This window comes from Carcharodon carcharias, chromosome 1, assembly GCF_017639515.1.
Source record: "Carcharodon carcharias isolate sCarCar2 chromosome 1, sCarCar2.pri, whole genome shotgun sequence".
NCBI classification, from domain to species: domain Eukaryota; kingdom Metazoa; phylum Chordata; class Chondrichthyes; order Lamniformes; family Lamnidae; genus Carcharodon; species Carcharodon carcharias.
This window is the reverse complement of record NC_054467.1, coordinates 225,414,703-225,476,073: the sequence shown is the minus strand read 5'-3', so window position 1 is coordinate 225,476,073 and position 61,371 is coordinate 225,414,703. Positions and strand designations below refer to the sequence as shown.

General features: G+C 42.9%; 2 protein-coding genes across 8 annotated transcripts; both read right to left on the bottom strand.

Moving 5' to 3' along the window:
* Positions 1 to 795: 795 nt before the first annotated feature.
* On the bottom strand, positions 796 to 36,494 carry hdhd2 (haloacid dehalogenase-like hydrolase domain containing 2). Of its 7 annotated transcripts, none has more exons than XM_041187358.1 (9): positions 36,265 to 36,494; positions 23,704 to 23,776; positions 22,633 to 22,691; positions 21,128 to 21,248; positions 19,112 to 19,320; positions 13,562 to 13,646; positions 4,698 to 4,914; positions 1,454 to 1,517; positions 796 to 1,135 (listed from the first exon to the last, which is right to left on the bottom strand). In XM_041187358.1, exons 4-9 carry the CDS (start codon positions 21,226 to 21,228, stop codon positions 1,032 to 1,034), a joined length of 780 nt encoding a protein of 259 aa, XP_041043292.1. In that variant the 5' UTR covers positions 21,229 to 21,248; positions 22,633 to 22,691; positions 23,704 to 23,776; positions 36,265 to 36,494; the 3' UTR covers positions 796 to 1,031. The 7 variants fall into 7 exon arrangements, with proteins under 7 accessions (XP_041043292.1, XP_041043320.1, XP_041043298.1 ...); XM_041187386.1 differs by having other exon boundaries at positions 19,112 to 19,238; positions 36,265 to 36,493; XM_041187364.1 differs by lacking the exon at positions 36,265 to 36,494 and adding an exon at positions 33,387 to 33,420.
* A 2,120-nt stretch (positions 36,495 to 38,614) lies between these two features.
* ier3ip1 (immediate early response 3 interacting protein 1) lies at positions 38,615 to 45,828 on the bottom strand. Its single transcript, XM_041187395.1, has 3 exons — positions 45,643 to 45,828; positions 39,654 to 39,755; positions 38,615 to 38,964 (listed from the first exon to the last, which is right to left on the bottom strand). Exons 1-3 carry the CDS (start codon positions 45,731 to 45,733, stop codon positions 38,909 to 38,911), a joined length of 249 nt encoding a protein of 82 aa, XP_041043329.1. The 5' UTR covers positions 45,734 to 45,828; the 3' UTR covers positions 38,615 to 38,908.
* Positions 45,829 to 61,371: the final 15,543 nt, after the last annotated feature.

Here is a 61,371-nt window from a genome sequence, read left to right as displayed (position 1 = left end):
GCCAGAGCTTCCATTTTCCAAAAGGGTGACAAAACCATACCTGGCAATTACAGATACATTAGTTTGACTTCACTAAGTCCTTAAATTGTGGTCAGTAGCTAGCCAAACTGAAATGAGCAGTAATTTGAATGGGGTGCTTAAAGGTTCCCTGTTGGGATTCTAATTTCTGAATGCAATGTTTAATTTGAAGCCACATTGATCAGCAAACAAAATGCCATATAAACAAAAGCAAGGTTTGGTATATTGGAAGTAAATTTAGAATGCACAAATATTGAAAGCATGAAACAGAATGCGTCAAGGAGTAAGTTGAGAAGAACCTAGCATGTTAGATGACTCAATGTAACTATGTGAACCTGTAATAAACAGAGTGAAAAGGATTCTGTGTTACATTAGCAAATCAGTTAGGTTCAAATCACAGATATAATTTGAATGTATGTCAAACACCATATGAAGCACTGCAAGCAATTTTAGTTACTGTGACATAACAGGGGTGGGGTGGGGAAGAGGTACATGCTTAATAACTGCTGAGGGAAGAGAATGAGGTCGATCCTTGCTGCTATAAGGATGAGATAGGAAGAATGTTCAGATAAACTTTGGCTCTTCAACCTCAGATGTCCTACATGGCACTATATATTTAATATTAATAAGATTTACCGAGACAAGAGGACACGGTTCAGCGATTGTCAGGTGAAAGCTTAGGAAACATTCTAGAATACCACACTCATTTAAGAAACAGCTACTTGCTCCAATGAGAAGACAGTATGTTGGAGGTTCTTGGAAAGATGAGATTAAGTGTCTTCTTCCAAAATCATCTTTATTTTTCAGAAACATAGATACTGAAATACGACTACATACCAGTTTTGATCTCTGATTAATACAACTGTGCAAAATGTCCACGTGCATTTCCCTTTGAATAGTGCTTGGCAGAATATCAGTCCAATAACCGTTTTGACAACAGCCTGGAGCGGTTTGGTGAACTTTTATAGAATATGCCTATTGTAGTTAGATGACTTTTTCAGCTTTATGAATTTTTACAGCAGTTTTTGTAGTATGTGGTCAACAGCCTGTGGAAAAGCATCGCATATCAAATAAGGAGGGGGGCTTGTTTTGCCTCCATCTCCAGGTTGGTACTTGCCTAAAAAAATTGAAACAACAGTAAGATGAGTGTCAGGAGAGACATCAAAGACTGTGATTATTTTGCAATTAGGACATTTGAACAAGCAGCATTTACTGAATGCAGAGATTTCGAAGTGACTCATGAAAAGTTAACAAGTTTTTATGGATGATTTCATAATGTAAATGTCACTGAAAGGCAACATATAAACCTACAAGAAGATTCATAGTGCAGGATATCACCCTTTCTACTGAATTATTGTGTATGGGGTAAAGTGGTAAGAGCAAAACAAATCATTCACTGGACGTTTTACAAGTAGTTACTTACAAACATACTTACCAGTTTTTACCAAAATACCCAGCATCCCAGCATTTTGTGCTCCACCAATGTCATCCCTAGCATCCTATAGGCAGAAAGAATTATTCCTAGTTAACATTTCTTCCTCTTTATACAAGATGGGATAGAAAAGAAAATCAAACAATAGAAAATATAGAGAGTAAACAACACCTCTAAAAGGGTGAAGAGAAGGTGTGAAAAAACTGGTATATCTCAAAGGGAACTATAAAGGATTTCTTAGAGTAGAAAGTAAAAGGATAGTTAAAAGCTAATTAGGGATTTAAAACAATCTTCTGGAGGATGAAGGATGCTAAAGGAGGACTTTGCCTGAGTTTTCACAGTAGCATATTGCATTGTACTAATGACAGAGTACAAGTAGTTGTGGTTAACTGCAGATAAGGGATTGATGCAACTCAAGTGAAAAAGTCACCAGGCTGTGAAGATCTGCATCCTAGAATGCTAAGTGAAGTGAGGAATGAAATAGTTTGAAATTTAACCATAATCTTTGAACCGTTATTTAAATGTGGAAATTGTGCCAGTGGATGGGAGGGTTGCCAACATAACACCTCAGTTTAAGAAAAGATAAAAAAAGGTAGTTATAGCCTAGACAGCTCGACGTCGATAGAAAGTAATCTTCTAGAAGCAATGATGAGATAAAATATTCACTTAGAAAGACAAAAATATTAATTAAGAGCACTCTATGGTTCTGTAAAAGGCAAGATATGTCTGCCAAATTTAAGAGATTTCTTCTGAGCAAATAATAGTGCATTAAAAAAGAAAATGCCATGAATATTATGTAGATTTAATAAGTTGCTGTATAGTAGGCTTGTTCATAAAATGAAGGCACATGGCAATAAGTAGAATAAGAACGGCCATAGATAGGAAGGACAGAAAAACGTAGTTAGTAGTTAACGATTGTGTTTTGCTCCTGATGGATGTAAATAACGGTATGTATACTTTGAACATGGGTTGTCAAAACCAATTTGAATTTTTCAGGGTAAAAGGGGAGGCAGAGCGGTGGGGGAGCAGAGGTGGGGAATGCGGAGATGGAGAGAGGAGGTTCTGAGAAAGAGGTATTAAATCAGTGGATGAGGGGTTTCAGGTATTCCAGGACATAACTGAAAAAAAAAATTCTCTTCTTTCTATGATCTTAAATTTATGCCTTCGGTTTACCAACTCACCAACCAACAGAAATGTTTTTTTTCTGATGATTTACTTAATCAAACTTCCATCATTTTTAACGGATCTATTGGCTCTCAAATTCTCTACTCCAACAAGCACATTCCACATCTTCAGCTTCCTATAAATGCAATCCTAATAGGTCTTTTCTGCACCTTCAATTGTCTTAACTCCCTTCCCAAAAGTACAGTATGAAAATTGGACACACCATTCCAACTATGGCCTAATCAGTCATCTAAATTTATTGGAAACTCTTTGCTTTTAATTTCTATGCCTCACATTTCAAATTCTGAGGTTTTGTTTCCTGGTCAAGATCAGCATGGACAGAGACTGAAGTTAGTTCAGATTATAAAACATTTGGTTCACTGATAAAACAAAAATGATCTCAAAAAGTGTTCTTAAAATTATTTTTAAAATACCCACTATGACTGAGCTGCTCTGCTGAAAACAGTAGAAATGCTAGAGGATGGTAAAGTTCCCTGGGTCCATATGTTACTCCTATCATCCACTCATTGTGTAAAAAAAGATTGTTAATTGCTACGATGAAAATTAAGCACTATTCTTTACAATGGATTTTCAATTGGCTTCCGACTTACTGGCCATGGTACCTGTGGGATTAAAAATCCTGGTTCACGTACAGAAAAAATGGCTAGTCCATTTGTTGCACAACTGCTGAAAATCTATATGGGTATGGTAGTTGGGCATCAGTGGATAGGCACATGTAATTGGTAGTTCTGTGGTTGGTTGCCTGGTCTATTAGGTTTAAAACTTCTTGTGCAAACAAGTGAGAATTAGATTATTTGCATCAACAATCAAGAAAGATAAGATAGCTTGGCTGACTGGTAGCTGTTTAAATTCTTTCAATGGCTGAACACCTAATACAGTTGTATGTTCTTAATGTCATTTATTCCAATACATCTTCAAAGCATCTTGAATGGTAATTCCAATGATGACTTTCTCCCAGTCAGCAGTTAGTCTGAAACTGATGGTTAGGATCAAATTCCATGGTAGCAAAAAGTGACTCAAAACTAATTAGAGACTGTTTTGAGAGTTAGGTTGATATTGAGCATTAGAATAGGAGAAGTGACATTGCTGTTTTCTATAACTCTAAGAGATACAGTTACCGTAACTTATTTTCTCTACTATTTGTTTGAATTTGCTGTTCAATAAAAATCAACATAGTAATTTAAATACAGCCTTAGCAACAGGCAGAGTTTTGCAGCAGATATGGGGACATCACTGGATATATGGTAATATCGAGAATTCTGTTAGACCACAGGGCTCACTACATTTACTGTAGTTAGGTAACGGAGCATTTCTGATTCAACAGAGTAGAGGCTCACCTATCAATGATCTCTGGTAATGAACCCAAGGAAAATATCCAGTGTAAAATCCCTAAAAAAGGCACATACCAATTCATTCTAAAGAAAAGGCAGGTTGCAGCAATCCTGCCATCATTGTAAAAGGTATCCAGAAAACACAACCTAGGTGCTGAAGTAGTCACAAGTAATTGAAATGGCAAAAAAAATCTAGCAAAAATAGCCTAGCAAACCCGACCTGGCACTGTGAAACTTCTAGAGACCCCAAATAATCCTCAATACTGGGTAACTGATGCTGGTGTGGTGTGGATGATGTTATTCTGAGTCTAGGGTCAAAACAGATTTCTAGAGCCAAGAACTGTTACCCTCTACCTGACTAGGGAGTGCTGGCTGATTCAATGCCAAAGATAAAGGTGCTCCATTCCTTTCCCAATAAGGACACTGTTCACCTGCAAGAACACAAATAATTCCAAAAGACCTAAAACAAACAAAAGTTCCACCATGGGACAGGAGTGACTGATTCTTATTAGCTATGGTATAACTTTGTTCTGAAACTGAAAATACCAGCAGAAACTAAACTACAAAGAAAACAAACCAACGAAGGGTAGTGTTAACACCATCAGATAGGCCATTGGTCCACACTGTTCATTTTTTAGAATAAAAGAGACTGAATAGGAGCAGAGATAATGCCAAAAGTTGAATAGGAGGGGAAGATGTAAAAGAGAGACAATCAGAAGTTCAGTACATACGTCACCAATCATAACCGCCTCTTCTGGTTGGCATCCAATGCTACGGAGAGCCTCAAGGAAGAACGGTTTCTCTGGCTTTCCCACTACTGTGGCCTTAACATCTGTTGCATATTCCAGCCCAGTGATAAAAGGTCCTGGCCCAAGTGATAAGCCATCCAGCTTCTTGTAGTACCTTGCCTTGTGTATGGCAATTAGAGGGGCACCATCTAAAATTAACCTAGGTAAAAAATCGAATGGGAAACAGACAGAACATTGTTGGAGTCTGTATGATCAGTAATTACACACAGTTTTTGCCTACAAAATGCTTTTTTTCCTCCCCTCGTCTTTTGCTGCAAATATAGCTACATGGGTTCAGGACCTTGTCAGGATGGCTATTTTCCTTGTGTGAACCCAGAAATACATCAGCATGCTATTAATTTGTGGAGTGCAAAGCAATAAAAGGCTTAACAACGCCACTAGATATGTCATTGGCCCAGGCTGTTCAGTTTTTAAGCTAAACTGACCCCGTCGTCACCAAATATCCACAAAAGACGATTTCATAAAGGAATCAATAGCACAAAACTCTTACTTATCTTTTCTGTTCCCTAGACAAAGTATATGAAGAATTACTGTGGTGCCCACCATGTCCATGATCAGCCAGACAAGATATTAAATCTGTGGCCTTTGTGGTGTGTTTGGCTCAATGCTACAATTATGAAAGCTTTTGAGTTCTCAGAAAAATATACTTTAACAGAGAGTAATTTTAATGTTTCTTAAATTGGTAGCCATGCTTTCTGCTGCCTAGGCCCTAAGTTATGGAATTCTTTCCCTCCAGCTCTCAGCCTCTCTACTTCTCTCTCCTCCTTTAAGACACTCCTCAAAATCTGGGTCCTTTGATCAACCTTTTGGTCACCTAGCCTAATATCTGCTTGTGTGGCTCGGTGTCAAATTTAGTTTGTTGCGCCTGTGAAGCACCTTAAAATATTTTACTATATTAAGGGTGCTATTGTAAATGTTTTTTAAATGAATTGGTTGCTACTTTATACTTGAATTATTCGAAAGGAAAGGGGAAGTAATGATTTCCTGAGAGTACAGAATAATATTGTTTTACAAATGTATCTTAAATGATTTTTTTGAAGTATTTGGCTTCCCCAGCATTATAAATGTTTTATAAAAGGCAGAGAGGTTATGGGAAAGAATTCCATAACTAAAGGTCCAGGCAGCGGCTACCAATTTAAGAGACAATTAAAATGACTCTCTCTAAGAACTCAAAACCTTTCATAATCCCCTTTCCCCTGTAAAACTAGATTCATAAATCCTAATGAAGCCACTGCATTCAGCAAAGCCTCTAAAAACATTAATAAACCACTGGTCAGCAGCAATACTAGTATGTCACTTGTGTTCACACAATCGCAAAGCAGTTATCCATCTGTTAGATCTCATGTGAAACCATAAACATTTATCCTTCACCTCACATTACTAAGAAAAATAATCAAAATCGCATTGCTGTTTGTGGGGGCTTGCTGTGTGCAGTTGGCTGCCTTTTTTGTACATTACAACGGTGACAACACTTTAAAGTGTGTCTGTAGGGCACTTTGGGACATCCTGAGGTCATGAAAGGTGCTATATAAATGCAAATATTTATTTTCTGTTCAATTTCTTGTCCTTCTCCACGTTAACTGTCATAGTACCTAAATAAGTTCCCACCCAAGGTGTTTAACCATGTTCTTCTTTCAAATGCAGATTTAAAATGCACAGCAGCTTATTTTTTCATATTTTCAGCAGTTTTTCTTTTTATTTAGAAACATTTTTTCTATCATGGTCAATCACAGAATATGAACTCAATTATTTCATGTGTCCATATGTGATGTGTAAATATCACTTTACAAGCAGAAAAAATTGCCGTAAACAACCTTGCCTTCATGTGATGGCTCAGATATCGTACCTCATAAGATCTGTGGGATAAGCTCTCCCAAGTGGTCAATGCCCGACAATACCAAGAACTAATTTCACCAGAGTCCTGATCTCCCAATTGGGTGCCAGCATTTAACATGATCCAAAAAGATAAGGTAATCAAATTGCCTAAGCATTTTACAACTTTCAGGTTGAATATTGCATAGATGATTAGACATCTTCATCCTTTCGAGTTGCTATTATCAACTATTGGAGCTCTGAGGTTATAGTCTGAACATTGTGGTTTATCATTTCGTAACTCTCAACATGTATCTCTCTTACAAGTGACTGTGAGAGACAATTGGCACGGAACTCTAGAGCACTGTTGTTCATAATCATGGACCAAGGGTTGAATACAACTCATCTGGACTGTGTTGGGTGAACCATTAGTGTACAGTGGCTGTGATATCTACCTACAGAGGGGATGAGGAGATACATTTAGCAGCCTTTGGCTACAGGGGTCATTGGTAGCAAGCTCTGTCCAACTGTCTTTTGGTAGCAGAGGTAGTCAGACCAAGCTGTCTAAAGATGATACATATATTACAAAGAAGCAAAATTCCTTGGGGAAAAAAAAATCTGAGGGAAAGAATCAATCAAGAATGACATTCGCACAGCAAATGGGGAAACAGGGGGATGTGCTTTGCAGAGGCAAAAGAGAAAATTGGTATTGGGGTGATATATTAGCATTAACTGTGGATTGGATAATGGCCAGGGAGCAGAAAGTAGGAAAAATCAGGTCATTTTTGGGAGGGCACGGTGTAACTAGTGGAGTAGCACAAGGATCAGTGCTTGACCCTCAGCTATTTATAATCTATACCAATGACTTAGATGAGGGGATTGTGCAACATAGCCAAGTTTTCTGATGATACAAAGCTAGGTAGGAAAGTAAGTAATGAGGAGGACGCAAAGAAGTTGAGGGCTTGACAGGGTAGCTGCTGAGCAGCTATTTGCTCTGAAGAGTCTAGAGTAAGGATAACTCAGGATAAAGGATGAGCATAAATTTCTTCATTCAGAACTTGTGAATCTTTGGAATCCTCTATCCCAGAGAGCTGTGAATGGTCAGTATTTAACAGAGGCAACTGGTTTCTCACCTGCCAGCTTTCGCCTCCAGTCTTTTTTAGGAAGGCCTGCCGTGTTAAGTGGCACTCAGGCCCTTAACTGGACAGCAATGGGCTTTCCCCACAATCAAGGCCAACAGCTCTTTTGAAGCAGCTCCATTGGGGAGCCAGTGGCTGTTGCCAGTCAGACAACCACCTGAGTCCTAGTATCATTGTTGGATCCTATGATGAGGGGGTGTTGTTGCAGGAGAGGGCTGGGGGGTGGTTCTCAGTGGGTCACCCCTCTTCCCAATGCTGGAACCTTCGATCAGACACCAAGTGCCTTGAAGCAAGATAATCCTCCTCCACAGGAGCCTGCCAGCAACCCTGCACAGGTTTGCTTGTCGTACTGCCGCGTGGTGGGGCACTCCGCCTACTGCTGGGTTAATACCAGCAGTGGCAGAATGAGGCCCTTAACGAGCATTAATTGGCCTTTCAAGGGCCTCAAATGGCAGCGAGGCAGGAAGGCCATCCTGCCATGGGCTTAATCGAGGTAGAAGCAGGAAGGCAGCTGGATCCCCATGCCCCCACTCCACCAAACTAGTGACAGGGGAGGGCATTAAAACACGCTCAATGAGTCTATTCAAAGCTGAGACAGATAGATTTTTGGATATTAAGAGAATCAAGTGATGTGGCAATAAGACAAGAAAGTGAAGCTGATGTAGTACCCAAGATCTTATTGAAAGGTGGAGCAGGTTCGAGGTGCCATATGGCCTGTTCCAGCTCCTAATTATCTTCTAGTGGGTGAAAAAGGAAAGAGGACCCTCATGTGGGGAGGGGGAGGATGCATATTTTTCCCCAGAATTGCCATGTACAATAGTTAGAAAGCACAGGACAAGTCATGGTCTACAGATAGAAACATGACAAGATGTGAACCACAGTGCTAGGTGAGACAATTTATAGGAACCGGTTTCCTGACTGCTACACACCATACCTTTTATCCAAGGACAACAAAAGATTTGAAGATAAAGGAAAAGAGGCAATGAATGAAGGTGTGTGACAATGAAAGAAAAAAAAGACAAGAAACAAGAGAAAGTGTGAGATCAAAAGAAAAGTACAGGTAAAAGGAGGTGGTGCAGATTTCAAACAAAAAAATAAAAAGAACAGAAACACAGAAACAGTGCGTTACAATAAGATTTTTTTTTAAATTCATTCATGGGATGTAGGCGCCACTGGCCAAGCCAGCATTTATTGACCATCCCTAGTTGCCCTTGAGAACGTGGTGGTGAGCTGCCTTCTTGAACCACTGCAGTCCATGTGCTGTTAGGAAGGGAGTTCCAGGATTTTGAAGCAGCGACAGTGAAGGAACAGTGATATATTTCCAAGTCAGGATGGTGAGTGACTTGGAGGGTAAAGATGCTTAATTTTGGCTCATTTTACTTACACGATCAAGGAAGTAGATCAGCACTCTGACAGATCATATTGTCAATGAGAAGTGAGAGAGAAAGATCCTGTTGGAGATAGTTGGAGAAAGAAAAGCCCTGCATACCCAGCAAGGTAGCTAGCATTATTATTAAACAACTTCCAGTGGTACAAGTTCCATGATATGAAAGGATATATAAGCAGAAAAGCCCAGTCTGATTTTAAACTTTATGGGTACAGAACTACCATTGCAACTACCTTTTTTAAAAAAAGCAGATGCCCTCTCCCCTCACACATGAAAGCTTAACAATATTCTGTGGTGTAAGCTCAATGCCTAGAGAAGAACCAAACTGTGGAGACCAGCAAGGTCCCAGTTTGGCAATCTCAGCCAGAGTGGCGACGAGATATTACAATTAGCTTGTGTCCCAGCAAAGAGTAACAAAAATATTAAGTTAAAAGCAAAAAACTGTGGATGCTAGAAATCCAAAACAAAAATAAAAATACCTTTTAAAAACTCAGCAGGTCTGACAGGATCTGCGGAGAGGAACACAGTTAATGTTTCGAGTCCGCCTGACTCTTCAACAGAACTAAGGAAAAATAGAAAAGAGGTGAAATATAATTTAAGGTGGGGTGGGACAGGTTGAGCTGAATAGAGGGCCAGTGATAGGTAGAGATAGCCAGATGTATAGACAAAAGGACAAAGAGGTGTTTCTTGGTCCTTTTGTCTATGACATCTTTTGGCTAAAAATATTAAGTTGTTGGGACCCTGCTGGACCACTCAGGCTAATGGATGTCAAGTAAGGGTGAGGTTGTACTGTGCTTCGTGAGCGTTGCTCTTGGTCTGTGCTCACATATGAGAATGGCAGTCAGATGAGTTTCCAGAGAAGCATCTTCAAACATAGAAACATCTTCATACAGTCACTATAAATTTTTAATCCGGTATTTAACTGAATAACACTTCCACTTTGTTGCTAGACTTAACTCAATTTAGTGCTCCTCAAGAGGAGGAATGATCCATTGGCTACATCAGGCATTTTCTGGAGCATGGTTAGATGGAGACTAACAGCATGTTTCATTTTGAAATTCAGAGTTGGACACCTATAGAGTGGCTTTCCTCTTTTCCTTTTCACAGTGGAATAAGGTTTGCGGAAATCTGGTTTTACCCAGTAAAACTAGGGACAGTGTTCAATAGAATTCTAAGAAATCTTGTAGCAGGAACTGCACTGTTTCTCTCCAGATTGTATTTTCTCAATCAATTATGATTAGTTTTCAATCCAAAGAATATGAGGAGGGGAGGATTTCCTCTCATCTGTGCTATTGAATTCATGAACCAATTCTTAATGATTTTTGTTATGCATAATGCACAGAAATCTCTGCCTCGGTTTGGATCTGTAGTTTGGATTTTTTTTTCAGCGAAACAAGAGTGGAAGAAAGATGAGCAAGAAAAACAAATTTAAAAGATTCTACAATGTAGAAAGCATAATTCAAGATTTCATGCTTAACAATCTCCTCTGTGGCATTCTAACACTGAAGCGGAGAAAACAAAAAAAAAAATCCATTCTACTGTGACAAATACGGAAGCTCTTGCAGCCTGCAGAAACCGTGGGTGAAGTGAGTTTGGGTATTCAGCCCAAATCCTAGTAGGGTTTGGCCCACAACACAAAACTGCTTCTAATTCAGCACTGAATTAACAATATCCCTGATAGATCACATGATCTGGCTGGTGCAGGAAAAGGACCACTCTTGATGTATCCAACTCTGAGTTTCAAAATGAAGCGTGTTTTTTTTCTGATCTCGCCCCTTCAGGCATAAACCTTGCTGAGCGCCTGGTTTTCTTGGGCAGCAGCACAGCCTGGATGTTGGGCAGTAGCACAGCCTGAATGTTGGGCAGTAGCACAGCCTGAATGTTGGGCAGTAGCACAGCCTGAATGTTGGGCAGTAGCACAGCCTGAATGTTGGGCAGTAGCACAGCCTGAATGTTGGGCAGTAGCACAGCCTGAATGTTGGGCAGTAGCACAGCCTGAATGTTGGGCAGTAGCACAGCCTGAATGTTGGGCAGTAGCACAGCCTGAATGTTGGGCAGTAGCACAGCCTGAATGTTGGGCAGTAGCACAGCCTGAATGTTGGGCAGTAGCACAGCCTGAATGTTGGGCAGTAGCACAGCCTGAATGTTGGGCAGTAGCACAGCCTGAATGTTGGGCAGTAGCACAGCCTGAATGTTGGGCAGTAGCACAGCCTGAATGTTGGGCAGTAGCACAGCCTGAATGTTGGGCAGTAGCACAGCCTGAATGTTGGGCAGTAGCACAGCCTGAATGTTGGGCAGTAGCACAGCCTGAATGTTGGGCAGTAGCACAGCCTGAATGTTGGGCAGTAGCACAGCCTGAATGTTGGGCAGTAGCACAGCCTGAATGTTGGGCAGTAGCACAGCCTGAATGTTGGGCAGTAGCACAGCCTGAATGTTGGGCAGTAGCACAGCCTGAATGTTGGGCAGTAGCACAGCCTGAATGTTGGGCAGTAGCACAGCCTGAATGTTGGGCAGTAGCACAGCCTGAATGTTGGGCAGTAGCACAGCCTGAATGTTGGGCAGTAGCACAGCCTGAATGTTGGGCAGTAGCACAGCCTGAATGTTGGGCAGTAGCACAGCCTGAATGTTGGGCAGTAGCACAGCCTGAATGTTGGGCAGTAGCACAGCCTGAATGTTGGGCAGTAGCACAGCCTGAATGTTGGGCAGTAGCACAGCCTGAATGTTGGGCAGTAGCACAGCCTGAATGTTGGGCAGTAGCACAGCCTGAATGTTGGGCAGTAGCACAGCCTGAATGTTGGGCAGTAGCACAGCCTGAATGTTGGGCAGTAGCACAGCCTGAATGTTGGGCAGTAGCACAGCCTGAATGTTGGGCAGTAGCACAGCCTGAATGTTGGGCAGTAGCACAGCCTGAATGTTGGGCAGTAGCACAGCCTGAATGTTGGGCAGTAGCACAGCCTGAATGTTGGGCAGTAGCACAGCCTGAATGTTGGGCAGTAGCACAGCCTGAATGTTGGGCAGTAGCACAGCCTGAATGTTGGGCAGTAGCACAGCCTGAATGTTGGGCAGTAGCACAGCCTGAATGTTGGGCAGTAGCACAGCCTGAATGTTGGGCAGTAGCACAGCCTGAATGTTGGGCAGTAGCACAGCCTGAATGTTGGGCAGTAGCACAGCCTGAATGTTGGGCAGTAGCACAGCCTGAATGTTGGGCAGTAGCACAGCCTGAATGTTGGGCAGTAGCACAGCCTGAATGTTGGGCAGTAGCACAGCCTGAATGTTGGGCAGTAGCACAGCCTGAATGTTGGGCAGTAGCACAGCCTGAATGTTGGGCAGTAGCACAGCCTGAATGTTGGGCAGTAGCACAGCCTGAATGTTGGGCAGTAGCACAGCCTGAATGTTGGGCAGTAGCACAGCCTGAATGTTGGGCAGTAGCACAGCCTGAATGTTGGGCAGTAGCACAGCCTGAATGTTGGGCAGTAGCACAGCCTGAATGTTGGGCAGTAGCACAGCCTGAATGTTGGGCAGTAGCACAGCCTGAATGTTGGGCAGTAGCACAGCCTGAATGTTGGGCAGTAGCACAGCCTGAATGTTGGGCAGTAGCACAGCCTGAATGTTGGGCAGTAGCACAGCCTGAATGTTGGGCAGTAGCACAGCCTGAATGTTGGGCAGGACCCCACTCTGGCTATGGTGACCCCTCCCAGCAGCTTGTTGAGTTCCTCGTCATTGCAGATGGCAAGGGATGATGCGGGTCTTCTTGTTGACCCGGGCCACGTTGCCGAGGATCTCGGCCGACAGGTACTCGAGGATGGTGGCCAGGTAGATGGGGGCTCTGGCCCTGATAAGCTGGCATAGTGACCCTTGCGCAGCAGCCAGTGGAAATGGCCAACAGGGAACTGAAGGCCGGCTCTGGAGGAGCGAGCCTTGGCCTTGGCGTGCCCTTTGGCTCCAGTCATCTAGCCATGCTCCAAGAAACGCCTGATGTAGTAAATGGATCTCATCTTGAGGAGCACCAAATTGAGTTAATTCAAGCAACAAGGTATAAGTAAATACTGGGTCACAAATTTATGTCAATGATGTTAGCTTTAAAGGGCAGGGATATATAGAAAAACAATTCTTCACACAATACATATCCATCTATTTTAATAGGTGAGGTGAGGCTTCTCCTGCCATTTGAGTTGCTTTGTTGCCATGAAGATGGCCATTTCCTGTGCTTATACGAAGATTTCCTCTAACAGTTTATTCTAAAACGTGGCCCACATAACTCCAGATCAGTTGCTGAAAGTGCCTCCCTTTCCCCTGAAGGCAATGACTTTACTGGGCAATGGTTTTACCGACTCCAACAGTCCCTCAGTAACCCCAGATATTCTTCATTTGTATGCTCAGACAAAGTGTGTCACCAGGCTAGGCTCTTCCCCTTTAGCAAAACAACATTATTTCACTTACACTCTTACCTGAATGCCTTGTTCATTGTGGTGTAATTAAACTGCTGAGGAGCTAATCCAACGACTACAGCATTAGGGTCAATTGTGTCTATTCCTGAAAAAGAAACCCATTCTAATTAATTGAATTTCTCCACATTCTATTTCCTCAAACTTTCTGGTTGTTCCGCTCATTCACACATTTTTTTCTATTTGTTCATGGGAGGTGGGCATTGCTCACTAGGCATTTACTGCCTATCCCTAATTGCCCTTGGGCATTTTAAGAGTCAACCACGTTACTGTGGGTCTGGAGTCACATGTAGGCCAGACCAGGTAAGAATGACAGATTTTCTTCCCTAGAGGACATTAGTGAACAACAATCAGCAATGGTTTCATCATCAGACTCTAATTTCAGATTTTTATTGAATTCAAATTTCACCATCTGCTATGGTGAGATTTGAACCCCAGTCATGAGGGAGTTGTCCTGGGAGTGATCACCATCGAATCTGGACCCCATGAAGTCTCATGGCACCAGGTCAAACATAGGCAAGGAAACCTCCTGCTGATTACCACCTGCCGGCCTCCCCCAGCTGATGAATCTGTGCTCCTCCATGTTTAACACCACTTGGAAAAAGCACTGAGGGTGGCAAGGACACAGAATATACTCTGGATGGGGGACTTCAATGTCCATCACCAAGAGTGGCTCGGTAGCACCACTACTGACCAAGCTGGCTGAGTCCTAAAGGACATAGCTGCTAGACTGGGTCTGCAGCAGGTGGTGATGAAACCAACAAGAGGCAAATACTTATTGGATCCCATCCTCACCAATCTACCTGTTGTAGATGCATCTGTCCATGACAGTATTGATGGGAGTAACCACCACTCAGTCCTTGGGGAGCAAAGTCCTGCTTTCACAATATAGGTACTATCCATCATGCTATGTGGCACTAGCAAAGCGCTGAAAGAGGTAGATTCTGAACAGATATAGTAGCTCAAACCTGGGCATCCATGAGGCACTGTGAGCCATCAGCAACAGCAGAATTGTATTCACACAATTTGTAACATTATGGGCTGGCATACCCCCTCTCCACCATTACTTTCAAGCCAGGGGTCAATCCTGGTTCAATGAAATGTGCAGGAAAGTAAGCCAGGAGCAGCAGCAGACATGCCTAAAATCGAGATGCCAACCTAGTGAAGTTGCAGGACTACCCTTCACACTAAACAGCAGAAGCAGCAAGTGATCGACAGAGCCAAGTGACCCCACAACAAAATATCAGACCAGATTAAAACTCTGCAGTCCTGTCACATCCAGTCATGAATGGTGGTGGGCAATTAAACAATTAACCAGAAGAAGTAGTTCCACAAATATCCCCATCCTCAAATGATGCGGGAGCCCAGTACATCATTGCAAAAGATAAAGCTGAAACATTTGCAGCCAAATTCAGCCAGAAGTGCCGAGTGGATGATCCATCTGGCCTCCTCCTGAGTTCCCCAGCATCACAGATGCCAGTCTTCAGCCAATCTGATTCACTCCACAAGGGGCAGACAAGGGGAGACAGTAGCATAGTTGTAATGCCACTGGACTAGTAATTTAGAGACCCAGGCGAGTGGCTGCTCCACAAAAGGAGTTCCCAAACTGTGGGTCACAATCCCCAGTGGGGTCGCTGGATAAACAATTGGGGTCACAAGCTCCCTTTCCATCATGGCAGCAATGGTGACTGTGGAGTGGAGACTCAGATGGGACAGACCTGGGATCAATTCCAAGGCTCTTTGACATGTGTGCACATGATTTTTCTCTTGCCTTAGTCCAGTTGGCTGAGGCCTGATCACTGCCTCCATCAAAATCATAATCACAAAAAAAAGTTGCCACCTGATCTCCAACTCACCTCTGCTCTCACAAATCTGCCCCGCCACACTCAGAACCTCCCCCAACCCTGAATTCTCACATTTCCACCCTGCCCACAACTCTACCCCATTCCGCTCTCACAAATCTTTCCCCACCCTGCTCTCTCACTCTGGGTTCATGGCAACTTTCAAGCTTTAAAATGGGGCTACAGTAGCAAAAGATTTGTGAAGCACTGCTCCACACGATATCAAGGAAAGGGTGAAGGCACTGGATATAGAAAATTCCATGGGCCCCTACAGTATCCTAACAGTAGGACTGAAGACTTGTACTCCAGAGCTAGATGCACCCATATAGTTACAACACTGGCATCTACCCGACAATGTGGAAAATTGTCCAGGTGTGGCAATTCAGCCAATTACTGCCCCATCAATCTACTCTTGATCATCAAAATGATGAAAGGTGTCGTCAACAGTGCCAACAAGTGGCACTTACACAGCAACAACCTAATTGCCAATGCTCAGTTTAGGTTTCGTCAGGGCCACTCAGCTCCAGACTTTAAGCTTTGGTCAAAACCTGGACAAAGGAGATGAATTCAAGAGGTGAGGTGAGAGTGATTGCCCTTGACATCAAGGCAACAGTTGATGAAGTGTGGCATTAAGGAGCTTTAGCAAAATTTAAGCCAATGGGAATCAGGGGGAAAAAATTCTGCTGGCTGGAGTCATACCTACCTCAAAGGAAGATGGGTGTGATTGTTGGAGGTCAAATCGCTGCAGGAGTTCCTCAGGGTATTGCCTTAGGTCCAACCATCTTCAGCTGTTTCATCAATGAGCTTTCCTCCATCAGAAGGTTAGAGGTGGGGATGTTCACTGATCATTTCAGAGTGTTTAGAACCATTTGCGACTCCTCATATACTGAAGCAGTTTGTGTCCACATGAACATATATACAAACACATGAATTAGGAGGAGTAGGCCACTCAGCTCCTAGAGCCTGCTCTGTCATTCAATGGGATTATGGCTAATCTGACTGTAACCTCAATTCCATATTCCCACCTACCTCCAGCCACCTTTCACCCCCTTGCTTATCAAGAATCTATCTAGCTTTGCCTTAAAAATATTCAAAGACTCTGATTCCACTGATGCCTTTTGTGGAGGAAAGTTCCAAAGACTCACGACCCTCAGGAGAAAAGTTTTCCTCATCTCTACCTTAAATTGGCGACCCCTTATTTTTAAACAGTGACCCCTAGTCCTAGATTCACCCAAAATAGGGAACATCCTTTCCACATCCACCCTGTCAAGACCCCTCAGGAACTTATATGCAGCAAGGCTTGGGCTGATAATTGGCAAGTAATATTCACGCCAAGCAATGTGCCAGGCAAGTACTGTCTCCAGGAAGAGAGAATTTAATCATTTCTCTGTGACATTCAGTGGCATTACTATCACTGAATCCAACACTATCAACATCTTGGGGGTTGCCATTGACCTGAAGCTGATCCAGACCAGCCATATAAATACTGTGGTTACAAGAGAAGGTCGGCGGCTAGAATTCTGCGCTGAGTAACTCACCTCCTGATCCCCAAAAACAATGTCCACTATCTCCAAGACTCAGGTCAGGAGTGTGATGGAATACTCTCCACTTATCTCAATGAGTCCATCTCCAACAACACTCAAGAAGCTCAACATCATCCAAGGGAAAGCACCCCACTTGATCGACACCGCATCTACCACCTTAAGCATTTACTTCTGCCACCACCAATGCACATTGCCAGCAGTGTGTACCATATGCAAGATGTGCTGCAGCAACTCATCAAGCCTCCTTCAGTAATACCTTCCAAATCTGCAATCTCTACGACCCACAAGGGCAGACACATGGGAACACCACCACCTGCAAGTTCCCTGCCAAACCACTCACCATCTTGACTTGGAACTATATTGCTGTTCCTTCACTGTCACTGGGTCAAAATCCTGGAATTCCCTCCCTAACAGCACTGTGGGTGTGCCTACACTACATGGACTGTAGCAGTTCAAGAAGGTAGCTCCCCACCACCTTCTCAAAACCAATTAGGGATGGGCAACCAATGCTGGCCTAGCCAGCGACACTCACATCCCAAGATAGAATAAGAAATTTAGCCATTGCACAAGCTTGCATGTATATAGCTGTTTAATTTCCCCTTCACTCCAATGGAGCTCCAGAGTGACAAATAGATCAACAATGGGACTTGGTGCAAATTAGAACACAGGCATCAGTGCTTTGGATTATCCCAAATTTACAGAGGGTAGAATATGAGAGACCAGCCAGGGGTGCATTGGATTAGTCAAGTCTGGAGGTAAAGGCACAGGTGAAAGTTTCAGCAGCAGGTGAACTGTGACAGGACCGTGTCAAGCAATGTTACGGAGGTGGAAATAAGCGGTCTTAATAATAGCTTCCGATCACGGTAGCACTCATTTCAGGGTCAAATATGACACTAAGTTTGCAAACAGTCTGGGTCAGCCTCAGACAGCTGTCAAGGAGAGGGATGGAGTTGGTAGCAAGAGAAAGGAGTTTGTGGTGGGGACCAAAAATAATGGCCTTTGGTCTTCCTTATCTAGTTACCTAGTATCATCAACACAATCTGGTTATTCTTTACATGCAAAATAAAACTCCCTCTGCAGTATCCCAAACATAACAATTAGAGATATAGAGAAAATCTCAGTCCAAACATCGCATTAAGTACTTGTAGCTGAGCTACAGGAGAATAAAGCTCTCTCTTAGATGCCACACACTTGAATTTGGAAAGAAGTTGCGCATGTAGCACCAATCACGACCGCAGGATGTCCTAAAATATTTCACAGCCAATGAATTTTAAAAAGTATAGCCAAAGTTGTTAAGTAGGCAAACATGGCAGTTCATTTCTGCACTGCAAAGTTCCACAATGAGATAAATCACCAAACTGTTACATCATCAAGGGAGGCCATTCGGCCCATTGTATCAATGATAGCTCTCCGAAGGAGCAATTCACCTTGTGCCAGTTCTCCCCATGGCCATGCACATTCTATCGTTTCAGAATATAATCCAATTCCCCTTGAATGCCTCGTTTCCACTACACTCTCAGGCATTGCATTCCAGAACCTAACCACTCGCTGTGTGAAAAAGTATCTCATGTCTCTATTGTTTCTTTTGCCATTTGCCTCTCATTCTCAATCCTTCCACAAATGGAAACAGTTTTTCCCTGACTACTCTGCCCAGACCCCTCATAATTTTGAATATGTCTATCAAATCTTCTCTCAACCTTCTCTTCTCCAAGGAAAATAGTCCTAACTTCTCCAAGCTATTTACATAACTGAAGCTCCTCATCACTGGAACCATAAAAATGACCATTAAATCCGTTTTTGGTGGATTTGCTTCAAGGAGAAACGGTGCTCAGGACACAGACTCCTCTGGCTCTTCTTCACAAAGTGTTGCGGGATCTTTTCCATCCATCTGAGCAGGAAAAAAGGGTCTTGGTTTAGTCTAATCAGAAAGAAAGCACCTCTGACAATACAGAACCCTCTCAGTACTGCACTGAAGAGTGAGCCCAGCTTATATGATCAAAATTCTGGAGTATACTTGAGACACACAAACTTCTGACTCAAAGGATCAGCACTCATTCCTAACTTCAGAGTGGCAGAGTTTGGATTCAAATCCTGGTTCCAGGATTAATAGCATGAAGTCTTATCCATTGCACCACCACTCTATTCAACACACTCAAGAGTCAGCTTACCTTCAAAGTCTTCGAGTGCACTATCATCAACCAGTAGTAACGGTCTGACTTGCATCTGCTCAATAAGATTTCTGGCTGCAGTCAGGGAAGTGAAGATCTCATCCTCATGGATGTCAAAGTTGAGTTTCTGTAGTCGTTCAAACAGTGTTCGTTTACATTCTTTGGTGGTGTTAGTTACAAACTTCACAACTACAGGAGCACTGCGCAACCTATGTAAAATATTACATAAGGCAATATTAGCTCTTTTTTTTAGCAAATTGAACAAGAGAGTTTCTTAAGAAAGTAAAACATTGGTAACAGGTGCGTATGTGTGCATGAAAGTAATTGTAAGATTTCAGTGCATTCAGTGCACACAATTTTCTTTTTTAAACAAAGAAATTGTTAATGAGAACCAAGCAAAGAAATTTGTTGATGCTAGGCACACTTTACAAGCGTAAAATGGGAGCCAAGCACCAATTTAGCAGCCATGTGCATAGCCTGTGCTGGAAGGTAAGGGGACAGTGATTGCCCTTGACATCAAGGCCACATTTGACTGAACGCTGCATCAAGGAGCCCTGGCAAAACTGGAGTCAATAGAAATCAGGGGAAAAACTCTCCAGCGGTTAGAGTCATACCTAACACAATGCAAAATGATTGTGATCGTTGGAGGTCAATCAGTTCCAGGACAACACTGCAGAAGTTCCTCAGGGTAGTGTCCTAGGCACAACCATCTTCAGCTGCTTCATCAATGACCTTCCTTCCATCATAAGGTCAGAAGTGAGGGTATTCGCTGATGATTGCACAATGTTCAGCACCATTCGCCACTCCTTGGTTACTGAAGTTGTCCATGTCCAAATGCAGCCAGACCTGGACAATATCCAGGCTTGGGCAGACAAGTGGCACATAACATTCGTGCCATACAAGTGTCAGGCAATGACCATCTCCAACAAGAGAGAATATAGCCATCTCCCCTTGACATTCAATGGTATTACCATCGCTGAACTCCCTATATATCAACATCCTAGGGGTTACCATTGACCAGAAACTGAATTAGACTAGCCATATAAATACTGTGGCTACAAGAGCAGGCCAGAGGCTAAGAATCCTGCAACAAGTAACTCACCTCCTGACTTCCAAAAGCCTGTCCACTATCTACAAGGTACAAGTCAGGAGTGTGATGGAATATTCCCCACTTGGCTGGATGAGTACAGCTCCAACAACACCCAAGAAGCTTGACACCATCCAAGACAAAGCAGCCCGCTTGATTGGCACCCCATCCACAAACATTCACTCCCTCCATCACCAACACACAGTTCTAGCAGTATGTACCATCTACAAGGTGCACTGCAGAAACACACCAAGGCTCCTTAGAAAGCACCTTCCAAACCCTCAATCGCTTCCATCGAGAAGGACAAGGGCAGCAGAAACATGGGAATACCACCACCTGGAAGTTCCCCTCCAAGTCCCTTACCAGCCTACACTTGGAACAATATGACTGTTCTTTCACTGTTGTAGGGTCAAAATCCTGGAACTCCCTCTCCAACAGCGCTGTGGGTGTAACTACACCACATGGACTGCACCAATTCAAGAAGGCAGTTCACCACCGCTTTCTCAAAGGCAATAAGGGATAGGCAATAAATGCTGGCCTAGCCAGCAATGCCCACATCCCATGAGTCAATAAAAAATGTATGCTGCCTGTTATAATGCTAAAGGCTTCAGCATAGGTGCCCAGAATCAATGTTCCAAACAGATATTAAGCTCCTTATTTTCAGATACAAAGGGACCAAATGCCTGTTGTAATGCCATCCTGCCCCCACCCTTCTGAAACTGGGTTGCCCTCAACCCCCCAGTTGGTCCTGCTGAATTCAGGATGTACGCGCATGTGTACACGCAGCTGGAATAAAAACTTGTTTTAAAAAAAACTTAATTGAATATGGATTGGGAAGGAGTAGGAGTCTAATATCTCAGGTAACAGAAGAAAACACACACACACTAAAAAAGAACTGAATTTACATGGATCAATAAATTAGGACTTACTTCTGCAGTGCTTCCTGGGCACCGGATATGGCAGTATCTTCAATATGCAACGTTCCGCTGAGATCTATTAGAACAGCCTTCAATGCTCGTCGAGTTGCCATTCTCTACTGACAAGCTGAATCTGTTAACATAAGAGGGAGAAAAGAAGAGTTTCAGACTGAGTAGGGATATAGGAAGACTGATCAGGTTCTTATGTGGGATAAACTGTATTCAGACTGGCAGAACACATTTTTATTTGTTATTGGGATGTGGGTAAATTTGACAAGGTTGGATTTATTACCCACCCATGCCTGCCTGAGGCTCAAGTAGGGTGACCTTCTGGGCCTCCCTCCCCCGCTGCCCCTGAACTCCGCTTGCTAGCCCTAAAATTGAGGCTGAGTGGGAAATGACCTGTAAATGGTCATTAATTTGCCACCTTAAGATCCTCAACTGGGAGTTTTTGGTAGGGGGGTGGACGCAATGGGCCAGCCTGGGCCTCACCCATCCCATCATAAAGTTGTGGAGAGGTCAGGGCAGGCGAGGGGCCCATGGAAAGACCATCCAAAAAATTTTACAGCCAACCCCCACCTACCGGCCGGTGGGGGAATGTAAAATTCTGCCTCTTGAATCATTGCAGTCTTTGTGGTGATATTGCTCTCACGTTTGTGTTAGGAAGAGAATGCCAGGATTTTGACCTAGTCATGAAGGAGCATACTGATTCACAGATCCACACCTACACTTTTGCTGGTCCAGAAGAAAAACAGCAGAGAGCAAAACCACACCAACTGCAACACCAGATACATTTTTAATCACATACCATGTGTATCTCATGTATTGTTATGAGGGGTTCAAAATCTGTATGATTATCTCTTCTTCTGCTTTCATTTTTTTTGCCTTGTCTAAGCAATTCCATGACTGTCCATTCGCTTTTTTTTCTTTTATAAGTCATTTTCATCCTTAATGCGTCTCAAGTCACATATCATTCCCAGCCAAAGCAATGAGTTTGGGGGGTGTGGGGAATGTGAAGGGAGGATAAGTAGCCAATCTGGTAAAATATGCAGCAATGTTCACTTTGTTTTGATCCAATAATGCACCCTAATTCCAATTTAAAAGACCACCCTCTATATCAGTGTGACATTTCATAGAACATAAAAAATAGGGGCAGGAGTAGGCCATTCGGCCCATCGAGCCTGCTCTGCCAGTTAATAAGAGCATCGCCAATCTGACTGTGACCTTAACTCCACTTTCCTGTCTGCCCCCCATAACCCTTGACTCTTGTCCATCAAAAATCTATCTAACTCAGCCTTGAATATATTCAATGACCCAGTCTCCACTACTCACTATGGAAGTGGACTCCAAAGATGAACAACCCTTTGAGAGAAGAAATTCCTTTCATCTCAGTCTTAAATGGAAGACCACTTATTTTTAAACTGTGCCCCCTAATTCTAGATTCCCCCATGAGGGGAAACAACCTCTCAGCATCTACCCTATCAAGTCCCCTCAGAATCTTACATGTTTCAACTTACATTTACGTTATTCAATTTATCACACTGATGGTCCTTACGGCTGGGTTTGGAATCGAACTCTGGAATCAGATTTGAAAAGTCAGTGTACAAACCTACTATTACCCAATCTTTTGTGAGAGCATATAGGATATATTCAAAGTAGGACTGGGTAAGATTACAGAGATACTCAAAGTAACAACATTATCACCGTGGGGAATTTCCAATATTACAGAGTTTCAGTGTGATCCAGTCACAGTAGCAAGACAAACAGGACAGCCAATATTAGTTCCAGGATAAAGGCGTTAATGGGTGAACTCAAACTCTCTTTAAACATCACTATTGCTCCTCAGTAAACTGTTAAATTCAGGTGGAATCTGAGGATCATTTTGTCTCCATAGGGAAATTGTATTGATTGCAGACTGGCCCAGGCAGTGGTTTGCCAGAGGATACACCTGTTTGAGACATTTACACCCACAAAGGAATTCCCTCCCAATATCTCAATGGGTATATGTGCCATGTAGTGTGGCACAGGGTCATAGGGATCACAAAGGGCCTAAATTGAAGTCCTGGTCAGTGCTGTATTTGGCAATGCCAGCTGGGGCTGTACTGGGGGTGCTTCCACTCAGCTATGATCTTATTAAATGACACAGCTGGCTCAAGGGGCCAAATGGCCTGCTCCTAGCTCTTATGTTCTCATTTTCTAAAGTTGCTAAAATCATGGAAAGATGAGGTACTGTTCCTCATCCTTGCTTGCATTGATGCAGCATAAGAGACTAAGGTTAGAATGGGGGTGAGATGGAGTAACTCTGGCTTGGATACAGATGTGATTTCTGCTGGTTCTCGTGGTCTCCCATCATTTCCAGTGGGCTATCAAAATATGCCCCCCATCCTCCCCCAACGCTGACAGAATCTCAGGCAAAGACAGACTCAGCTTCAATTTCTAGGGAAACCATGAATATTAGCCATTTAGTGAAGTCAACAGAGGGCTGCTGTCAGTGGTTTAATCACACCCTAACAAAAAGTACATTCACATTATCCTCAGGAGATGATTTTAAAAAATTAGTCAAAGGGAAAGCACAGCTATACACGTACCATGGAATGGGCAATGAGCCACCAGAACGCACTGCAATTAGCTGCCAGATATTGGTGATAGGAGGCGACATTCCTGAATCAGATAAGATATTTATGACTGTGATAACAGGTACATAGTGAATTGTATTGCTGATTACAGGAAAGAACAGAAAAGACACTGAAATGCGGCCACTGGCTCAGGGCACTGATGACATTCCAGTGCACAATGCTCGTTGCACCATCTCCATGATCTCTATTACCAGCTTGGCTCAGTTGGTAGTTGAATCCCATTTAAAATCAGCAAATAGTTTTTTTTCTTATCCATTAATGGTATATGGGCTTCGCTGGCTGGGCCAGCATTTATTGCCCATCCCTAGTTGCCCTCGAGATGGTGGTGAAGAGCTGCCTTCTTGAACCACTGCAGTCCGTGGTGTAGATGCACCCATAGTGCTGTTAGGAAGGGAGTTCTAGGATTTTGACCCAGCGACAGTGAAGGAACAGTGACATATTTCCAAGTCAGGATGGTGACTGACTTGGAGGGGAACTTCCAAGTGGTGGTGTTCCCATCTATTTGCTGCCCCCGTTCTTCTGGAAGGTAGTGATCATGGGTTTGGAAGGTGCTGTCTAAGGAGCCTTGGTGAATTCGTGCAGTGCATCTTGTAGATGGTACAAACTGCTGCTACTGTACATTGGTGGTGGAGGGAGTGAATGTTTGTGCCTGTGGTACCAATCAAGTAGCTGCTTTGTGCTGGACAGTGTCAAGCTCCTTGAGGGTTGTTGGAGTTGCACTCACCCAGGCACGTGGGGAGTATTCCATCACACGCCTGTCTTGTGCCTTGTAGATGATGGACAGGCTTTGGGGAGTCAGAAGGTGAGTTACTCGTTGCACGATTCCTAGCCTCTGACCTGATCTTATAGCCTCAGTATTTATACGGCTAGTCCAGTTCAGTTTCTGGTCAATGGTAACCCTCAGGATGTTAAGAGTGAGGGGTTCAGTGATTGTAATGCCATTGAATGTCAAGGGATGATGGTTAGGTTCTCTCTTGTTGGAGATGGTCATTGTGTGGCACTTCCGTAGCGCGAATGTTACTTACCACTTGTCAGTCCAAGCCTGGATGTTGTCCAGGTCTTGCTGCATTTGGACATGGACTGCTTCAGTATCTGAGGAGTCACGAATGGTGCTGAGCATTGTGCAATCATCAGCGAACATCCCCAATTCTGACCTTATGCTGGAAGGAAGGTCATTGATGAAGCAGCTGAGGATGGTTGGGCCAAGGACACTACCCTGAGAACCCCTGCAGCAATGTCCTGGAGTGAGATGACTGACCTACAAACCATCTTCCTTTAGGTATGACTCCAACCGTGGAGAGTTTTCCTTGATTCCCAATGACTCCAGTTTTGCTCTGACTCCTTGATGCCACACTCGGGCAAATGCTGCCTTGACATCAAGGACAGTCACTCTCACCTCGCCTCTGGAGTTCAGCTCTTTTGTTCATCTTTGAAACCAAGGCTGTAATGAGGTCAGGAGCAGAGTGTCCTTGGTGGAACCCAAAATGAGCATCAGTGAGCAGGTTATCTTAAGCAAATGCCGCTCGAAAGTACTGTTGATGACCCCTTCCATCACTTTACTGATGATTGAGAGTAGACTGATGGGGCGGCAATTAGCCGGGTTGGATTTGTCCTGCTTTTTGCAATTTTCCACATAGCCGAGTAGATGCCAGCTGTACATAGCTGTTGATGCCAGTGTTGCAGCTGTACTGGAACAGTTTGGTTAGGGGCGTGGCAAGTTCTGGAGCACAAGTCTTCATTACTATTGCTGGAATATTGGCAGAGCCAATAGCTCTTGCAGTATCTAGTGCCTTCAGCCATTTCTTGATATCACGTGGAGAAAATCAAATTGGCTGAAGATTAGCATCTATGATGCTGGGGACTTCCGGAGAGGCCAAGATGGATCATCCACTCGGCACTTCTGGCTGAAGACTGTAGCAAATGCTTGAGCCTTATTTGAGCACTGATGTGCTAGGCTCCCTCATCTCTGAAGGTGGGGATATGTGTGGAGCCTCATGCTCCAGTGAGTTAAGAGTCCACCACCATTCACAACTGGATGTTGCAGGACTGCAGAGCTTAGATCTGATCCGTTGGTTGTGGAATCGCTTAGCTCTATCTATCTCTTGCTACTTATGCTCTCTGGCATGCAAGTAGTCCTGTGTTATAGCTTCACCAGGTTGACACCTCATTTTTAGGTATGCCTGGTGCTGCTCCTGGCACTCTTTATTGAATCAGGGTTGATGGCAGGGCTTGGTGGTAATGGTAGAGTGGGGATATGCCAGGCCATGAGGTTACAGATTGTGTTCGAATATAATTCTGCTGCTGCTGATGGCCCACAGCTCATGGGTGCTGTCTTGAGTTGCTACATCTGTTCGAAATCAAACCAATTTAGCATGGTGCCACACCACACAATGGAGAGTCTCCTTAAAGTGAAGGTGGGACTTCCTCTCCACGACTGTGCAGTGGTCACTCCTACCGATACTATCATGAACAGATGCATCTGTGGCAGACAAGTTAATGAGGATGAGGTCAAGTATGTTTTTCACTCACCACTTACCGCAGACCCAGTCTATCAGCTATGTGCTTTGGGACTTGGCCAGCTCAGTCTGTAGTGGTGCTACTGAGTCACTCTTGGTGATGGACATTGAAGCCCCCCCACCCAGAGTACATTCTGCACCCTTGCCACCCTCCGTGCTTCCTCCAAATGGTGTTCAACATGGGAGGACTGTACGTGGTAATCAGCAGGAGGTTTCCTTACCCATGTTTGACCTGATGCCATGACACTTCATGGGGTCCAGAGTCAATGTTGAGGACTCCCAGGGCAACTCCCTCCCGACTGTATACCACTTAGTCGCCACCTCCGCTGGATCTGTCCTGCCTGCGGGTGAGGACGTACCCAGGGATAGTGATGTTGATGTCCAGAACATTATCTGTAAGATATGGTTCCATGAGGATGACTATGTCAGGCTGTTGTTTGACAAGTCTGAGAGACAACTTTCCCAATTTTGGCACTAGCCTCCAGATGTTAATAAAGAGGGCTTTGCAGGGTTGACAGAGTGGAGTTTGCCGTTGTCATTTCCAGTGCCTAGGTCGATGCGGGGTGGCCCGTCTGGTTTCATTAATTTTTTGAGACTTTGTAATGGTTTGATACAACTGAGTGGCTTGCTAGGCCATTTCAGAGGGCATTTAAGAGTCAACCACATTGCTGTGGGCCTGGAGTCAGATGTAGCCCAGACCAGGTAAGGACGGCAGATTTCCTTCCCTAAAGGACATTAGTAAGTGGATGGGTTTTCACAACAATCGACAATGGTTTCATGGCCATCATTAGACTTTTAATTCCAGATTTTTTTTTAATCCAGTGGCCAGAGCCAGAGTCTCTGGATTACTAGTCCAGTGACAATGCCACTACACCATTACAATCAATTATAAATTTGGTGCTTACAGTGTGCTATGTGCAAATTTCAAGCAGAAACAGGTGTTTAGTTAGTAACTCAAAGGGTTACCATTTGCATTGAACATAAACGAACATACGAATTAGGAGCAGGAGTAGGCCACTCGGCCCCTCGAGCCTGCTCCACCATTCAATAAGATCATGGGTGATCTGATTGTAACCTCCTGCCTACCCCCGACGGCCTTTTACCCCTTCCCCCTTGTTAATCAAGAATCTACCTGGCTCTGCCTTAAAAATATTCAAAGACTCTGCTTCTCCTGTCTTTTGAGGAAAAGAGTTCTAAAGACTCACTACCCTCAGAAAAAAATTATCCTCATCTCTGTCTTAAATGAGCAACCCTTTATTTTTAAACAGTGACCCCTAGTTCTAGATTTTCCCATAAGAGGAAACATCCTCTCCACATCCACCCTGTCAAGGCCCCTCAGGATCTTAAAGGTTTCAACTAAGTCCCTCTTACCCTTCTAAATTCCAGTGGATACAAGCCTAATCTATCCAGCCTTTCCTCATAAGACAACTAGCACATTCCTGATATTAGTTTATTAAACCTTCTCTGAACTGCTTCTAACGTGTTTACATCTTTCTATAATAATGAGACAAGTACAGTACACAATACTCCAGATGTGGATCACCAATGCCCTGTACAGCTGAAGCATAACCTCCCTACTTTTGTATTTAATTGCCCTCGCAATAAATGATAATATTCTATTAGCTTTCCTAATTACCTACTGTACCTGCATACTAACCTTTTCTGATTCATTCATTAGGATACCCAGATCCCTCGGAATCTCAGAGCTCTGCAATCTCTCACCAATTAGACAATAAGCTTTTTCATTATTCTTCCTCCCAAAATGAATGATTTCACATTTGCCCATATTATACTCCATTTGTAAGATCGTTGCCCACTCACTTAACCTATCTATGTCACTTTGTAGCTTCTTTATATCCTCTTCACAAGTTACTTTCCTATCTATCTTTGTGTTGTCAGCAAATTCCTTCAGTCCATTCAGCCAAGTCATTTCTATAAATTGTAAAAAGTTGAGGCCACAGCACTGATCCCTGAGGCACACTACTCACCACATCCTGCCAACCAGAAAAAGACTCATTTATGTCAACTCTCTGCTTCTTGTTAGCTAGCCAATCTTCTATCCATGCCAATATGTTACCCCCTACACCATGAGCTTTTATTTTCTGCAATAACTTTTGATGTGGCACTTTATCAAATGCCTTCTGGAAATCTAAGTACAGTACATCCACTGGTTCCCCTTTATCCACAGCATGTGACCCCTTCAAAGAACTCCAATAAGTTAGTTAAACAGGATTTCCCTTTTACAAAACCATGTTGACTCTGCCTGATTGCCTTGAATTTTTCTAAGTGCCCTGCTATAACATCTTTAATAATAGCTTCTAACATTTTCCCTGTGACAGACATTAGGCTAACTGGCCTATCGTTTCCTGCTTTCTGTCTCCCTCCCTTTTTGAATAAAGGAGTTACAGTTGCTGTTTTCCAACTAATGGAACCTTCCCAAATCTAGGGAATTTTGGAAAATTAAAACCAATGCATCAACTATCTCACTAGCCACTTCTTTCAAGACCCTAGAGTGACGTCCATCCGGACCTGGATATTTGTCAGCCTGCAGCCCCAACAATTTGCTCAATACCACTTCCCTGGTGACTCCATCCCTTCCATTCCCTGATTTACAACTATTTCTGGGTTGTTACTTGTGTCCTCTATTGTGAAGACTGAAGCAGTGTTTAATGAGTAGCCCGCATCTTGAGGTGCAGTTACTTTGCAAACTTAATCCAGTCTAGATGGAAAGATATTCATTGAAGCTTGCTTTGAAAAATGAAGCAATGAATTTGTAAGTACAGTAGAATTTTTTGACATTCAATTGTTTAGGCAAAATGCTGATCATCTAACATGTATAGCAGACAAACTGCATTAGTATGAATATGCTCATTATATCCAATGGGAACTGTATTGCCTAAGTTAAGGCTACGTGTATTAACAGCACACAAACCAAGCTGTCACTTCAGCGTAGTACTGAAGCTACACATTCAGGGAGCACACATCAAATGAGATCAAGAAAAAACTTGCATTTATATAGCACCTTGTACAACCTCAGGACGTGCCAAAGTACTCTTCAGCTAATTAAGTACTCTTGAAGTGTAGTCCCTGTTGTAGGAAGCACAGAAGCCAATTTGCACACAACTATTAAATTTAAGCCCCAACTGCTTGTTCTGGTGAACATTATCAGTCCAATGACAGTATTTGAAAAAAAAGCATTTCTCCTTGTTTGCTGAACAATTTTGTTTTGTCAACCACCATAAATAGATCAATTGGTCATTCTTGTTGCAGTGGTAACCTCTGTCATCAATGTTACAGTCACTGCGTTTCAAAGTAACTGTAGTACTTTGAGAATAGTGTTGAATCACGGTCTAAATGCAAGTTCTTCCTTTTCACAAATCAAATTGGCAGTGAAATAAATAAAGAAGATACTCATCTGGCCTTGTGAGAGACAATGTCTGATAGTGCAGTAAATCACTAAAGTGGAAGAGTTGGCAAGAAGCCAAGGCAAATCAAGTTTAGGCTTTAAAAGCCTGCAGACTGCATGAGAAGGAAATACTGAAAGAAGTTGAAAGTTCAGTGAATTGTGAAAAAAGACAAATTGGAATGAGCAATGATCCAACGTGTCTTGATTTCATCACAGTGAAGGTTCAAGGAGAAGTGCGTTTAGTTCTGTCTGGTTTCATTTTAGGAAGAAAAAGTGAGAAGGGCTTGTTAGAGAACTAGCTGGAAAAACTTTGGAGAATTTAAGGGATGAGAAAAGGATTACCTATTAGATGACGGTTTTTTTGTACCATGTCCATGAGTAGACGAGATCTGAAAGAAGAGCTTCCCTGTTATGGAAGCGGTAATTAAGGTCTTGATTGTGGTTAGCTTGGCATCAGACACATGTGGGGAGTCCATCACTTCACTCAGTCTTCAAATCAAGCTACTCAAAAATCCAGTTTCTGTTTATCCGTTATGGATTGAATCCCCCATTAAGCCACATAGAGATAGAAGCATAAGCATCGACAACACAGGAGGCCATTCAGCCCATCGTGTCCACGCCGGTCAATAAAGATCCAACTACAATAATCCCATAGCCCTGGAGGCTATGGCAACGCAAGAGAACATCTAAATACTTCCTAAATGTTACGAGAGTTTCTGACTCAACCATCCTTTTAGGCAGTGAGTTCCAGACTCCCACCACCCTCCGGGTGAAAAATATTTCTCAATTCCGCTCTTAGCCTTCTACTTCTTACCTTAAATCTATGCCCCCGGTTATTGACCCCTCTACTAAAAAGTGCCTTCCTATCCACCCTATCTATGCCCCTCATATTCTTACACACACCTATCAGGTCCCCCCTCAACTTTCGTTGCTCCAAGGAAAACAACCCCAGCCTATCCAATCTTTCTTCATAGCTCAGACCCTCCAGCCCAGGAAGCACCCTGATAAATCTCCTCTGCACCCTCTCCGGTGCAATCACATCCTTCCTATAATGTGGTGACTAGAATTGCACACAGTTCTCCAGTTATGACCTAACCAGCGTTTCATACAGTTCCAGTATAACCTCCCTGCTTTTGTATTCTACGCCTAAAGGCAAGTATCCCATCTGCCTTCTTAACCACCTTATCTACTTGCCCTGCTACCTTCAGGGATCTGTGGATATGCACACCAAGGTCCCTCTGACCTTCAGTACTTTCCAGTCCTACCATTCATAGTGTAATCCCTTGCCTTGTTAGCCCTTCCCAAGTGCATTACCTCACACTTTTCCTGGTTGAATTCCATTTGCCACTGCTCTGCCCACCTGAGCATTCCATTGATATCCTCATGCAGTTTACGGCTATCCTCCTCATTATTTACCATCCTACCAATTTTCATGTCATCTGAACTTCTTGATCATACCCTCTACATTTAAGTCCAAATCATTTATGTACACCACAAACAGCAAGGACCCCAGCACCTAGCCCCATGGAACCCCAATGAAAACAAACTTCCAGTCACAGGAACATCCCTCTACCATCACCCTCTGCTTTCTGCCTCTCAGCCAATTTTGGATCCAACATGCCACTTTGCCTTGGATGCCATGGGCTCTTACTTTTTTGACCAGTCTGCCATGAGGGACCTTATCAAAAGTCTTGCTAAAGTTCATGTAGAGCACATCAAATGCATTACCCTTATCAACACTCCTGGTTACCCCCTCAAAAAATTCCATCAAATTTGTCAAACATGATCTTCCTTAACAAATCCATGCTGACTATCCCTGATTAATCCGTGTCTCTCCAAGTGCAGATATATTCTGCACCTCAGAATTCTTTCTAGTAACTTCCCACCACCGAGGTTAGACTGGCATGTGATTTCCTGGTCTATCCCTTCCTCCTTTTTTAATTAGATCTTTTAATAAGATCTCAAGTACAGCTTGGGAAGAACTAAAGCATAAGGAAACCTACTTTTGAACAGATTATGGGTGAAAATTAACAAACTAAAACTGAGCAGCTACCAAAACAGAGCCTCTCACTGCTTGTTCAACAGGACCATTCTGCTAATTAGGTATCAGGGATCTCTGGAGCTCAGTGGGAAGAATCCAGTTCTCAATGACATGTCTAATCCTCCAGGTTCCATTAGTGAACCACATCAGCTTATCAATAATCAACAGAACCTTGATGCGTTGGAAGCCTTTTGGAATGAAAAAAGAGGGAGAGATATTTCAATTGTATGGATCCTTGATCAGACTGTGATGAACTGTGCTCCGTTTTGGGCACCAAAGCCCAAGGTAGGCACATTACTCTTCTAAGTGGAACAGTGCAGATTTAGATTGTAATATAACATTTTTAAGTTTTGGTATCAAAGTTAGGTTGCCTAAACTTAGTTTGTAATCCCTTGATTTTAAAGGTTGAGGGTGATCATATCAAGGTCTTCAAAATGATAAAGGGATTCAATAGGGTAGATTCCGAGAAGCTATTTCCAGTGGAGGAATCCAAAACAAGGGGACAAAATATTCAAACTAGAGTTAAGCCATTTAAGAGTGAAATTGGGAAGTACCATTCCACACAAAGGGTAGTACAAATCTGGAACTCTCTCCTCCAAAAGGATCCTGGATCAATAGATTTCTGTTAGGTAAGTGTCATTGAGGGATATAGAGAAAGGTAGGGTACTGATCAGCCATGACTAATTGAAATCAGATTGACCTACTCCTGCTCATATGTTTCTTTTTCTTTATTCTTTCATTTGATGTTGGAGTCACTGGCAAGCCCAGCATCTGTTGTCCATCTCTAAATACCCTTGAACCGAGTGGCTTGCTTGGCCATTTCACAGGGCAGTTAAGAGTCACATGTAGGCCAGGCTAGGCAAGGTTGACAGATGTCCTTCCCTAAAGAACATTAATGAACCAGATGGACTTTTACAACAATCGATGATATTGGTCATGGTCACCATTACTGAGACTAGCTTTCAATTCCAGATTTATTAATTGAATTTAAATTCCACCAGCTGCCATGGTAGAATTTGAACCTGTGCCTGGGATTAGTCCAAGCCTCTGGATTACTAGTCCAGTAACATCACCACTACACAACCATTTCTTCTCCCAGTGACACCAATGAATTAATTGGTTGGGTAGTTCTGCCAACAAAACGTTGTTGTTGAAAGATTACTAGAGGTGATCTCGTGACTTCATCAAAGACACTATTTTGCAAGTAGCTGGGCTGACTCTATGGCTCAAAATGCCAGAACATTGAAGCACATGATCCTATCTCCAGTCCCTCACATGACTGACAGCTTAACAAAAAGCACTAACTATAGAATTACATATAAAACAGGGAGTTCCCATACAAACAACTGCAGATTATTTACTGGTAATCCAGTAGCCCCATCATAAGCATCAACCTTTTTATTGCTAGGTCAGGAACTACAGGCCTGATGAGGAAGAGGATAGCAGAGGCAATAAGAATGGCATATGAATCGCATAGAAAACAAAATACTTTTAGTAAATAGTTCAATACATGGTATATGAAACTCTTATATTTCACTACTGTGTGAGAAAGACAAATTTGTACCTAAACACCCTGCAGCAATATTTTGGTTCTTTTGCTGATAAGGTAATCAGACTCAAAGAGTATGTCACATACTTTAATCTAGGGTTAGAAATTGGAAGAAAATAATACCTCAGGATATAAATTGTTGTGACCATTTGAAATTTGGCATTCTTGTATTTGCTCTGAGTGCAAAATGAAAAGCTTCAGCAACATGTCTCTTTTCAGAAATTTAAATTAATTAACTTCCAATATTAAACCTGTCCTTTAATTTGAAAAGTATCTGGATACTTTAAGGTATGTTTACCAGTTGCTTTCAAACCCCTTTTTGATCTAGGGAATTTATATAAATAATGTAAACCTCTAACAGGGGCAACTGAAATGTCACCAGACTCACTGGCTCCATTACAAAGCTTAGAGAAGACCGTAATTATCTTAGGGATGTTTATTCCCTTTCTCAAACCCAGGTTTTTTTTCCCCCATTTATCTTACACTTAAAAATTCAATTCCCCAAATCAGAAGTAATTTTACAATATACACATTCTTACCAATGGGTATGGATCAGAACTAACTACAGTTTTGGAAAAATCAGCAGTTCCACTATGGACTGTCAGAAAGGAAACAATCAGGAGAGAGTTAAAGGAATGGCTTGGATTATTTGAGGGAAGGGAGGCAAAGGGTCCTTGGATGACAAAAATCTAATAATTAAAAAAAAATCTCACTCATTAAGATTCCCTTCATTGCTCATTTTGCTTTAAAACATAAATTATAAGCAGCTGGTAAGTAAACACTGCCATATATTTACACTATGAGTCATCTGTGGGAATCAAAAGTGAAAGTTCTCTACAGTTGACAACTCTAAAGAGAGGACGAGGCAACCATGGCTGACAAGGGAAGTCAGGGACAGCAAAAAAGCTAAAGAGAAAGCATACAATGCGGCGAAGAGCAGTGGGAAACCAGGGGATTGGGAAGCCTACAAAGACCAACAGGGGACAAATAAAAAAGAAATAAGGAGGGAGAAGATTAAATATGAGGGTAAACTAGCCAGTAATATAAAAGATTGCAAAAGTTTTTTTTAGATATACAAAGGGTAAGAGAGAGGCAAAAGTGGACATTGGGCCGCTGGAAAATGACGCTGGAGAAGTAGTAGTGGGGAACAAAGAAATGGCGGAGGAACTGAATAGTCTTTACAGTGGAAGACACGAGCGACATCCCCAAAGTTCAAGAGAGTCGAGGGGCAGAGGTGAGTATGGTGGCCATTACCAAGAAGGTGCTAGGAAAACTGAAAGGTCTCAAGGTGGATAAATCACCTGGACCAGATGGATTACACCCCAGAGTTCCGAAGGAGATAGCTGAAGAGATAACGGAGGCGTTAGTGGTGATCTTTCAGGAATCACTGGAGTCAGGGAGGGTCCCAGAGGACTGGAAAATCGCTAATGTAAACCCCCTATTTAAGAAGGGAGTGAGGCAAAAGACAGGAAATTACAAGCTGATTAGCTAGACCTCGGTCGCTGGTAAGATTTTAGAGTCCATTATTAAGGATGAGATTTCAGAATACTTGGTAAAATCGGGCAAACCCAGCATGGTTTCATCAAGGGGAAGTCATGCCTGACAAATCTGTTAGAATTCTTTGAGGAGGTAACGAGTAGGTTAGACAAAGGAGAGCCAATGGATGTTATCTACTTGGACTTCCATAAGGCCTTTGACAAGGTGCCGCACAGTAAGATAAGAGCCCATGGTGTTAGAGGCAAGGTACTAGCATGGATAGAAGATTGGCTGTCTGGCAAAAGGCAGAGAGTGGGGATAAGGGGGTCCTTCTCAGGATGGCGGCCAGTGACTAGTGGAGTTCCCCAGGGGTCATTGTTGGGACCACAACTTTTCACTTTATACATTAATGATCTAGATGAAGGAACTGAGGGCATCCTGGCTAAGTTTGCAGATGATACAAAGATAGGTGGAGGGACAGGTAGTATTGAGGAGGCAGGGAGGCTGCAGAAGGATTTGGACAGGTTAGGAGAATGGGCAAAGAAGTGGCAGATGGAATACAACGTGGGGAAGTATGAAGTCATGCACTTTGGTAGGAAGAATAGAGGCATAGACTATTTTCTAAATGGAGAGAACTCAGAAATCTGGAGTGCAAAGGGACTTGGGAGTCCTAGTCCAGGATTCTCTTAAGGTTAACTTGCAGGTTGAGTCGGTAATTAGGAAGGCAAATGCAATGTTGGCATTTAATTCAAGGGGACTAGAATATAAAAGCAGGGATGTGCTACTGAGGCTTTATAAGGCTCTGGTCAGACCACATTTAGAATATTGTGAGCAATTTTGGGCCCTGTATCTCAGGAAGGATGTGCTGGCCCATGAGAAGGTCCAGAGGAGGTTCACGAGAATGATCCCAGGAATGAAAGGCTTAACATATGAGGAACATTTGAGGGCTCTGGGTCTATACTCGATGGAGTTTAGAAGGATGAGGGGGGGATCTGATTGAAACTTACAGAACACTGAAAGGCCTGGATAGAGTGGACATGGGGAAGATGTTTCCATTAGTAGGAGAGACTAGGACCTGAGGGCACGGCCTCAGAGTAAAGGGAAGACCTTTTAGAACAGAGATGAGGAGAAACTTCTTTAGCCAGAGAGTGGCGAATCTATGGAATTCATTGCCACAGAAGGCTGTGGAGGCCAGGTTATTGTGTGTATTTAAGACCGAGATAGATAGGTTCTTGACTGGTAAGCGGGTCAAAGGTTACGGGGAGAATGGGGTCGAAAAACTTATCAGCCATGATTGAATGGCGGAGCAGACTCGATGGGCCGAATGGCAGAAATGTCTGCTCCTATGTCTTATGGTCTCTGTACTAACCAGCACGGTAATTTTTTTTTCCAAAAATTCAACCATATAAATAAAACATCTTAAGCACATATAGCAGGAAGATATGGCACTGGCACTACTGAAAACCTTGAAAAATAAAGGCAGAACAGACATGGATTGCTGCTTACAAAACAAAAATAAAAATACCTGGAAAGACTCAGCAGGTCCCAGCAGCATCTGCGGAGAGGAGCGCAGTTAACGATTCGAGTCCGTATGACTTTTTTTTAACTTCCTTTTTAACTGTGTTGACTACTGGCGTTCTTTAAACGATATGTTTTATTTAATTTTTTTTTTTACTTTTAATTTTTCTTTTTGCGCGACCGTCCGCGTCGACCTTCTGGAAGAAGCCCAGGAGAATCGTGGAGCGTAAAAAAGTCAAGATGAGCCCCGTGCTGGGAAGGCGGGACCTCCAACGTGGGCTGGGAGGACTCGCAGGCTCTGGCCGGCCGTGTGGTGGAGCACTTGTTCACTTCAAGTGATTCCAGTGTTAGCTTAAGCGTCGTTTCGTTTTAATGTTATGTAGCGCCACTGCTCTCCCATCAATTCGCTGAATTTTGTCCATCGTCCTGCGCTGGCTCTGTGAAAAAGCTATTTATTTAATCCCATTTTAATATTTTTCGGAATTTACGAACTTGCCTTTCAACAGCAATTCTGGGTTCTGCTTCCATCATTCTTTTTAGTACAGCATCCATCCCATGTCCGAACAACCTAAAAATTCTCCCAAACTCCTGCTTTATTCATTTGGTGATGATTTTAAATTGATGTCCCATAGTCACATTCTCACTGACCAATCGAAAAACTACCAGTGCTAGTAGTTTCTTGAAAGTCACCTTATGGCCATGAATGTTATCGTTGTCCTCAAAAGATGGCATTCATTGACAAAATCATAAAACTGCGGATGCTGGAAATCTGAAACAAACACGGAAAATGCTGGAAAAACTCAGCAGGTCTGACAGCATCTATGGAGGAAGAAATACAGAGTTAGCGTTTAGAGTCCATACAGACTTCAAATGTTAACCCTGTTTCTCTCTCCATAGATGCTGTCAGACCTGCTGAGTTTTTACAATATTTCCTGTGTTCATTTATGGTATTCATGGACATTTTTCTTATTTAAACTGCATTTTTAGGAGGGCAGAAAAAGTCAAAAGTCTTTTGGATGTGTAGAAAGTAAAAACTGGATTTTCTCCAGACTTTCTAATCGTTGTTGATAAAATTTCTATTCTCCACTTTCTGCAGGAGAGTGTCCAAAAATAAATACATTTTATCAAGCAGTTCTTGTTGTTGCCCATCCTTTGCCCCTGAATAACTTTCTACTGCTGAAGTCTTTAGTACTGCCAGCTCAGAAGATCCATTGCACACTTGTTCAGTAAAGTTTCTCATTCTGGTTTATAATATGAGAATTTGTTATTAAACTCCACAAGCGTGTCTAAAAACTTGCATTTATATCGCACCTTCAAACTAGTGAAACATTTTAAAGCATCAAGCCACATAAGATATTACAGCAGATAAGCCAAAGCTTGGTCAAAGAGGTAGTTTTTAAGGAGCATCTTAAAGGAGGAAAGAGAGCTAGAGATGTGAAGACTGGTGCTTAGAGCCTTGGCAACAGAAGGCCAGTGGTGGACCAATTAAAATGGGCAATGCTCAAAAGACCAGAAATACAGAGCGCCGATAGCTCGGAGGGTTGTGAGGCTGGAGGAGATTATAGAGAAAGTGAGGGACAAGGCCCATGGAGGGATTTGAAAACAAGAATGAGAGTTTTAAAATTGAGGCATTGCTTAACCACGAGACAATGTAGGTCATTGAAGCTGATGGGGGAGTAGGACTTGGTGCGAGTAGAAGATAGGTAGCAGAATTTTGGATAACCTCAAGTTTAAAGAGGGATGCTGGCCAGGAGTGGGTTGAATGTGAAAGTCTAGTGGTAACAAAGATATAGGTAAGAGTTTCAGCAATAGGTAGGCTGAGGCAGTGGCTGAACACGGCGATGTTGCAAAGGTAGAAAAAGGTAGTCTTAGTGATGGTGCAGATATGTGACTGGAAGCTCTTTTCAGAGTCAAATATGACAATGTTGTGAACCGTCTGGTTCGGCCTCAAACAGTTGCCAGAGAAGGGAATGGAGTCAGTGGCTAGGGTACAGATTTTGTGGCAGGCACCACAAACAATGGCTTAGGTCTTCCCCATACTTACCTGAAGCAAATGGAGCTCATCCACTACTGTGTTGGACAAGCAAGCAGTCTGACAATTTATCACTCTGAAGTGACAGGGATGAGGAAATCACCAGTTTCCATTCTGTGCTGGGTTTAGACTGTGTGCTACCCTCCATGTATCCAACTCCAGCTCACATGATATCCATAGGACTCCATGGTATGCATCTTCCTCCACATACCCAACTCTGGCCTGTATGTTGCCCCCTCTGTAATACACTGATTTGTGCTCCACATTACTTACACCACCATGTAACACTGCGTGTAGATAAGTCGAAACAGCACAGTACAGAATCTAACTGCAAATTTTCATAGTTTAATTGGAACAGGACACTGAAAAGTTCAAATCATTTTTTGCATTGATCCCATTTTCTTTTAATTTTTATGTCTACAAAACACTGAAATATGTAATGCCATGGGTTTGCTTTTACTACAGTTCAGAGGAACTTTGAGGAAGATTGTGGAGTTAAACAGCAAAATATTTTGCAAATCTCCTCTAAACAGCAAAATATGTTGCAAATCTCCACTTATGTAGAAAATCCTGCATTCTCTCATCAGCATAGAGAGTGTTGATGCTCTCTTCCAATTCTTCATCCAAACAGTAATAAGAGTACAATTGTTATGGAGTTCAGTACTATCAATGGCACTAGAGGGAAAAAAATAAGGGACAGGTCAGTTAATTATTATTGATCATTGTGGCCATCTTATAACAACCTCAATAACTTATACCAATGACAACAGTTGACAAATGCATTGCACACTACAAAAACAGGTCAGCAGGTCCCAGATTCAATAGCTGGTTTGTACTGAATTAGCGGATTGTAGCCAAGGCAATATTGGACAGTGGTGGTGCTATAATTCACCTCAGAATACTGAGGCTCCATAAGAGGGAAAAAATAAGCCAAGATTTCTGCTCACTATCTAGCGACTCCTGCTCGAAACAAGGACATCTAAAGAGAATAGGAGGTTCAAATGCGGTGGGCTGAAGTTTAATATCCTGGCCTCACTTGGTGAAGTGTTGTTGAGTGTTTGGCGACAGGAGGTGGGAGGGGAAGAAGCTAGGGAGAAAAGGCAACACAAGATGCTTCACACCTTGGGTAAACAGTAATGACTCTCCATTTCCCAAATGTTCAAGCGAAAGAATGGAAAAGATGATGAGATCAGGCAGCACCCTACATTTTCCCTGCGACCAATAAAAGATTGTAATTAAAACTTGGTGGCCAAAATTTTTTTTAAAATGATCAAAATTACTGTATAAAATCAGAGGAAGGTAGAGTTCAAAGTCTTTGCACATTAAATACAATAGGGCTCAGATAACAGATCTGTAAAACTTACATCTCATCACCATTCGTACGGATCGGATTAGATTTACGAGCTGCGATTTAATCCCCGGCTCTTCTCCAAAACCACCAACGCTCTGGTCTGTCCCCCAGCCAACTACAAAGACATTGTCAAATGGAATTTAAATGAAATGTAAAAATCCATGTCACTTTAATTGTTTGGCAGTTTATTACTGAAGATTAATTACAAATAAAGATATAGCTTTACAATGGCCTTAATATGGCATTTTGTTTTTAATCAGCAGAGCCCTTTTATGACAATAATTTAAAAGACAGGATTCTATTCATCTCTGGGCTGGTTTCATTTTGAGTTACCTATCTTCCTCATTACAGAAATACTAAAAAAACATACCTGGAGCTGACACCGTCAACCAGCCAAGTTCTCCTAGCCTGCCCCTTCATTCAGCAGGCCTTCTGGTGCATCCCTTAGGCAGACACACTCAATACAGGATAAATTATATAAGAACAGAATTAGGCACTTTAAAGCCCTTAAGTCTATTCCACCATTTAGTGGGATCATGGCAGAACTGTGACTAACTTCATAAACCTGCCATGGCCTTAATACATTCGGATAACAAAGATCTATCACTTATTTAAAAGTTACAGTTGACCTAGGATCAATTGCCATTTGCAGAAGAGATTTCCAAACTTCTACCAACCTCTGTATGTTAAAGTGTTTTTGAATTTCACTCCTGAAAGGTCTGGCTAATATTTTTAGACTATGCCCGCTAGCCAATCAGTGGAAATAGTTTATCTCTATCTACGTTATCTGCTACCCTTAATATCTTCAAACTTTAATCGAATCACCCCTTAACCTTCTAAATTTCAAGAAATACAACCCTAATTTGTGTTATCTCTTCTGAATTTAACCCCTGGAGTCCTACATTCATTCCGATAAATCTACACTGGATTCTCTCCAAGGCCAATATATCTTTCTAAGGTGCGGTGCCCAGAACTGCTCACAGTACTCTAGGTGTGGTCTAACCAGCACTTTTGTGCAGTTATAGCGTAACATCTAACCCCTGTATTCTAGTCCTCTAGATATAAAGACCAGCATTACATTAGTCGTTTTGATTATTTTTTGTATCTGTTCCTGATATTTTAATGATTTATGTACATGGACCTCCAAGTCTTTTTGGGCATCCACTGTTTCTAGCACTTCACCATTTAGAAAGTACAATATGCTGTTATATCCTTTTTCAGCCCAAAGTAGATAACCTCATTTTTGACTATGTTGAAATACTTTGAACACTGTTTTGCCCATTCACTTAATATCTTTGTGGTTGACTCTTAAATTTCCTCTGGACAAGAGCAATAGGGATAGGCAATAAATGCTGGCCTAGCCATTGACACCCACGTCCCATGAATGAATAAAAAAAGATCTTTGTGATTTCATGCTTAAAATACCACCTATCTTTGAGTCAATGGCAAATTTGGATATGTGATTTTCTATCTCATCACCTAAGTTGTTAATAAAAATGGAGTATAGTCGAGGCCCCAACATGTATCCTTGCATGACACTAGGCACATCCTGCCAGTTAGAGCACCTGCCCATTATCCCTACTGTCTGTCTCCTTTCCCTCAGCCAATTTCCCAACCAGGTCAATAATCTGTTCCACAAGCTTTAACTTTAGCTAACAGTGTCTTGTGAGGGACTTTGTCAAATATCTTCTGAAAGACAATATAAATAATATCCATAGACAGTCCACTGATCACTATTTTAGTCACCTTTTCAAAAAATTCAATCAGGTTTGTCAGGCATGACCTGCCTTTTACAAATCCATGCTGGCTCTCTTTGATAACTGAAAATTTTTGAGGTGTTCAGTAAATTTATTTTAAATAATGACTCTAGAAATTTTCCAACACAACAGTAGGTTAACTGGTCCATGATTCCCTGGTTTCTCTCCTTCACCTTTCTCAAAGGAGTGACATGCAGAATTTTCCAACCAAAGGAACGGTTCCCAAATCAGGGAAACTTTGGAAGATTATGATTAGGGCATCTGCAATGTTCTCACCTACATTAATTAAAACCCTGGAATAGAAACCATCTGTTCTTGAGGATCTGTCACTCTTTAGTGCCATTATCTTCATCATAACTGTCAGTTATGTGGAAGCCTTTGAAATGTGGATGTTAAGGCTAATGCTAAAAATTCCATATACACAACATAAGGCAAATGAAGAGGTGCTTGAAATTGCAAGAGCAAAAACTCTAAAAAGTAACATCCAGAAAATGTCAGTCTTTCGACCTTTTGACAAGGCTGAAAAGCTACAGAAATCTCTACTAGAGGCAAAGTGGAGGGCAGCTGAAAGAGGAGTCAACCAAGGGGTAGTTAGATGCTAGACATTAAAGAGCAGTTACAGACAAGCTACAGTGGATGTGTGAGCATGGCACAAGGCAGACAAGGGTGACATACCGTGACAGCTAGTCTCCTGACAGCAGTAGCTACAAACAGCAGCAGCAACTGTCAGTTTCCTTACATTAATTTTGGTGATTCATTAACACAAAGTAATTATTCAATATTCACCACTTCTTTATTTGTATTTGTATTAAATTATCAGTTTTCAAGGCTTCCGCATTGCTCCTGACCAGCCTCTTTTTCCTAATAATTGTAAAAGTTTTGTGTCTTGATTGTGATATGCTTTGCAAGTTTCTTTTCATACTTCCTCTTTGTTGCCTTTATTATATATCTTGTCATTCTTTGCAGTTCTGTCTCTTGCCATTTGCTAGGATCTGTGCTTTTCCGTTGAATTTTCTATGCTTTTTCTTATTTCTTATTTATATTTTTACCTCTTTAGGCATCCAGGGCTTTTTTTTTGGGGAACTAGAGCTCTTGCCGCTTAGGAGTATAAATTGCTTATGCATCACATGAAATTCATTTTTGAACACCTTCCACTGATCTTCTGCAGTTTTACCAATTAACAGATTTGCTCAGTTTATGGCAGGCAATATCTTTCTCATTGTGCATTTTAGTCAGCCTAAATCTAGATTCTTAGTAGCTGTTTCATTTTTCTTTCTTTCAAGCACTACTTTGAACTCAATCCTACTATGATCATTATTTAATAAATGTTCACGCACTTTTAGGCTGTTAACTAAATTTGGATCATTACTAAATCTAATATGGCCTGTTCCTTGTCGGTTCGAGGACATCTTCACAGAATCGCTACATCACAGAAGGTAGTTATTCAGCCCATCATGTTTGCTCCAGATCTCCGTCGGAGCAATTTACTTTGTGCCACTCCTCCTCCTCTCCATAGCTCTGCACATTTTTCCTTTACAGATGACAGGCCAATTCCCTCTTGACTGCCTTGACTGAACCTGCCTCTACTAGATCCTAACCACTCGCTGCATGAAAAAGTTTTTCCTCATGCTACCATTGCATCTTTTACCAATTACTTTAAATCGGTGCCCTCTTGTTCTCAATCCTTCCACCACTGGGAACATTTTTCCCTATCTGTTCTGCCCAGACCCCTCATCATTTTAAATACTTATTGCAGAAAACTATACTGAATGCACATGAATTTCACTCCCATTCTGACATGTGGTAGTTCTGCTTATCTTAATATATAAGAAAATTAAAACTCACATTAAAACTGCTCTGCCTTTGCTACATGCTAGTCTGTTTATACAATATATACAATCTACCACTTCACAGCTGCTACCAGGGGGCCTATACCCAACTCCCAACACAGTCTTAAATAATTTTTGATTTCTTAATTATACCCAGAAAGTCTCAATTGCCTGTTTATATCCTCCATCATTTATATGATTTCATCCTTAATCGCTAAGGGTACTTCTCGTCCTCTGCCATTTTCCCTATTTTTCCCGTAGACCTCATAATCTAGTAAATTTAGTTCCCAGTCTTGCATCTTGCAGCCTTGACTCAGTAATGGCTACCAAATTATACCCTCCAAGTTGGTAAGACCACACAGAGTACAGTTTTGGTCTCCTTATTTAAGGAGGAATATATTTGCATTGCAGACAATTCAGAGAAGGTTCACTAGGTCGATTTCTGGGATGAAGGGTTGTCAAATGAGGAAAGATTGAGCAAGTTAGGCCTATCCTCATCAGAGTTTGGGAGAACGAGAGATAATCTTATTGAAACATTTGAGATTCTGAGAGGGCCTGACCGAGTCGTTCAGATCAGCCATGATCTTCCTGTACGGCAGAACAGCTCGAGGAGCTGAATGGTCCACTCCTGCTTCTATTTAGTTTGTTCAATGCCTACTGATCCCTGTTTAACAGAGTTGTGGCAACTGTGACAGTGGTTGCACAGAGTGTAATCCTTCAGAGTAATGAGGTGAAAGTCTTCTTTCCGCATTGCCAATAAAGGATATAATGCAATCCTTGGGCTTTTCAAACCTAGTTTGAAAAAAATCCCTTAAAATCAGCCAAAACAGAAACAAAGGAAAAACTTGCATTTATATAGCACCTTTCAGCAGATACCTCAAAGTGCTTTACAGCCAATGAAATACTTTTGGAAGTTTAGTTACTGTTGTAATGTAGGAAATGTGACAGCCCATATGCACTCAGCAAACTTCCACAAACAGCAATGTGATAATGACCAGATAGTCTGTTTTTTGTGATGCAGATTGAGGGATAAATATTGGCCAGGATACTTGGGACAACCCCACTGCTCTTTTATGAAGTAGTGCCAGGGGTTCTAATGGGGCCTAGGGTTTAACGACTCATCTGAAAGATTCCGGCTGTAGTGCTCCCTCGGTCACAGGATCACAGAATCACACAGTGCAGAAGAGGCCCTTCGGCCCATCGAGTCTGCACTGACACGTGAGAAACACCTGACCTACCTACCTACCTAATCCCATTTACCAGCACTTGGCCCATAGCCTTGAATGTTATGACATGCCAAATGCTTATCCAGGTACTTTTTAAAGGATGTGAGGTAACCTGCCTCCACCACCCTCCCAGGCAGTGCATTCCAGACCATCACCACCCTCTGGGTAAAAAAGTTTTTCCTCACATCCCCCCTAAACCTCCTGCCCCTCACCTTGAACTTATGCCCCCTTGTGACTGACCCTTCAATTAAGGGGAACAGCTGCTCCCTATCCACCCTGTCCATGCCTCTCATAATCTTCTACACCTCGATCTGGTCACCCCTCAGTCTTCTCTGCTCCAACGAAAACAACCCAAGTCTATCCAACCTCTCTTCATAACTTAAATATTTCATCCCAGGCAACATCCTGGTAAATCTCCTCTGCACCCTCTCCAGTGCAATCACATCCTTCCTATAATGTGGCGACCAGAACTGCACACAGTACTCCAGCTGTGGCCTCACCAAGGTTCTATACAACTCCAACATGATCTCCCTACTTTTGTAATCTATGCCTCGATCGATAAAGGCAAGTGTACCCTGTGCCTTTTTCACCACCCCGCTAATGTGCATCAGCAACTATTTCTTTAAAAACCTTCACCGGCTACACATCAAAAACTTTGATCTCTCACCATCTGAATGCATCATAAAAAAAATACGTTGGGAATTTGGCCAAAGTGGGGAACTTGATGCAGAGGGAGGAAGGAGGCAATGCTTCATACTTCCAGTACCTGTAAGTGGTTTCTGTAAGCTTGAGGCAGTAAAATCTTTGAGCATTCCTGCTTTGAATCGCTCCACCAGTGGTGGCCGTGCCTTCAGCTGCCAAGGCCCTAAGCTCAGGAATTCCCTCCCTAAACCTCTCCACCCCATTACCCTCCCTTACGGTGCACCTCAAATATCTCTATTTTTTTTTCTCGTCTGACCTAATACGTGTCATTTTCGTCCTGTTTTTAAAATGCTCCTGTGAGGCGCTTTTGGGGGTGTTGTATTAGCCGAGAGGCGCCACGATAGGAGAAGTTGTTGTTGGTTGACTGTGAGAGGCCCCTGCCGGCGGTGTCCCTTTAAGAGGCCCCGCGGGGGGGGGAGGGGGGGGGCGACGAGTTCCCCGGCTTTTCCTGGTTAGAAAAAGGGAGGGTTGTCTGTCGGGTCACTCACTCTTGTTGAGGAACCGCTCCTCGTGCAGTACGGCCACGGCGTTGACGCAGAGCAGAGCGGCCTGCAGCAGCGAGTACAGGGTGAACGCCATCCTGACACAGGGAAGCAAGCGGCCCAGGCCCAGCCTCAGCCTCAGCCCCACGGCAAAGAGCAACTCCAGATACCAGCCAGACTACAGGAGCACACGAGGGACAAACCTTACAGAGAGAGAGAGAGAGAGAGAGCGAGAAACGCAGAACTCAAAATATAGTCACTACAACTAGCAACCAAAGAATAAGCCTGATGTTATCATCGCTTCTGCCATTTCTCCTGTTCTTCACCTAGTCACTCCACAGTACATCCTTCCTTCATGTATTTGTTCCCCTGCTTTTCAGGTGGATCAGCCATGATCTAATTTAGTGATCTTCACTTATCTCTCAAGGGCTGCTTTAGCAAAAGAGCCTGCAATGTGGGAGCCAGGCCGACCGCTTTCATAGAGGCCATTGGCTGATTCGCTCCTGCTTGCCATGACACAAGGGAAGAAAGGGCACTCATCAAAAAGCAGAATACGTGGTTCTTTCCGGGGGAACGCAGGCTTGAAGTGGACTGACTGACTGACTGACTTGGCCACACCTCAGTGCCAGGGTGAGGGATTTACCTGCAGGATGTGCTTTTCTCTCCTGGTGAGCTGGTGGCGCACTCCTGTACGCCACATCCTACTGCAATGGTGGCTGCCCCTTGAACCCTTCCACTAGCCAACTGCATCAAAATGCCAGCTGGCGCCTCCCCGGTTAAAGGCCGCTGTCAGGATCAGCTCACTCCTGAAGAAACGAGCCTGCTTCCTGGATACAAGTGGATATCCCCCCCCACCCAACCCACACACACATATACACACACACACACACACACACACTCACTCAGTCCCACACACCTGCCCTCGAACTCCTACACTTTTATTTCTTGAGTCTGAGTTCACTAGTCAAGTAAACTCGAATTGCACGCCATCATATACACTTGTTAGTTGATGCTCGCTATCAATAATGGAGAATGACATAAGAATAATCTGTGATTGTTTATTGCAACAGAAGGCAGAACAACAAATCCTTGCATGCTCCAACAACCACCTCCAGCTCTAGACTTAGTTAACCAGTAGCTCATACTGTACATTGATTGGTCAGTACCATTACATGGTTAGTCCAAGGTTCTGAGTCTCCCGCTTAGGGAGGGTGGTCAGGTGCTAGTGTGCCTACGCACACAGGTGGCGACTTTCCGCCTTCAGACCCTGCAGCGATACCTTTACGTCGAGCCTCCTCCTAGATGGTGTGCCCTGATGATGTATTTCTTCCGTCAGGTGCATGGCCTGAATTATGACGTGCAGCTCCTGTTTATAGGGCAGAGGGGCCTCGGTGGCTCCTTGCAGGCGTTGCCCATCTTTTACCAGGACCTGATCAAAGTCTGGAATGTGGGCGCCTCATGACGCAGCTCTCCCCCGTCAGGAGTAGCGGTTATCGTCAGAGAGCCGCCGCTCAGGAATCCGCCCCTCTGTCCTTTTCAGTGGTTGGCGGAGAGGAGGGCTGTGGCCGCAGGGTGACCAGGATTGGGGACGTGCTGGGTGGCAGAGGACTGGGCTGGATGCTCCCGCAAGAGTTGGCGCGTTGCGTGTCTGTGAGTGTCCAGGTCGCAGCCGATGCCATCCAAGACCTGAGAACGGTCGTGCTCGGACCCGATGTAATTTTGGGTCTTGAGGTGGCCCAGGTGCGCGGTGGTCTTCCGTCTGAACGTTCCCCCGTTCGGACAGAATTTCACATTGGCCCCAAGCCCCGAACCCTCCCTCGGGTGCTGTGCCCCGCAATATGAGCCGCCTCGGGGACATGCCCTCCGTGCCTTTTGGCACGGCAAAGAGGGGCTTTTTGTATGGACTGCTGCTGCACACCTTCCATTTTCTCGCCCTTGTCCACCGCCCGGACACGCCCTGGCGTGCCTTGTTGCCGTCCGGCGGAGGAGGCCCCCGATGGGATTCCCTCTACGGAGGTGTCCTCCCCCTTTCTATCGGGGAGCTGGGTTGGAGGGTGTTGCATGCAGCAGTCCTTATAACCGTAGGATGCATAGGTTCACGGACTCCCAGGACACATGCCTTTTTTGCGGTCTTGTGGAGTCCGTGGACCATGCATATGTAGGGTGTGGTAGGCTGCACTCCTTTTTTAGTTATCTGAAAAACCTTTTATTGATGTTTTGTTTGCACTTCAGCCCCACGCTCCTGATCTATGGACACCCGGTGTGGAAGGGGGTCGGGAAGGAGGAGGACCTCCTCGTGAACCTGCTCCTGGGCCTGGCCAAGTTGGCTATTAACAGGTCCAGGCAGCGGGCGATCGACGGGGGAGTCCCGCCCGATTGTTTATCCCTCTTCCGCGGCTACGTTCGCGGCCGGATGTCCCTGGAGAGGGAGCACGCGGTGTCTGCTGGCACACTCGAGGCCTTCCGTGCTCGGTAGGCACCGCGGGGACTGGGGTGCTTTATTGACCCCTTTAATCACATTTTGGTTTAAAGTTGTAAGGTTCCTTTAAACTTTGTTCTTGGTTTTACAGCTGACCTGAATTAGGGGCTGTGCCTGATTTATCCCAATTTTGTTCATTTGGTTTAATTGGTTTTAACTCGAAAGAGTTACATGGTTAGTCCACTTGCATTCTCTTAAAGGTACATGGTACCCCAATTTACCACATCCCTCCCCCTTTACTTAAAAAATACAGCTGACAAACTTAATAACGTGAATTATTTGCACTAATAGCTACTTGCAAATTAAGTCCCTAAGGAGACTTTCTTGGACGTGTTGAGCATCGCAGTTCAACAACCTCGACTGGTTTTTCCGAGACCGCCTGTTCAGGGGACAGTTGTCCACTAGGTTCCTCAGTGGATGATTTTATCATCTTCCCGGTGCGGTCACATCCTGCTGCCCCTCCCCTCCAAGCTCAAACAGATAAAGGGCAACAAGCACAAAGCAACACAGAAAAAAAATGTTGTTTTTCTTTTCAAGGATTGTCAATAATTCCTCTTTTTCTTCCTGCATGTCCTTTTCTTGGTAGCACTGATCCGTATCTCGGTCTTTAATTTCGCTATTGGCTGGACTTGACTCAAGCATGAGCTGAAAATGGGTGAGCTCAATAGTTGGGTTTTCTGACAGCTCTTCTGAGAACTCAGGGCCTTCTAGTTTTAAAACTTCAGGGTTTTTACGCAGCTGCTGCTTCAGCTCTTTGAATTCTTTCCTATTCTCATTAATAGTTTCCTGGAGAATCTCATATCGTTGCACCTTCTCAGCTAATTAGTTCCTTAATGCGGCCAGAGACAGGTTTAACTCTTTATTTTCTTCTTCATATCTTTTCAGGGGCACAAATTGGGAGCTGAATTAATTTTGTAGTGCACGAAAGTCCTTTAATAGTTTTCCTTTTCTTTTCGAAGGATGCTGAATTCAGCTTGAATCATACCTGTGGCAGAAAAAGCAATCAACTTGTTTGAATTGTCGATTGCTCACTGAGTGCCTGGATGCATTTCCCTCATTCATTTTGTAGTTTGTCACTGCAGTACTGCTATTATTTACTGATCTGTACATTGGGGGGGGGAGGTTTCCTGCCTTTCTGTGGGGTCCGATGTTTTCATGCCTTTTGTTGCTGGTCTGTCCCACCCTACCAGATGGATGGCGTCATTTTGTGTATTTCTTATTGCTTCCAAATTTCTAACAGCATTCTCCATGGCTGTGGCTAATTCTAATGCTTATTGAAGTCTGGATTAACTTTGGCTAGCAAACACCTTTGAATAGTATCATCTCCAATCCCGCATATCTGTCGGTCTCTCAACATATCACTAATGAACGTTCTGAGTTCACAATGCTCAGTTAAAGCCTTTAAAATGGCAACATCGTCAGCTATTGTCTCCCCTGGAAGCCTATCCTTTGAATTGAACTTGAAGCGCTGCATAGTGACTGAGGGCTTCGGTCTCAGGTGGTTTTGTACAATTTTTATTAACTCATCGAAAGTCCTTGAGTCTGGATCGCTAGGTGACGTGAGGCTGCAGATCAGCCCGTACATTTCGCTCCCGCATGTGGACAAAAGAATCGCCCTCCCCCATGATGTGGTTAGCAGTAAAAAAAAAACACTTGGCGTTTGACATACTGAGACCAGTCATCTTGATGTTTTTTTATTCATTTATGGGATGTGGGTATTGCTGGCTAGGCCAGCATTTAGTGTCCTTATTGGGAGGGCATTTAAGAGTCAACCACATTGCTGTGGGTCTGGAGTCACATGTAGGCTGGATGATGGGTTTTTGCAACAATCAACATGGTCATCATTAGACTTTTAATTCCAGATTTTTATTGAATTCAAATTCCACTTTCTGCTGTGGCAGGATTTGAACCTGGGTCCCCAGGGCATTACCCTGGGTCTCTGGGTTGCTAGCCTAGTGACAAGACCACTACGCCATCGCCTCCCGTTATCAATTGCTGTCGATCGATTTGTGCTTTGCCTTCTGCATGATTGCCCTTTCTTTGGGGTCTTCTATAATTTTCTGTCCATAGCCATTTTTCTTGCATGTACCTCTTTAAATGTATTGCCACTTTAAGAGCAGCCATCATTTTTTCAACCGTCTCTGCAGCCGTCGACTTTTCCGTGCTGTGTTTCGCATTCTTTTTGAGTTTTGGCGGGACCCCCATGATCATGGTCCTGCAGGGGTTTATAAATTATATAAATTTTTTCATTAATGTTCATTGACACTGACACGTCCCAGCTCATGTGAAAATGTCACATGAGGGGACATGTCTTAAAATTATTTCTTTTCTTTATTAAAATTTTAGAACTTAAACTAATCAGAAGTGCCTCAGGGAGATTTCTGCATTCTTTCACACACAAATTCTGAGTCAGGGAACCACCCCCCCCACCCTGCCCGCCCATGTAAAATGGCAGCGCGGACCTGACTGGGGACACCAATTGGCTCCACACCCACCCCCGCACAACCGCGCCCCCCCCCCCCCCCCACCCACCCCCCGACTGGGTGAAAATTCTCCCCCCTGTTTTCCCTGGAAAGTGGATCAGTAACCATATATCATGCATTTGAAATAATTGCCAAAAGAACGAGAGAAGAAATGAGATTTTCTTTTTTCACTCAGGGGGTTGTTAAGGTCTGGACCAAATTAGCTGAAAGGGGTGTGGAAACAGGTTCCATAGTAACTTTGAAAAGGCAATTGGACATGTACTTGAAAAGGATTAATTTTCAGGGTTATAGGGGAAACAGCTGGAGTGTAGGGCTAAATTGGGTAGCCCTTTTAAAGAGCTGACACAAGTGTGAGGGGCCAAATGGCCTCCTTCTGGGGTGTAAGATTTTACAATATTGATAATGGGAAGAGAAACAGTGAGGAGTTGGAAAGAAGGAGCAGTGAGTTTGAATCTACCACTGAATTCAGTTAATTAATAGTGGTGTTGCACCTCAATGAAAGATCGTTGCTGAAAAAAAAAGTTCACTCATTTTCTTCCAAGAATGAAATGTGCCACCTCTACCCAGTCTGGCTTATAAATGACTTCTCTTAGCAAGTCACTCGGTTATAAAGCAAATGCTACAGACAGTAGAATGAAAAGTAATGGACACCATTGTGACTTCACCATAAGGATTATGGCAGTTCGAGGGAAAGGCCTTCTTATGGCAACTCATGATTGGTAATAAATGTAGCCTGGCCAGCATCATTCATTTCTTGAGAACACATTTTTAAAGAACCATCTCCTCAGTCGATGTTGGATTCAAACTCAGTTCCTGGAGGTGTAAGGCCAGTGCCTAACCCACTGCATCACTCAGCCCTTCACAGAAATAGATGCTTTGCTGTGAGGAAATGTTTAGTTGAGGCAGGTCAGCCTGCTAGGACCCAGTGAGGTATGGGGGCTATTGCTAAGATTTCTCTGTGATCCTGGCAGTTCAGAACAGCCATGACAATCCACTTCCATCCCGTGATGGATTAATCAGAGTAATTTGTGTAATATACACTGGAAAAAGGGTCAGTAAAGATTTTGCTCTGAGTTCCCACCATAATGTGTGGACAGTTCACAGTTTGGAAACCACCAGAAAGATAGGGATGATGTCACACTGCAGGAGATTAGGTCTTGCACACATATGGATAAACATTGTAAAATATTTGGCATGATGTTTTATTCAGGTATATGTTCTAACTTTGCACCCAGCACAATCGTACCCTTTAACTTAGCAGTGCAACTCCACCCCAATTATAAGGCATAGGCAACTATTTTACTATTGCACCTCTGTAGCTTCCTATCCAGTTTGAATTTTACACTTAATGGCATCAAACTGCTTTGTTAGTAAAGTGGCATTTGTTTAAACATAGCTTTATTTACAGATTGACACACGGGGCAGCATTTTTGCGGAGTCAAGCCGACTCTGGAGATCTTTAAAAATGGTGGGCATCTGCGATCCCTGCCTCCATTCCCAATGCCAACAATTTTTACCCTCTATTTCCAACCTGGTCGATTCCATTGAGGGGGTAGGTGTCTCATACTCCTGCCTATCCGCAATTTTCGTGGTATTGGGCCAGCTCCTCGAGGCCTCATAGTTCACAGCCCCTCAAAGGATTTGCAAAAGTCTGTATTGGGAACCTTTTGAAAAGTATGTTTATAAGATCTCCTTACAAACCTACTCCCCATGCTCCTTTGCTGCCACTTCCTTGCCCTCATGGCACATTCATGCTGTCCATGCCAACTCACCCACTATGCACTATGTACTGAACTAATGAGCCTTATCATAACAATGACAAGTCTTGAAATGCTCATGAAAAAAATCACCCTTTCGCAAACCTACTTTGAAAATTTTTTTCTTACAACTCTATAAAAGTGTCAATCAGATCTAGCCATTATTGTACCAACATCAGAAGCTTTACCTCACTTCACACCTCTTAATCTTGTCCAAATGAACATACAGACATTGAAAAATGGATCAAAGAAAGAATAACATATTACATTCTCATAGAGATATCAATCAACCAAAGCCAACACTCCACCTCAGCCTGTCCAAACAGACCCCTACTGAGCAAATCTATTAATGAGTTTGGAGCTCAACCAAGCATTCATAATAAGGTCATCTGGAGAAACAGAAATATGCCCACCTGTTTCTGTTGATATAATTCCCAGATAGCCTCACCATAAATTAGAAACAAAAATGCTGGAAAAACTCAGCAGGTCTGGCAGCATCTGTGGAACATCTGAGAGAAACAGAGTTAATGTTTTGAGTCTGTATGACTCTTCTTCGGGGCCAGGGCTCTGAAGAAGGGTCATATGGACTGAAAACATTAACTCTGTTTCTGTCTCCACAGAGACTGCCAGACCTGCTGAGTTTTTCCAGAATTTTCTGTTTTTATTTCAGATTTCCAGCATCTGCAGTATTTTGTTTTTGCCTCATTGTGAATGCCTAGTTGAGTTCCAAGACTCATTAATGGATTCAACAGGAGTCTATTTAGACAGGTGGAAGGGGAGTGATTATTTTGATTATTGTCACTTTTATGAGTTTATAATAAGCTATTGTTTCTTTGATCTGTTTTTTCAATGTCTATATGTTTATTTGGACAAGATTAAGAGATGTGAAGTGAGGTAAAGTTTATTTTATTGATACAATAATGGCTGTCTCTTATTGAGAATTTTGTAAAGTTGTAATAGCAGCAGTTTTCGTCAAAGGAGATTTTTCAATGGGTATTTCTTCATGAGCATTTCAAGAATTGCCACTGTTACCATATGGCTCATTGGTTCTATAAATAGGGCATACTGGGTGAGTGGGCATAGAGGGAGCATGGAGGCAGCATGTAGAGCATGAATGAGGCATGAAGGAGGCAAAGGGAATGGATGGTGTGGAGAGGGTGTGTGAGTGATGAAGGCTAGAGGGCCTAACAGCCTTTAATACAATTGGGACAAAGTTCCAGAAAAATGAGGCAGGCCTTTTAACCAACCCGCCTTGGCACTTGTCCATCTCTATGGCCACATGTGACTTGCTTCCCTGAAGTGAAAATAGTGCATACGAAGGCCATTTATATGAAGCTAGGTCTACCAAGTCAGGAAATTTACCAACTCGAGCTTCCTGCCTCATTAAAGAAAATTCAGCCCATAGTATCTGTATAATTAAAACACAAGCAACACACATCACACTACTTCACACATATTTATTAATTGTATAAAGGCAACAACACTATAAAAAGCAGGGGAGTTTCACAAATTCTGGTCCGTAGAGGAGACGAGAAAAACAAAGCTGCAATTATAGTATTGTTTGCGAAGTTCTGAGCTGGGCTGTGGGTGGGACTTAGCAAAGGGGCATGACTAAAGATGATTAACAGCAATAAAACTAAGCAACACCAATTGATGGATAAGTGCTTTTTTTTGTAGGAAATAATAAAAATAAACCTAAATTCTCAGATTATACCTATTATGCTAAGGACCTTTAATAAAGGAAGGAATTTGTTAACCATGCCTTCATTAACTAGTTAGAGAATATTAAAATGACATGGAAGCTCATTGAGACAGTTCCACTTCATAAATAAATAAGCAACCGTTAAGGCTTGACTTACTTCATATACATGATACTGCTGAGGAGCAAGCCTTCTGCTTGCAGAGTGCATGTTCCTGCTCTTGTGCAAGGAATAGCATAATCAAAGGGAGTTCTAATTTCTTCTGTGAGAGGTGCTGTGCAAAAACAACCTTAGCTTTGGAAGAAAAGCTTTAAATAATTTCCCTGTTTTCTACACTTATGTCACCCTGATTGGCTTAGACAAATTCTCTTAAAATAGAACTGACCACATGCCTTAAGGTTGATGGGCAGGCGAAGAGCCCAGGCGACCTTTGCATTTCTCATGAAACCTCATCCACGGGCGGGATGATGTTTCATGAAGGATTCATAACTTAAATAAAATTTTTAATTAAAATTCAGAAACATGTCCCAGCTCATGTGACACTGTCATGATGAGGCGACATGTCTGAATAATTTTAATGTTTTATTTTTAACATCTTTTGCACTTAATTTAATCTCCCTGAGGCACAGAGCTGCCTCAGGGAGATTTCTGCACTCTTTCGCGAAAGAACGCAGGCCCTGACTCGATCTCCACCCCCCCGCCCACACAGGTAGCACTGAGCACTTCCGGGTGCGCGTCACACTGGGCGGGCCTTAATTGGCCCACCTACGTAAAATTGCGGCACGCAGCTGATCACGGGCAGCGATTGGCTCCACGCCCGCCCACGCCCACTCCCAACCAGCCCGCCCGACGGGGAGAAAATTCTCCCCAAAAAGGTAGCATGCAGGTGCAAGCTAGTATTTAAGAAGGCAAATAGAATTTTGGCCTGTATTTCCAGGGGGTTGGAGTTTAAAAATAGGGAAGTCTTGTTACAACTGTACAGGGTGTTGGTGAGGCTGCACCTGGAGTACTGTGTACAGTTTTGATTGCCATATTTAAGAAAGGATATACTGTCATCAGAGGCATTTCAAAAGAGATTCACTAGGCTGATTCCTGGGATGAAGGGGTTGACTTATCAAGAATGGCTAGACAGGTTAGGCCTTTATTCATTAGAGTTTAGAAGAAAGAAGGGTGATCTTATTGAAATGTACAAGATTCTGAGGGGGCTTAACAGGGTGGATGTTGAGAAGATGTTTCCACTTGTGGGGGATTCTAGAACTAGGGGATATAGTTACAGAATAAGGGACACTCATTTAAAATTGAGATGCAAAGGAAGTTCTTCTCTCAGAGGGTATTGAATGTCTGGAATTCTCTACCCCAGAGAGTTGTGGAGGCTAATCACTGGAAGTATTTAAAGAGGATGTAGATAGATTTTTGAAATATCGGGGAGTTGAGGGCTTTGAGGAGCTGGCATGAAAGAGGAGTTGAGGCCTGGGGCAGATCAGCCATGATTTTATTGAATGGCGGGGCAGGCTTGAGGGGCCAAATGGCCTACTCTTGCTCCTATTTCTTATGGCCTTATGGCCTTATGTTCATTTAATATTTAAATAGCACGAGTAAGATGACTTCTCTAAATGGCATTGATTCTGTGCTCATTTGGGTGAAATTAAAGGTAGTGTTTTACTGTGGGCCTAAATTGATTAGGAACTAAGAATCAATTCATGCATGACCTTTACAGTCAGCAGAGGGAGAGGAAGTCTTCACTCATCAGTCTGCATTGGACTGTAATTCAGATCCAGTGGTAAAAAGGGAATGTGCTAAGCCACAACTGCACCCTGTCTCCCTCCACCTAAACCTATCCAGTCAATGTCCTAAACAGAGTTTTGCAAAACTTCTCCCAGCCCGAAAGTAAGAAACTCCAGAATATCTGTTTAACTTTACATTTTACATTATATATTATGGAAAAGTGACCTTCCTTGAAATGCAATTTCCATGGTCTCAGAAGTATGGAAACCAACATGCTCTGCTGAACATTTCAGTTATCTGTACCTGTTCTTATCTCTGCAACCCTAAGTTCTTCTTAACTAGCTTCTTGCACTGCCCTGTATTCCTCAGATGCAAATCAGCACAACATTAACAGCTTTAGCACTAGCTGCTCTTTGTGGAGGGGGAAAAGAATAGCCTGTGCCCAAAAGAGCTGAAGTTAAGTTTACAATGTATGCAAGTCATATCATCATGTACATCGAATAGTAATATGGATGTCATCGATGAATCATTCAACAGGGCGATTCAGCGAAGTGTTTCTGTGCTCATGCTTCTCTCTAAATGTTTTGTCCATGACCTCACAAGTGCAGGGATTGTGTGGTTGACTAGACAGGTCTGGTGGTGAAATTTTATTGCAGCAGTTTCTCTCATGGCTGTCGGTTACCATCACTGCTGCTCCTGTACTGAGTTCTTCTAAAGATCTGTGCTTCTTCCAGTATCTGTAATCAAATATAACAGCATCAATACTAAGGAGATAAGCAAGTACAGAAAATATGGGAGTAGTGGCAGAGGTAACACTCAGGTATGAGAGAAATAGATATATGGGATGTCACCACCAGGACTTGTTATCATATCAAGCCTGTTCCTTCCATTGATCATATATTATTTGTCCAATCTTAAACACAATCCAATCTATTTTTAATTAATTAAAAATGCAGGAAAAGGACTGAGGTGTATAGTACAGGATAGTAGGAATGAAGAGGATGTATACAGTAAATATGGTTATGCAATGGTTTAAAATCCTGCAAATCCTAGGAGTAAGGGAGAACTGAAGGAGGTAAAGAATTCCACAGCTTTGAGGATCTAGAAAAGACTGCTTTAAACAATGGGAGGATGTGTGATGCAATTAGATGGTCAACAACATGAAAGGTCATTCTGTCTATTAAGCGCACCCTAAGGGCAGAATTTTGCCCTTAGCGGGTGGGCTTGGCAAGGGCTGCCTGCGATCGGCAGGGCACCACAATTTCACGCTGGCGGGCCAATTAAGGCCCGCTCAGCATGAAATGTGAGCGGGAGCACTGAGTGCTGCCTGTGCGGGCAGGGGGAGAAGGGCGAGCAGGCCGAGCGTGACCTTCGCGCATACACGCGAGTGAGCGCTTCATAATCTCCGTGAGACACAGAGCTATCTCAGGGAGATGAAGAGATATTAAAAAAAAAGAAAACAAAAATATTATAAAACATGTCCCCTCATGTGACAGAGTCTCTCTCATGACCAGGGACATGTTATTAATTCAATTGTTAAGTTTTTATTTTATTTTTATTTGCTTTTGGAAATCTCATCCCACCCGTGGACGTGGTTTCCAAAAAAATGCAAAGGCCACTTGACCATTTTGCCTAGCCGCCAACTGTTAGGTTGGACAGGCAGCAAAAAATTTAGCTTAATTGATTATTTAATGGCCTTTTAATTGTCGGCGGGCTCTGGTGTGTGCCCACCGACTGAACTATTGAGCAACTATGCACTGACGCCGGCACGCTCGGCCGATGTCAACGCGTGTCATTTCCCATTTGAGCAGCCGGGCGTGCACCTGCCCGCCGAGTAAAAATTTCTGCCCTACAAATTTTAACTCACCTAATCTTGTATCTAACTGTATCTTGAACTCCCCCATGGCACCTACACTTTACCTAGTAGATTATTCCAAAGAATTATCAGCCTTTGAATGAGGGAGTGAAGAAGGTCTTTGAAAATTTACTTCTCATTGATTTAAATTTATGCCTTCTGTTGGCTTGTCTGCCATTTAGATTAATTATCTTTAATCTTATCTGCACCAATTAGATTTTGTATGCCTCAATGAAGTTATCTTTTATCTGTTTTGTTGGACTATAGATTCTGTCCTGATATTTCATACTTTTTATATGTGAGATTAATCTTTTTGCTCTTCTACGCAAGAATGTATTTTTTGAAATGTGATGACCACAACGGCATACAATAGCCCAAGTCCGGTTAGATCAGTGTATTTTATTATAAGGTCCCTGCATAACTTCCACTGTAGACATAGTCCACTTTCTAATTGTATACCCCAATCTCCTGTTTGCTTCTTCAACTACTTTTTCACATGAATGTCATTACTTCCAGGTCTCTTTCAAATACCTGCTGTACCAATTCTATGCCTTCATTGTAAATCTGTGTTGTTCATTCTTACTTCCATTGTGCAATATTTAATTTGACATTTATCTGTCCAATTGCCTAGAAGATACCTTTTTTGTGACAAGCCTGCACTCTCTGTTTTAGTATTGTTACTAAATTTCATAAGCTTGCAATTGGTTTCTGTATTTAGGTAATTTATGTTGTTGTGCCCACATGAGGAGGGGTGAAATGGCTTCCCTATTTTCCCACTCCTGGTTTGAATGTAATAGGGTCTGTATGAGAATTTAGAGAGGCTGTGCTTCACTGATTGTGTAAAGGTCCCACTATTTACGCTTTGAGTTTGCAAAGCATTATTCTGACAGGTTTTCTTAGGTTAAATAAGGATCAAGATAAATTTATTTAAACTATTTCCTGAGCTAACAGACTAGGCAAAACACAACGACCATTCATATGGTCACACACATTCATCTGGACCCACACACACAAGAACTAATGGTAGAGCAAGAGGATAGCCTTATAGGATTTTTTACAGTTCATGAAAGATAAAACAAAGGAGTGTACGGTTAGCTGTTCCTTGGCTGGTCTCGAATTGTTCCTTCCATGTTGCGACTGTTTAGTTCAGCTGCGCTCCTGGGTGTAGTTGTATAGTGCAAATTTCCACGTTTTTTCCAAAAAGATCTCAGTTCTCAGTCAGTTTTTCTTCTCAAGATGGTTACTTTGCAAACTTAGCACAGCACTTCCAAGACAGAGAGAGCGAAAGAGAGACATAGAGCATACAACTTCAATCAGCTTCTGTTCAATCAGCATCCTCTTTATTCTCTCCTCTCCTGCTTGGTAAGGCCCTTGAAGTACCTCGCTGGTTGTATATTCCAGAGAAGTTCTATTAGTTCATGTCAGCTGCAGTTATTGTTTCAGAACAGGTAATTGCATTTTGATGTTTTCATCTCAGAAACTTTGAATAGTCTCAGGTGTGAATCAGCAGGGCTGGGGTCTTTCACACTTCCCAGGGGGCTAAGTGTCTGTTTTCATCCCAGTTGGTGGAATGTGAAATTGTGTGTATTGCAGCAGTCTGGGCAGTTTTCCCACTGACTGCATGGGAGTTCCAGTGTTTCAAAATCCAGCCAGAAAAAGAAAAATTAGAAATTCGAAAAGCATATCCTCATAACAATGTAGATGATAAACAACAAAGCCAGAATCTTCAGGTCAGTGTGCGGGGACGAACCCCGTTCGCCGACAAGTAAAATGACATGTGGTGATGTCAGGCGTGTGTCCTGACATCACCGCGCTTCATTCCAAGTTTCAGTTTGGTGGGTGTGCAGCTGACTCCGGTCAAAGGCCTATTAAGGCCATTTAAAAACTAATTAAAATACTTAATGGAGCACCCAGCTATGGGGAGGACTACTCTAGTTTTGGATCTAACTGGGTTTTTATAGAGCTAAACTTTGCTAAAGCAGAGAAATAAATGATTAGCATGAAAGAGGAACATGCACTTCTTTGAGGATTGAGGCACCTTCAATAACTGACATCTAGGCAATGAACTAGGGATGGGCAATAAATGCTGGCCTAGCCAGCGCAGCCCACATCCCATGAATGAATAAAAATAAAACAATTTAGCCATTTGATGTGAAACCAATCTCCAACTTCAAATTGTGGTTTCCTTCCACGTGTTCACTTGTTGAAGCTTTATCTTTTGCTTTAATTTGTTGCTTTATGATTTCCTCTGCTTTTGCTCTGACATTCTTGCTGGACAGTGGTGATGGTTTAAGAATGGTCAGTGGAATGCAAAAGTTACAATCAGTCATAATTTTGGCCGGTATCTTTCCAGTCAGAGTGTGGGATGGATCAATATGTGTGAAGTATGATATGAATGGATTGTTCAAACATTTTCCCCTCCATCATGCTAGCTCTCAGACTGACCTTTATCACTCTGTTCAACAGCACCACAGGTTGCATCACGATGTCAGATGACGATGAGTTCCGTAGCTTGCTAGGAACTCTGGAAACAAACTATGGCCCATTATTTGTAGTGATGGTCTCCAGAAAACCCCATTTTGTAAACAACTTGTCTAAAGTGCCCTAAGCCAACATATTATTTAACTTCTTAAAAGTACAATCACTTTTTAACTATGTAACTGTTTCTTTATTTATTTTATATTAATTAATGAGACCTGTTGTGGTGGAGCCCTGTGTGTGCAGTGTCTCTCCTGGTGGTAACATGGAACATCAAGGCGAATGGAAAACCCAGACTGAAGATATCTAAAAAACTGTACTGTGGGCTTGAAGACATAAAGTAGGTTAATGTGGCCAAGACAAAGCCTTGCTAGAATTAACAAGTTCTGTGAAATGATTTAAACTGTGGAGGTGTTCGTACCATGTGAGATAAACAGACTGTGCTTCATTAAGGGACAATAAATGAGCCCCCTTCTCCCAGCTTTGGAGATTGGTAACAGTGTTAGAGATAACAAAGATGAGCCATGCTGACATAGTACCACAAGCATGACCTTCAGAGGGGGCCTAACCAGGAGACATCTGAAGAAAGCATGGAGAACCATTTTTAAAAACATGTTCATGGGATGTGGGCATTGCTGGAAAGACCAGAATTTGTTGTCCAACCCTAATTGCCCTTGAGAAGATAGTGGTGAGCCACCTTCTTGAATCACTACTGTCCATATGTCGTAGATAAACCCACAGTTAGGAAGGAAGTTTCAGGATCTTGACCCAGTGACAGTAAAGGAACAATGAACAATAGTTCCAAGTCAGGTTTAAATGAGGCTTGGAGGGGAACTTGCAGGTGGTGGTGTTCCCAAGCATTTGCTGTCCTTGTCCTTCTTCTACTTGGTAGAGGTCCTAAGTTTGGAAGGTGCTGTCGAAGGAGCCTTGGTGAGTTTCTGCAGTGCATCTTGTAGATGGCACACACTGCTGCCAATGTGCATTGGTGGTGGAGGGAGTGAATGTTGAATGTGGTGGATGGGGTGCCAACCAAGTGGATTGCTTTGTCTTGGATGGTGTCGAGCTTCTTGAGTGTTGTTGGAGCTGCACTCATCCAGGCAAGTGGGGAGTATTCCATCACACTCCTGACTCATTGCTTGTAAATGGTAGACAGGCTTTGGGGAGTCAGGAGGTGAGTTGCTCACCACAGAATTCCCAACCTCTAACCTGCTCTTATGGCCACAGTATTTATATGGCTTGTCCAGTTCAGTTTCTAGTC

Excerpts from the sequence above, each read along its gene's own strand:
- hdhd2 (XM_041187358.1), bottom strand. The coding sequence starts at position 21,228 with ATGGCAACTCGACGAGCATTGAAGGCTGTTCTAATAGATCTCAGCGGA. Across the intron at positions 13,647-19,111 it reads TGCACTCGAAGACTTTGAAG|GAATAGACACAATTGACCCT; the intron begins GTAAGCTGACTC and ends TTTCTTTTTCAG. Across the intron at positions 4,915-13,561 it reads ACAATGAACAAGGCATTCAG|GTTAATTTTAGATGGTGCCC; the intron begins GTAAGAGTGTAA and ends TTTTTTACCTAG.
- ier3ip1 (XM_041187395.1), bottom strand. The coding sequence starts at position 45,733 with ATGGCGTTCACCCTGTACTCGCTGCTGCAGGCCGCTCTGCTCTGCGTC. Across the intron at positions 39,756-45,642 it reads GGAGCGGTTCCTCAACAAGA|TTGGCTGGGGGACAGACCAG; the intron begins GTGAGTGACCCG and ends ATGTCTTTGTAG. Across the intron at positions 38,965-39,653 it reads CGTACGAATGGTGATGAGAT|TGCCATTGATAGTACTGAAC; the intron begins GTAAGTTTTACA and ends TTTTCCCTCTAG.